We start from the raw sequence: 72,089 nt of genomic DNA, 5'->3' as shown, positions 1-72,089 counted from the left end.
TGTGCTTTGCAGGATTCATGTCTGTGCTTTTTCCATAGACTCTTCAAGGGACAGAGGGAGCCAGAGAGAGCTCTCTTTTCTCAGAGAACTTTTGGGCTTAGATACCCATTCTTTAGGGAAAGCTAGGTGGTAGAGCGCCAAGCCTGGAGACAGGATGACCTGAGGTCAAATCCAGCCTCAGACACTAGCTATGTGGCTCTGGGCAAGTCACTTAATCTAGTTTGCCTTAGTTTCCTCACCTGTAAAATGAGCTGGAGAAGGAAATGATGAGCTACTCTAGTGACTTTGCCAAGAAAACCCCAAATGGGATCCCGAAAGAGTCAGTTATGACTGAAAACAACTAAATGACAACAAAAATCCATTCTTCCCCTCCAAAAAACACCTTCAGTTCCTTCTCTTCACACCTTCCAGATTACTTATTAGTGCTTCTTCTCACCCTTCTCCTTACCCCCAAACTCCTTCCTAAGTTCTCTACCTATAAATACAGATACCTCTATAACTAGTTAGCTAGCTAAGTAACTGCATGTCTATATAATTCGTTTCCTTTGTAATGCTCTATTTTATTTTATACGATTAAAATTGTTAGTCTGAGAGGGGGTTTACAGGCTTCATCAGATTTCCAAGGAGTTTCCATGACACAAACCAAAAGGTTATGAACCTCCTATCAAAGAAATATATCATACTATCTCATATGCCCAAGAACACAACAACACAAGCATAGTTTGCTATATGTGCCTGTGGGGAGGTTTTGGTAATTTAAGCCATTTGAAAGCAGACTAAGTTAAACTGTGAAGGCTTCCTATAAGAGGTGAGTATGGAGAAAGGTTTGGAAGAAGCAAAAGGATCTACTTGGCAGAGAGAATGGAAAGTATCTAGGGTTGGAAGAAGACCACTGGGAAACAAAAACTCACGTCACTCCCTGCTTTTGTTCTAAGCAGTCAGCAGCCGCTAAGTGTTCTTTCTAGAGATATGGCTTCAAAGGCAGAGATTCCTCTCATAGCCAATGGTATCTGCAGCTCTTTCAGGCATTTTACAGGCAATATATAGGGCTGGTCCTATGTGCAGGCCACCTTCATGATGTGATAAGATGGGGATTGGGAAGGACTTTCTGATCTCAAACCTCCCCAACTTAACCTGTCCACAAAACTGCCAGTAAAGAGATATTTTTTTGGGTCTTTCTGGGTTCTCTTCATCCCAGGGTTTACACATTCAATTTCTAATACTTAGCTGTTATATGTTTATCTGATACCTTTGTTCTAATGACCTTGCCTCAGTCCACATGCTTCTTGACCTCTCTGGAACATCTGGCACTGTTGATCACCCCCTTTGATAACCTCTTCTCCCCTTTTATGTGCTACTGCTTTCTCTTGGTTCTCCTTCTCATCTGACCACTCCTTTGTTTCCTGTGTGGCATCTTCATACACATCATGCCTGCTAGTTATAGGTGTCCCCTAGGACTCTGACCTATGCTCTTTTCTCTTTTCCCTTTATACCATTTCACATAGTCATCTCCTCAGCTTCCATGGATGCAATTATTATCTCTATTCAGAAGGCTATCAAATCTACTGTTCTAGTCCTAACTTCTCTCTTGACCTCCAGCCTTGTATCTCTACATGTCTATTGGATATCCAAACTGGATGTCCCATACACATCTTAAATTCAACATGTCCAAAATGGAACTCATTACCACCCCCCCCCAAACTCTCCCTTTATTCTAACTTCACTTTTACTATCCAGGGTACCACCTTGCTTCCCGTTACCTAAGTGCATGATCTAAGTGTCATCTTCCACTTTTCATTCTCTTACCTCCTCTTGCCCCTTTATCTAATTAGTTGTCAAGTCCTGTCATTTTTTATTTCATAATATCGCTCATGTGCCCCTTTCTTTCCTCTGATAATGACATTGCCTTGGTGCAGGCCCTCATCACCTTATGCCAGCAGGCTATTACAATAGATTACTGCAAGAGGATATTGCAATACACTATTAGTCTTTCTGTCTTAAGACTCTCTCTCTTCCAATCCATTCTCCACTCAGTTGGAAAATTAATTTTTCCTAAAACATAGGTCTGACCATATCACCTCATTCTTCTTCATTCCATTCAGTAAATTAATGGCTCCCATCATCTCCAGAATCAAATATAAAATTCTTTGCCTTTTAGAGCCCTTCATAACTTGGCTCCTTCCTACTTTTCCAGGCTTCTTGCACCTTATTCTTCTCCATATATTCTCTGCTATAGTGACACTGGCTTTCTTGCCATTCCTTTCACATGACATTCCATTTCTTGACATTTACTGGCTGTCCCCATGCCTGGAATACTCTTCCTCCTTATCTCTGATTCCTGGCTTCCCTGACTTCCTTTAAGTTCTCAGCTATAGCTTCACCTTCTGCAAGGTCTTTCCTAGTCCTCCTTAATTTTAGTGCTTTCCCTCGGAAATCACCCCAAAATTTATTCTGTACATACTTGTTTGTACTTACATTTTTGTGTGTCGTCTCCCTCATTGTGCTGTGACCTCCTTGAGAGCAAGGTCTATTTTTTGCTATTCCTTCTATCTCTAGCACTTAGCTCAGTTCCTATCATATAGTAGGATCTTAATAAATGCTAATTTACTGACTGACCAGCCAGCTCAGTTCTGGTCCTCAAATCTCATATTTACTTAATACTTATGCTTACCTCTCTCCTCAGTCATTCACTAGGAATTCATTTCTTCTCTGCAAGCTCTGAAAAACTAAGAACCCAACCATCATCCCCTTGTCCTGAGGGCTCTGAAGCTGCAGACATAGAGTATATACCTTGAATTAATAGGCCCTGTCTCTGTTGATCACAAAATCTCTTCCCCTACACCTCTCAAAGTTTACTTTAGCCTTCCACCTCTTTTTCACTTTCCTAGACTTATGAAAACCTACCTGCCTTTCCAAAGAGGTCAGTCCTGAGTTTGATAAAGGTGGCAAGTGGTCTCCTTATCCTGTTTTGTGAGTCTGTCATCACTGCCTCACCTTCTTCCTCTCTACCCCTCCACCCTGATGGAACTACATCAGTTGTCACAACTCCAATGGGAATATAAAATGAGCCAACTCTGGAAGGAGGTGGTGCTAAAGAGTTCTTGAAAACACCAGAGACTATATGAAACTGGGTGCAGAGATTAGGGAATTGAAAGGATGGGAGAAGGGGATTGAGAATAGGGTCATAACAAATTGTTCTTAGCCAAAGTAGAATAAGATGATGGTGTATTTGTATATATGTGTTCATGTCTGAATTTATGTAGTGGATAGAAATATTGGATTTGGAGGCACAAAACCTAGGTTCAAATTCCGTCTCTGCTCCTTGCTATGTGTGACCTTAAACAAGTCTCTTAACCTCTCTGGATTTCCCATTTCCCCATTTAAAAAATTAAAAGTCTGATATGGTTGCTTCTGACTCTAAATCTTTGATCTTATAACTCTATAAATGCATATGACTGGTAATAATTCACTCTAACAACCTGAGGCACCACTGCCTCTAGATATCCTAGGGACCTTTCATCAAGATAGAAATCTTCTGGAGACAGGACAGGTACTGGGCCTACTGAAAGGAGTTGAATGGCTTCAATGCTACTTGTGATGCTTTCATCTGGGGATCTTGGGATTTTTGTGTGGCTATTTATGGCTTTGAAAACATAGCCCTGACCCTATTCTGAGGGTGTGTCATTGACAACCGCATTCTTAAGCCAAATAAATGTTCTGAGGACCCCAGTCAGAGGTAGAGCCTCTACCAAAGGGTGACTTGGGAACATAGGGAGATATGAATACAGCTATGTCAAGGCTAGTGGATCCATTCATTTATCCAGAAAGCATTCATTTTTCCATAAAGCCTCCAGTTTGCAAGGTCTTGGCCTTCTCTTTCCTTGGATCTCTTGATTCTGATGTCCATATCCAAACACTGAGGTCAATGTGTACTTAACATAGCTAACATAATAATAATAGTGAACATTTATATAGTGCTAACTATGTGCCAGACACTATGCTAAATGTCTGTCTCATTTGATCCTGAGAACAACTCTGTGAAAGAGGTGCTCTTATTGTCCCCATTTTACCATTGGGCAAACTGAGGCAAACAGATTATAAATGAATGAAGGAAGATAGAAAAAGAACAAATTAAAAATCCCCAATTAAATACTAAATTAGAAATCCTGAAAATCAAAGGAGAGATTAATAAAATTGAAAGTAAGGAAGATATAGAATTAATCAATAAAACTAAGAGTTGATTTTATGAAAAAAAATCAATAAAATAGATAAACTTTGGTTAATTTGATATAAAAAGGAAGAAAGAAAGAAGGAAAGGAAGAAAGGAAGAAAGAAAGAAAGAAAGAAGGGGCAGCTAGGTGGTGCAGTGGATAGAGCACTAGAGCACCGGCCCTGGATTCAGGAGGACCTGAGTTGAAATCTGGCCTCAGACACTTAACAATTACTATCTGTTTGACCCTAGGCAAATCATTTAACCCCAATTGCCTCACCAAAAAAAAAAAAAAAAAGAAGAAGAAGAAGAAAGAAAGAAGAAAAACCAGATTACCAGTATCAAACATGAAAGGGGTGAATTCACCACCAATGAAGTGGAAATTAACCAATAATTAGGAGCTATTTTACTCAACTGTATGCCAGTAAATTTGACAATTTAAATGAAATGGATGAATATTTACAAAAATAAAAACTGCCCAGATTAACAGAAGAGGAAATAAAATTCTTAAATAAACCCATCTTAGAAAAAGAAATTGAACAAGCCATCAATGAACTCCCTAAGAAAAAATCTAAGGGGCTGAATGGGTTTACAAGTGAATTCTACTAAACATTTAAATAACAATTAATTCCAATACCATACAAATTATTTGGAAAAATAGGTGAAGGAGTTCTACCAAATTCCTTTTATGACACAAATATGGTGTTGATACCTAAACCAAGCAGATCCAAAACAGAAAAAGAAAATTATAGACAAAATTCCCTAATGAATATTGATGCAAAAAACTTAAATAAAATATTAGCAAGGAGATTACAGCAATGTATTACCAGGATAATACACTATGACCAGGTGGAATTTATATCAGTAATGCAGGGCTAATTCAACATTAGGAAAACTATCAACATAATCAACCACATCAATAACAAAACTAACCAAAATCATATAATTACATCAATAGATGGAGAGAAAGCTTTTGACAAAATACAGCACTCATTCCTATTAAAAACACTAGAGAGCACAGGAATAAGTGGAGCTTTCCTTAAAATAATAAGCACTATCTACCTAAAACCATCAGCAAACATTATATATAATTATATATAATATAATATCATTTTATATATATACTCTAGTAATCTACTCTTTGACAAACACAAAGACTCCAGTTTCTGGGATAGGAACTCAGTATTTGACAAAAATTGCTGGGAAAACTGGAAGATAGTATGGCAGAAAGTAGGCATAGACCAACATCTTACACCATATACCAAAATAAGATAAAAATGGGTACATGATTTAGACATAAGGGGTGATACCATAGGTAAATTAGGAGAGGAAGGAATAGTTTACTTCTCAGATCTATGGAGAGGAGAAGAATTTATGACCAAACCAGAGATAGAGAATATTATGAAATGAAATGATTTGCATGAACAATGCTGAAGATGATTGTGTAGGTTGAAAAGGATTGAAAGAATTTTTTTTTCCTCCCAAATCAAATAGCAGACCAAAACCAGGCAACAGAAAATGGCAACTCAAGTAGAAACAAAGGAATTCAAATGGCAGACTTCAATATTTTTTTTTAACAGTGAAAATAGTTTGCTTTAATCTGCATTCAGACTCCATAGTTCTTTTTCTGGATGTGGAGAGCATTTTCCACCATGAGTCTTTTGTAATTGCCTTGGATTATTGTGTTGCTGAGAAGAGCTAAGTCTATCACAGTTGTTCATCAAACTGCTGTTACTGTGTATAATGTTCTCTTGGTTCTGCTCATTTCACTCAGCATCAGTTAATTTAAGTCTTTCCAGGTTTTTCTAAAGTCTGCCTGCTCATCATTTCTTATAGCATGATAGTATTTTTTTTCCTTTTTTATTGAATTTTATTGTCCAAAATATATGTAAAAACAAATTTTAACATCAATATTAAAAAAAAAATTGTGGTCCAACTTCTCTTCCTCCTCCATTCCCACCCCCCACCCACTAGAACTCAAGCATTTCAAAATATGTTATACATGAGTAGTCATGGAAAACATTCCCACATTAGCTAGGTTGTGAGAGAAAACAGTCAAAAAATTCCCAAAACTTCAGACAAAGGAATTGTCAAAGAAAAAAGAAAAAATTTTTTTAAAAAAGTGTGTTTCCAGGGGCAGCTAGGTGGCGCAGTGGACAGAGCACCAGCCCTGGAACCAGGAGCACCTGAGCCCAAATCCGGCCCCAGACATCCAACACCCACCAGCCATGTGAACCTGGGCAAGCCACCCAACCACAATTGCCTCACCAAAAAAAAAAGAAAGAAAGAAAGAAAAGAAAAGAAAAGAAAAAAAATGTGTTTCCATCTATTTTCAGATACTATCACTTCTTTCTCTGTAGATGGGTTGCCATTTTCATAAGTCCTTCAGGGTTATTGTACCATTGCCTTGCTAAAAATAACCACATGCTTCCCAGCAGATTATCTTACACTATTGCTGTTATTTTGTATACAGTACATTTCACTCTGCTTCAGTTCATGTAGGTTTTTCCAGGTTTTTCTGATAGTATCCTGTTCATCATAACCTAAATAAAGTACCTTAAACTTGACGAAGAATTTTCTTCATATTAGCCCATCAAAGTAGGTACCATATGTTTTGCCATTATATTCAATCATCATAACTATTTCCCTCCATCCTATTCCCTTCCCAGGATATTTACTATATTTTCTATTTTCTTTTAAACTATTCCTCCTCAAAAGTGTTTTATTTCTGACTGTCCCCTCCCCTACTCTGCACTCCCCTTTTTTTTTTTCACCCTTCCTTCCTTATCCTCTTCCCCTCATACTTTCCTGTAGGGTTAAATAGATTACTCCTTCCAACTGGGTGTGAATGTAATTCCCTCCATGAGCCAACTCTGATGAGTTTAAGGTCTTTGAGCTAATTCTATGTTCCAAATTTTCTTCCTCCCTCTCTCCTCAACCCTCCCTATGAAATCAAGCAATTCAATATGTCATACTTGTGCCATTATGCAGAACATCTTTACCTTCCTCAAAAATATTTTGCTTTTTACTGCTCTCTCCCCCAATCTGCCCTTCCCTCCTTCCCCTCTCCCCCCCCTCTTATCTCCCTCCCCTCCCTCAGGGCAAAAATATATTACTATACCCACTTGAGTATGTATGTTAGTCCTTCTTTGAGTCAATTCTGATGATATTAAGGTTCACTCACTCCCCAATTCCTTCCCCATCTTCCACTCCCCTCCATAAGCTTTTTTCTTGTTTCCTTCATATGAACAACCTCTCCCCAGACCATCTTTCCCCTTCCCCCTCCCCCAATCTATTTCTCCTACACCTCAACCCTATTTTAAGGATGTCATTATAAGTTAGTTAGGTGGCACAGTGGACAATGCACCAGCCCTGGACCCAGGAGGCCCCAAGCCTAAATCCGGCCCCAGACATAAGACACCCCACAAAGAACTAAACATAACATCCCTTCATATTCAGTTCAGACCTGTGTCCTCTGTTAAATCCTTACCGAGATAGTTCTTATGAGTTTGAAGTATTATCTTCCCATGTAGGAATATAAATAGTTTGATCTTTTAATATCCCTCATGAAGTCTTTTTCCTATTTATCTTTTTATGCTTCTCCAGGGTCTTGTATTTGAAAGTCAAATATTTTATTCAGGTCAGGTCTTTTCATAACAAATGCCTGAAAGTCTTCTTTCTCATTGAAATTCCATGTTTGCCTCTGAAAAATGATGCTTAGTTTTGCTGGGTACGTGATTTTGGGCTGTAGTCCCAGTTCCTTTGCCCTCTGAAATATCATATTCCATGCCCTCCGGTCCTTTAATGTAGAAGCTGCTAGATCTTGCTTTATCCTTATTGGAGCTCCACAGTATTTAAATTCCTTTTTTCTAGCTGCTTGCGATATTTTCTCCTTGACCTGGGAGTTCTGGAATTGGGCTATAATATTCCTGGAGGTTTTCCTTTTGGGATCTCTTTTAGGAGGTGATCAGTGGATTCTTTCAATTTCTATTTTAGCTTCTGCTTCTAGAATATCAGGGCAATTTTCCCTCACAATCTCTTGGAGGATGGTGTCTAAGCTCTTGTTTTGGTCATGGTTTTCAGGTAGTCCAATGATTTTCAAATTATTTCTCCTAGATTTATTTTCTAGGTCAGCTGTTTTTCCAAGGAGATATTTCACATTGCCCTCTATTTTTTCATTCAATTGGATTTGCTTTACTGTGTCTTGGTTTCTCATAAGGTCACTAGCTTCCATTTGTTCAATCCTAATTCTTAGGCAATTATTTTCATCAGACAGTTTTTTAATCTCCTTTTCCATTTGGCTTTTCAAACTGTTGACTTTTTTCTCATGACTCTCCTGCATTGCTCTCATTTCTCTTTCCATTCCTTCCTCTCTTTCTCTACATCTTCGTTCTATCTCTCCTACTTTCTCTTCAAAGTCCCTTTTGAGAGCTTCCATGGCCTGAGACCAGTTCATATTTTTCTTGGAAGCTTTGGATGTTGGAGCTTTGACCCTATTATTATCTTCTTCTTCTGAGGATGTATTTTGGTCTACCTTTCCCCCAAAGAAGTTTTCGATGGTCTTCTGCTTTCTCTGCCTACTCATCCTGGCTTACTATTTCTTGGCTTTTTACTCCTTCTTAAAGTGTAGTGGTGCTTCCAGGACACACTGTTCCTGCTACAGCGTGGCCCAGGGGGTGATTGGGCTTCTTCTCAGCCTACCTGGCTTGTGAGTTAATCACAGCCGCTTTCTTTTGACCCGGAAACAGAAGTCTGATTGAACTCTGATTCTCTATGGTCGGAAGCTTGGTGTGCTTTTACCCCTCCCCCACTGGGCCACCACCACTCGATTCAGCCCACTGGTTCAGACCCAGGGCGCCTTGCCCCAACTCCAGTAGATACTGCCTCCACTTCACCCCGGCCTACCATCGAACCCCCTCACCAGTTCGTGATCGGAGCCTCAGAAGCTGCTGGTGCTGAAGACTCTGACATGCGCTGGAAGCAGTGTCCTTGGCTAGGTCCGGACCGCACGCTGAGCTGTTCAGCCTGATCAGTAGGTGATCAGAATTGCCCTCTTTTGCGGAGAAATAGTCTCACTCTGTTCTTATGTGCATTGGGCTGTTCTGGGTTTTGATTTTTATCGCATTATTTGGGTGTGAATGGACGGGTTTATCTGGAGCTTGTAGGAGTCACAGCCTCTCCTCCACCATCTTGGCTCCGCCCTCCAGACTTCAATATTAATAATAATAATAGCCTTTGTATAACAGCTTAAGATTTTCAAAAACTTTGCCAATATTATCTTCATTTTATCCTCGCAACAACTCTGAGTGGCAGGCAAGATTATTATCCCCATTTTTTACAGAGGAGGAAGCTGACACAGAGAGAGGTTAAGTGATTTGTCCAAGGTCACATAGCTTGGAAGTGTCTGAGGCTGTATTTGAACTCAGGCCTTCCTGACTCAAGGCACAGTTCTCTATATACTGTGCTTCCTAGCAAATTTGAAGAGACGTCAGAGGTCAATTGGTCCAATGTGCGCATTTCTTTATAGTTTTGCTAAGTGTCACTTAAGTAGTAAGTAACAAATACAGGTTCTGAAATCAGGTTTCTCACTCCAAATCCTGCAGGTTCTTGAAGATCCTAAGTATTTCTCTGGCTAGCTGGATGAGTATGAGTCACAAAAACAAACACCAAGCCCCCAAACTGCTAAAACAATCCCTGAAGCTACGAACTATAATTACTGAAAGATACCTTTGTCTACAGCGAAAACACTGAGCAGCTGCACTTCAAAGGAACACCAGCAGGTGGGAGCAGAAAGCAGAAGATGGCCACCAGTATGTGGCTGAACTCTGACAAACTTTGCCCTACTTTACTTACACTAACAAAGCTACTGAATAGCTTTGGAAAGTTGTCCTTCCTTACTGGGAGGTATAGAGTGATAAACTCAGTCTCAGAAAAGCTCTGGAAACAGAGTTGTCTCCTGTGGGAAAACAGACTTGACTACCTCTGGATCGAAACTATTTTAATACTGCCCCATGTACAGTATCAGCAGGGAGATTAAAAACTTTAGGATGGCCTTTATTCTTAGATATTTACTTCATTGGAGGTGGGGCAGTTAGTTGGCACAGTGGAGAAAACACTGGCCCTGGAGTCAGGAGGATCTGAGTTCAAATCTTACCTCAGACACTTTCTAGCTGTGTGACCCTGGGCAAGTCACTTAACCCCAATTGCTTTAAACTTTCAGGACCATCTCCAGTAGTTCTGATCTATATCTCTCCACTGAACCCAGATGGCTCTTTTCTCCGCCAGCGTCCTCAGGAAAGAGCCCCAGAGTCAGCGCCATCTCTTCCTTCCTCCTCCCACTAGTCCGCGTCACTTCCTCCCAAAGAAAAGACTCCTGGTCTTGCCCTCAAAGACCTTCGCTTCATGGGCAGAACTCTTCAGTAAGTATCCAGCAGGTGCCGTCATTCCAATCGTTACAGTCCCCCCTGTTGTTCCTCAAGAAACAAAATGTTTCCTTGATGGAACAGTAAAAACAATATAATAACTATTGCTAACTAATAATATGTGAACAACAATATAGAAAAGGAAGAGAGGAAAGTTTTGTCCAGAGGGGCGATTTTTTTTTGTCCTCATGAACCGACGCTTTGACATTAGTCTTGCAAAGGGAGGGCCTCTGCAGAGAATACATGTTACAGATGGTGTATATTATAAGAAAGAGAAAAAAAACAACAAAAACAACAAATCAAAACTGTTCATTTAAAGTCTCTGAAAGTCTTTTCTCAGATGTCCTCTAGGTGTAGTCGTGGAATGGAAGTCTTTTCAGGGGTTGATGTGTGGATGCTGGTAATCAGCCAGGAAATTTCCTACAAAATTGAGCTTAACACAACTTTAAAATAGCTTTGTCAATAATCAAATCAAACAATGAAAGTTTTCAAAAACATGTCTAAGGGAATTCAGAATCTTAGTTGTTACATGAAACATATAATAAAACAAAAATTGAACCATTCTTTAAAATTATATATTACTATAGTCCCCCCCTTATGGAGGGTAATTGAGAAGACAATTGCTGCGATATTAATTATTAAAAATAATTTTTTATCTTTGTTTCATCACTTTTTGCATCATCTGCCTAATAATCCTCATGCCATTATGAGAAATTAAAAAATCTAATATAATTGGTAACAGGTGTCAAGGCCAAATTCAACACTGTATTTATCATGACACCTGAGAAATTATGGGGGTTACCATAAAAGAACAGAGAAATGATGGGATATGAGCATTCCCACACTTGAGCAATATGTACTGCTCATACAGTATGCCAGGCTTAAAATAGGTAGATGGAATATATGTCCAAGCCACCGAACATATTGGAAGAAACTGAGTCAGACTTAATCAGATGCATGGGATTGAGATGTCCATGGCATCAGGCATATAGGAGGGAGCATAGAAGCCAGGTGTAGAAGTGAGATGGGTGGGATGAATACTTCCAGCCATCTGTACAATATTGTGGGGAAAATAAAATAAATATTAAACCAAGAGAATCCAACCTCAACATTTGTCAAAAGCCATTCCCTCGGCCATACCTTAACTTCGTGCATGTCTCCCCTCATGTAACAGTTCAATGTCTGCTCTTTGCATGTATTCCTCTTGTGATTGGATGGCATCTTGGCCAACTGGCATCTGATAACTCAGAATAAAGGCAATTAATGTCTTAAATGATAAGTTCCATAATCCAAGTCTCATATGGATTTAAAAATTGAGGATAATAAATGATTGCAAAAAATGTGAATACATCTTGACTCAGAACACAATATATAATTATGCAACAATTTCAAATAATACCCCTTTTTTGCACTTAGTATACAATTACTTTTGTGAAAAATCAGAACTATTTAAATACAAGTTAAAGCACAACAGAATATCAAAGAAAACTTTTTTCTGAAAAAAAGAAAAACTTTTACAAATGTTCCCCTCTTTTTTTTTTTTTTTTTGGGATAGCTTATCAAAAATAATACTTCTAGAATCAATTTACACTTGCCATGGCAAACAATTTGCCAGGGAAATGCTTTAAAAGTTTGATCAAATAATCAGTTGAGAAAAAATAACAAAAACAAACAACTCAGAATATGGGAGCACAATACTCCTAGAATTAACACTGCATTATGAAATCAAAACCATCTTGCAATTTTTTCAAAATTAGATAAATGAATAGAAGAAAATACACATGGAACAATAAAAGACAGTGAAATTCAAACTAAGGAAATCTAAATGAACATGAACTTAAAGAGTATTATAAAATATAAACTTGATCACATGACTAAAAAGCTTTTACAAATATTCTCCTTGTTTTAAAAACTAAGTATAAGACACAATCTCAAAAGCATGAAAATCTCTATGAAAATAAACCCATACCATTAATTTCAAAATGTATATATAATAGCATAGAAATCCTATGTAACCTCTGAACTGACATTATTACTCTGAGTGAATCAGAACACTTTTGATTCCGATATCTAAAATCCCCAATACTCATATCAATACCTTGCTGCTTACTTCTACATTTCTGTAAAATATGTACCCTTCCATGCAAAAGAAGCAGAGTCTTGAACTATGGTGATGATTGTCATTCTTATTCAGCTTATTTTTTTCTTCTTAAACCCTCTATATTGTCTGTCAGTCTTTTCACCATACAAATGCTTTATAAGATTACTAATTAAAGACAAAAGCAGGTTAGCAAAATTATGAACAAAACAAGCATATCTGGAATTTAAAGGGCTTTCTAAGGTTGTCTCAGAAGCACAGCCAGGCTGGGAAAGGGCTGAGCCTGAAGCTGCAAATGTAGTTAGAGAAAGTTGAGCATGCGCATCAGTTTCTCTGGACTTCCCAGGCTGGGGAAGCAATGGGCTTGGCCATGGGAGGATAGAGGGTGGGGTCTGGGGAGGAGGGGAGGGACCAGCACAATTTGAATCCGACTTGATTTGAACTCAGGCCTGGATTCCTCTTCCCCCCTTTGCCTCCAGGTGCTAGGGATTAAAAGCTTCTAGAGGGTGGGTCATTGCCTCCAGGCATGCAAAATTAAAGCAACAATTACTGTTAGAACTGGGAAAAGCTGCGGGAATCTCTTCAGGTTTCTCTGAAAAAGCATGGTTGGAGAGGGAGAGATATTTCCTTGTGTGAGTAAGTTGCTGGCTCTTTTAACAAAAATAAAAAGAAAAATAGAAAATCCACAAAAAAAAGCATTAACATGATCTTATCTCCCATTTGTCTGGTTAAACAGACTAAAATCAAAAATAGGAGGAGAGCCCTCCCTCACCAAAATCCAATTCAGTGTAAGTCATGAAATCACCCCATGTCATGTTCCTCTTTGAAAACGAAGGACAAACAACAACATTGGGGGTAAATGATGCTATGTGTTGCTCATGGTAGCTTGGATATTGACTGCCTGGTTTAGGTATCAACACCATATTTGTGTCATAAAAGGAATTTGGTAGAACTCCACCTATTTTTCCAAATAATTTGTATAGTATTGGAATGAATCGTTCTCTAAATGTTAGGTAGAATTCACTTGTAAACCCATTTGGCCCTGTAGATTTTTTCTTAGGGAGTTCATTGATGGCTTGTTCAATTTCTTTTTCTAAAATGGGTCTATCTATTTTATTGTTTTTTTCATTTTATTGATGAATTCCATAGTTTTCTTGCATTCAATTTTATTAATTTCTCCTTTAATTTTCAGGATGTCTAATTTAGTATTTAATTGGGGATTTTTCATTTGTTCTTTTTATAGCTTTTTTAAGTTTCATGCTCAATTCGTTGATCTCATTCTTTTTTACTGATGCAAGCATTTAGAGATATAAAGCATTTGTTATTGATATTTGTTATTTATATTGACTGGGTTCCTAGGCATTAATTTATTAGAACTGAGAATTAAGAAGTTGAAGACTGGGGTGCAACTAATATTACTCATGGTCTTTTGAGGGGGGGGGCATTATGGTTCTGGGCCCCAGGTTCAGAAGAAATGAAAATTTTTGGAACCAGGTTCCCATGGTGTAGGGGAAGAGAGGCTTGAACCAAGGAGAGAAGATAAAATCAGACGAGGAATGATGGAAGTTGGTGTTGTGGTCTTCAGTAGGCAATGCTACAGGAGAGAGATTGATGGACCCACCTTAGAGAGTCAGGGACAGAGGCTTAGAGTCTGCAGGCTAACCTAGGGGTTGGAGTGAAAAAGGAAGAGGAAAACAGATTAAGAGTCAGAGAGAAGAGGAGCAAATAGGGAAATGAGGAGGAACAAGGGGGAGGAAGGGGGAAAGAGAGAAAGAAAGAAAATGAAATGGAAGGAGGGGGAGGGAAGGGTGATATTAATGCTGTCTCTGGGACTCCATTTGTCTTCCAGCACCTGAGGCCTGAGTTTTCCCTGGGGATAGAAAAATGAAGAGGATAAATATGACCAGAATAGACACTGGAATATGGTCTCTCAATATCTCTGATTTCTGTTGTCTGACTGCTGTTTTCTTCCTGAAGTAGGAACCAACAGGACACAGACTTGGTCGGTTAGAGATCAGTGCGTGAGTGTTTCATAGGCTAGATCTGAACTAATTATCCATGTCATGCTGCTGTAAGGATGGGGAGGGACAGAGGCTGGGGCAGGATATATGATGTTCAGGAATGGTAAAAAATATACTGAATTGGGAATCAGATGATATGAATTTGATATACTGCTTGACCACTTTCTATCTCTGTGATTATGAACCCCTTAAGGGCAGAAATTGGCTTGTGCCTTTCTTTGTATTCCAAGAACTTAGCACCATATCTAGCATATTGAGTACTTAATAAATGTTTCTTGACTTATTGAATTCTACCTTGGGTAAGTCACTTTCCTTCTCTGGGTCTCAGTCTCCTTTTCTTTATTATTTTTCAAAATAAGAGGATTAGACTTTCTAACCTCTAAGGTCTACTTAGGTTCTAACATTTATGATTATATGACAGGAGTAGAGGTAGAAAAGAAAGAGACTAGATTGGAGCATAATTACTCTACTGCAGACTAAGGAATGTTATGGGATCCCAAACAACTTGGAATGTCAAAGTGAAGGTCTTGTGCTTCCATAGCATCGTAATTGTAGAACTAGAAGGAATCTCGGAGAACATTTAGTCTAACTCCTTCATCTTATAATTGAGGAAAATGAGGAAAAGGGAGATTTAAATGACTTGTCCAAAGTCATACATAAATGTTAGCGAGGAGATTTGTACATTAGTTCTCTGACTCTAGAGTCTTCCTAGTGTACCATACCATCTATTCATCTCCTAGCAGCCTATTGCCTACTGCTTTGGGTTCTGTTAATCCTCAATCGCTTTTCAGGGGATTATTAACAAGGGCACAGGTTAGGTGTCAAAACACCTGGGCCCCAGTCACTCAGCATTCAGGCTAACAAATCCAAAGCTTCCTCTTTGCACTCATATGTCTGTCAGTCTATCTGTTTCTCTCCCTCCTCCCCTCCTTCTCTCTCCCTTCTCTTATTCTTTTCTTCCCTTTTGCTTTTCTGTCATACATGTATCTCTTAATGCCTAGATAGAATATAGGGAATCTCCTTGGCTCCCTCTCTCCTTCCCTCTTAATTCCCTCATTCAGGGAGAAACAATAAATAGCAAATGAAGAACAAGAAAATTGTTGTGAAAACCCTGCAATTATCAAGTCCATTTTTGAATTTGGATGTGTATGCGCATATGTGCATGCATTTTCTATCATAATCATAGGGAATTTGAGAAATCATGTGGTCCATTCACCTATTGAGGCATAGTTGAATTATCTCTTATGCTCAAAGTCTCAGCTATCTATTCCAGTACAAATAATCCTCCCTGTCATAAAGTTCTTCTCTGTTCCTACCTTGTACATAGTTGTGCACAGGTGATATTTTTTGATCTATTAATTCCATTGTTTGATCTTTACTGGAGCAGAGGAACCCTCAGTTACTATTCTTTGTGTCATAGACCTTCAGAAACCTACAGGCCGCTATCCAGTGTACCCTCATCTGCCACCCTTTCTTCTGATTTCATTGTTTGTTCTCTCTAGTTCTTTCTCAAATTCCCTGATTCCTTTTTAATCAATCCTACATTGTGGAAGGCATTCAGAGATTCAGTATTTAATTAATACATTGTCCCTTCCTTTGTGGAAGATAGAGTCAAAAGATAAAGCACATACATAGATAACTACTTAAATAAGTACAATATAAGATAAAACATTATAATAGTCCAAGAAAAACTACAAGTTCTATGACTCTGAAATCACAGTACCTAGAACTAGGCACAGGCTAGTCAGATCTTACCATAGCAGTCATCACCAAAGAGAGGTGAACAAATAACCAGTCAAGACTAAGAAATGAGAAAGTGATATAATAAATTGACAATATGATGAAGATAAAGGAAATGGTATTGATGGTTATTTTGATAGTGATTTTGATGGTAGTGGTAGAGAAATTTTATTGTTATTTTGAGGGAAAACAGTGCGGTAGACTAGACAGAGTTCAGGACTTGAAGTTAAAAAAGACCTGGATGGAAATCCCACTGTTGGACCTCATTATCTATCTATTATTATATACCCTTATTATCTCTTAACCACCTTACATTGTGTGTGAACACAAACAAGTCCTTCAAGCATTTGAAGCTTCAGTTTCATCATGTGCAAAGTAAGAATAATAGTTATAGTAACTACTCCATAAGGTTATTTTGAGGCTTGCATGAAATAACATAGAGATAGATCGAGAGAGAGAGAGATAGAGATAGAGAGCCTCAAAATAAAACACACACACACACACACACACACACACACACACACACACATATATATATATATATATATATATATATATATATATATATATATATATATATATATAGAGAGAGAGAGAGAGAGAGAGAGAGAGAGAGAGAGAGAGAGAGGGAGGGAGAGAGAGATACAGATATCAGTCATGTCAAGTCAACTAAAGTCAACTAGTATTGATTGAGCATCTGATGTATGCCTGGGTCTGTGCTAAGCTCTGGGGAAGCAAAGAAAGGAAAAACAAAAACCAGTTCCTGTTCTCAAAGAGCTCCCAGTATGAAGGGAAAGACAACATGCAAACAACTATGTACAAGCAAGAAATATATAGGATAAATTGGTGATAATCTTAGAGCAAGGCAGTAGCATTAAGGAAGACTGGGATAAGTTTCTTGCAGAAGGTGGGACTTTAGCTGAGACTCAGAGGAAGCCAGGGAAGCTAGGAGGTAGACAGTGGAGAGAGTTCCAGTAATGGGGAACAGCCAATGAAAAGAGCTGGAGTCAGGTAGAAGACAAAGTATTTTGTGAGAGGAACAGCAAGAACTATTCAATGGAGTGCAAATGATGTGGAAAAGAGTAAGGTGTAAGAAGACTAGAAGGGTAGGAAGTCTCCAGGCTCCTGAAGGTTTTGAAAGCCAAATAGAATGTTTTCTATTTGTTTCCTAGAGTCAATAAGGAACTATTGGAGTTCATTGAGTAGGAGGGGTAATAAGGGGAGATGACACATACCTGTGTGTCATAGCATCTAGGTTTTGAGTCAGGATTACTGGCAAGATGGTGGTACCCTAAACAGTAATAGGGAAGTTAGTAAGAGAGGAGGTTTGGAGGAAAAGATAAGGAGTTCCATTTTGACTGAGTTTGAAATGTCTATAGATTGTCTAGTTCAACATGTCTAGAAGGCAGTTGAAGATGAGGGACTAGTGGGTGAGGATGGATAAGTAGAGATGCATAGAGATGATGGTTGAAACTGTGGGAACTGATAAGAGCACCAAGTGAAATAGTACAGAGGTAGAAGAGAAGAACCCTAGACCAAAGTCTTGGGAATCTCCACTCTAGGCTGGTTTGCTATGGATAAAGACACAGAAAAGGAGACAGAGAAAGAACAGTTAAACATTTAGGAGAATCAAGAGAGAACAATGGCATGAAATCTTAGAGAGAAGAGAATATCAAGGAGAAGGGGTTAATTGAGGATGCAGGAAGGATGGGAATTGGGAAAAAGATGTTGGATTTGGCAATTAAGAGATCATTAGGGGCAGCTAGGTGGCACAGTGGATAGAGCACCAGCCCTGGATTCAGGAGAACCTGAGTTCAAATCCGGTCTCAGACACTTGACACTGACTAGCTGTGTGACCCTGAGCAAGTCACTTAATTCCAATTGCCTCACCAAAAAAAAAAAAAAGAGAGAGAGAGATAAAGAGAGAGAGATCATTAGTGGTTATGTTGGGGAGTAGAGCCAAGATGGCTGACAGAAGCCAGAAAGTTGCCTGAACTCTCCCAAGTTTCCCTCAAAAACAACATTTAATCAAGCCTATAAATGGATTCTGAAACTACAAAACCTACAAAAAAGCAGAGAGACACAATATTCCAAATTGGGATAATTTGGAAAACTTCATGAAAGGTTAGTCTCACTCAGGCAAGGGGGGAGTGCAGAGCAGCTCAAAGTGCAGTGCAGCACTGAGGGGGTCTGGGCAAGTCAGCAGGAAGCTCTTGGCCACAGTGGAGCAACTGAGGCCCCTTGATCCTGGCTCAGCAAGTTGGTGGCACAGCAGGCCAGTGGGGAGATCCACCAGCACCAGCTGAGAGGGCAGGCTGCCAGCTGGAGTGCCACCCACAGGTTGGGTATGACCAAGTCTGGCCATCCCAGAGCTCCAGAAGCAAGCACAGGGAGCAAGCCCATGGTGATGAGAAATCCACAAGCCACAGAGGCCAAAATTGGAACACTAATGCATTGTTGGTGGAGCTGTGAACTGATCCAACCGTTCTGGAGAGCAATTTGGAATTATGCCCAAAGGGCTATAAAGCTGTGCATACCCAGCAATACCACTTTAGGTTTTTTCCCCAAAGAGATCATAAAAAAGAGTAAAAGGTCCAAATGTACAAAAATATTTATAGCTGCTCTTTTTGTAGTGGCAAGGAATTGTAAATTGAGGGCTTGCCCATCAATTGGGCAATAGCTGAAGAAGTTGTGTTATATGAATGTAATGGAATACTATTGTGCTGTAAGAAATGATGAGTAGGCAGATTTCAGAGAAACTTGGAAGGATTTACATGAACTGATGCCAAGTGAGATGAGCAGAACCAGGAGAACATTATACACAGTATCATCAACATTATGTGTTGATCAACTATGATAGACTTGATTCTTCTCAGTAATACAATGGTACAAGATAGTTCCACAGGACTCATGATGGAAAATGTTCTCCAAATCCAGCAAAAAATGAACTGTGGAATATGGAGGTAGATTGAACCATACTATTTCTTTTGGTTTTGGCGCTGTTTTTCTATTTTGAGGTGTTTCCTTTTTGCTCTGTTTCTTCTTTTCCAGCAAGACTAATGCAGAATTATGTTTAATGTGATTGTACATATATAACCTATATTAGATTACTTGCTGTCTTGGGGACAGGGGAGGGAGGCAAGGGAGGGAGAAAAAATTGAAACTAGAAATCTTATAAAAATAAATGTTGAAAACTATTTCTACATGTTACTGGAAAATAATAAAATACTTTTGTAATTGAAAAAAAAAGAAGAAGGGGCAGCTAGGTGGTGCAGTGGAAAGAGCACTGGCCCTGGAGTCAGGAGGACCTGAGTTCAAATTTGGCCTCAGACACTTGACACTTATTGGCTGGGCAAGTCACTTAACCCCAATTGCCTCAACAAAAAAAAAAAAAAAAAAAAAAAAAAAAGAGATCATTAGTAACCTTGGAGAAAGCAGTTTTAGTTGAATGCTGAGGCTGAAAGATGTATTGTAGAGAGTTAAGAAGAATGAAAGGAAGTGGAGACACTTATAAGAATTTAGCCACAAAAGGGAAAAGAGTAATGGGCCAATAGCTAATGGGATTAAAAAGATCAAATGAGATTTGTTTGAAGATGGGGGAGAGGCACATGTTTGTAGGCTGTAGGGAAGTAGCCAGTAGAAACAGAAATAATGAAGATAAACAAGAGAGGGGGAAATAGAGGGAGAAAGCTGCTGGAGAAGTTGGATTTGCAAGGGATCATGTACCTGTAGAGTTTTGCCTTAGCAAGGGGAAGGTCCATCTCCTTATGTGAAACAGGGAAACAGGAGGAGATTCAGTGGCAGAAGGCATCAAAGTGATGTAAAATGAAGAAAAAGAGAGAAAGCGGCGTTCTTGGGGAGGGGTCTGTTTTTTTTTTCCTTCTGTGAAATAGGCAAAGTTCTCAGCTGAGAGAGTAGGAGGAGGGGGAATTATGGGAAATTCAAGAAGGAACCAAAAAGGTTTTAAAAGAAAGGTACATAAATGTGAAGCTCTTTGCATTAGTTAAGATTAACAATTGATAATCTGAGATAATATTGTTTATAATCAATCCCTTAATCAACAAGTATTTAGTAAGCACATTGTATATCCCAATCACTATGTTAAGTTCTGAGAATAAAAAGAATGGCAAAAATTGTTTCTGTCCATAAGGAGGTGACATTCAAATGGGGTACACAATATATACATATATAGGTATATATTATTGTTGTTAGATAGTCCACTATAATTTGTGTAAATAGATAAAAGCCAAACATTGGGGTATAAATAAGATCTTAGCAGCATTTTGCTGAACACAAAATGAACTCCATACTGAAGGATGTAGAGATTCAAGATTTTTAGTCTTATCAAGGATGAAATATGAAAAAAAAAAGATTGGGATGAAAAAATATGTTATTGTCTTCTTGACCAAATTTCTCATCCCCACTCTTTGCCATATAGCTATCATCCAAATGACCTTACTGTTTCTTTGTTCAAGTTCAAGAAGAAACTGAATATTTATGAAACTTTGGATTAAACTTTGAAACTCTGTCTATTAAAAAAAAAACAGCTCAAATTCACTCTAGCACCTTTAACAATAGGATTTTACTGTTATTAGGATCCACTGGCTTGGTGATAAGGGAGTCTTGTGAGATTCACTCAGACAACTCACAGATCATAGAGAGAAGGAGTGGAGATGAAGAAGCCAGGTGGTCAAATGGCATCTCCCTTGCAGATGGCAAATGACTATGGTGAGATTGGTGTATATTAAGGAGGATGGTGATGTAAGTGTTACTGAAGACAATGAATGAGTTCTGATTCTGACATTCCTCTTTGTTAATAAGTAACCAGATATTTGATGGTTTTCTTTTCAGCTTGATTTCCAGAAAGAAGGCCCAATTTCCTTCATTCTTCACTCTATGTCCCTGATCAATGCCACCCATTTCCGGCCTACTTTCTACCTCATTGGTTTCCCTGGTTTGGAGGCCATTCAACACTGGATCCTTATCCCCTTCTGCTTTATGTATCTGGTGGCCATCTTGGGTAACTGCTTCATCCTGTTCATCATTAAGACAAACACTCACCTCCACACACCCATGTACTACCTTCTCTCACTGCTGGCCCTCAATGACCTTGGCCTCTCAGTATCCACACTGCCCACTACACTGGTCACCTTCTGGCTTGGTTCCCAGGGCATCTATTTTGGCACTTGCCAGTTCCAGATGTTTTGTATCCATTCCTTTTCCTTCATGGAGTCCGCAGTGCTCCTTGTTATGTCATTTGACCGTTTTGTGGCCATCTGTTTCCCGTTGCGGTACTCAGTCATTGTCACGGGCCAGAGAGTGACTCGGGCTGGCATTGCCATCATCCTCAGGGGCCCTGTGGCTTTACTCCCTATTGTCCTCCTTCTCCAAGCTTTCCCATACTGTGGACGGAGAATCCTCTCTCACTCTTTTTGTCTGCACCAGGATGTGATCCGACTGGCCTGTGTAGACACTACCTTTAATAATCTATATGGGCTAACATTGGTGGTATTCACTGTGGTTCTTGACCTGGTTTTCATTGCCTTGTCCTATGCACTCATTCTCCATGCTGTGATGGGTTTGGCCTCACGAGAAGAGCGGCTACGGGCATTTCAGACATGTACCTCACATCTCAGTGCTGTGATGGTCTTCTTTGTGCCTATGGTGGGACTGTCTTTAGTACACCGCTTTGGAAAGCATGCTTCACCTATTGTCCACCTCCTTATGGCTAACATCTACCTATTTGTGCCTCCCATGCTGAACCCCATCATCTATAGTATTAAGACCAAGGAGATACGTCGGGCGATTATCAAGCTCATGGTGCAACTAAAATGGAATTCTAGGCACTAGGATTAATGGAAGCCTTCCTGGGAGTGAGGCAGATAATGGTTCCTTTTATATTTAATTAAGTTTGACAAATATTTATTAAGCCTCTACTGGGGGATATACATTGAGCTCTATCCTGAGAAAATATATATTATAAATGTACAATCAGGGGTAGCTAGGTGGCACAGTGGATAAAGCACTGGCCCTGGATTCAGGAGGATCTGAGTTCAAATCTGGCCTCAGACACTTGACACTTACTAGCTGTGTGACTCTGGGCAAGTCACTTTACCCTCATTGCCCAGCAAAAAAAAAAAAAAAGTACAATCTCTGCCCTCATGGAGGGCATTTAGTATGTGTAAGACATCAACACAGTAACATGTCCCTTGTGGACAGATGGACCTGTTTCAAACCTGCAGATATTAATAATAACATCATGGCTCATACTTCCACTGAGATATATCTAGAAACACTGAATTTGGCTCATTTCTCCTATATCTCTGATCTAGGCATTGTCAGTTCCCTTGTAAGTACTTTGGTTTATAAGGCATGGAACATAGAATAAGTTTATTGTACCCAGTGTTTTAATTCAATTCAGTTTGATACAGTTATGAACCAGAGGTCCTACCTTTTGCTCTTAGCCAATATGTCTGCTGTTAATGCAAAGACCTATATCCCCATGGCAAAAAGAATACTTGTGAAGTTGGGGCTGGGGGTATGGTGAGGAAGTAGACACAAAATGCTCTGTGAGACTCAAAGGGCAGATGATCATTATTCCTGGAAAGACTTCTTGGAGGGTTCATATAGGAGATGACATTTAAGCTGGGTTGGTCTTTGATGATAATATCAGTCAAAGTCTTTCAGAACTAGAGACTTAAAGGAACAGAAGCCCTTTAGCTCCAATTATGAGAAGGATGTGAGTTCAGACTCCATCCAGGAAGTATCACAGACACAGATACTAGCTATTTCCAACTGAGATAAGATTTACTGAGAGACCCTCCAACCTGGATTCCCTTCTGGCTTCTTCAGTATAGTCCATTCTCTGCCAAGGTTTCTTCCCTCTTTAGTTCCCCCTAACATTAACAATTTTTTCCAGAGGACTTCTCCCCTCTCATCTGGCTAATTTCCTCTCCGTGGCACACCCCCCCCACCTCAAGCTTTTTGGGCTATTGAAAAAACTACCCTCTCCCCCTTTGCCAGCTCACTTTTTTTTTTTTGGCGGGGCAATGAGGATTAAGTGACTTTTCTGGGGTCACACAGCAAATAAGTCTTATGTGTTTGAGGCCAAATTTGAACTCAGGTCCTCCTGAATCCAGGGCCAGTGCTCTATCCACTGTACCACCTAGTTGCCCCCTGCCAGTTCACTTCTAACTTGAGAACACTCCCTAGGCTCAGATCTTCCAAGTCATGGTGCTATAGGCATTTCCTATTCCACAGCTATGAAGCAAGTGAATCCCAAGAATTTGTCATCCATCCACCCATTCGTCCATCCACCTTGACCACAACAAAGTATAGTTATTGAACTTGTCAACACGCAGAACCTAGGCTATGGAGTAGATCAGGAATTCTTGTACTGTAGGAGACTCATTGAGGTAGCACAGTGGAGAGAGTGTAGGACTTGGAATCAGAAAGATTGGAATTCAAATTTCACATGAAACATTTACTAGTCATGTGACCTTGGGCAAGTTAACCTCTCTATGGCTGTTACCTCATCTGTAAAATGAAGGGATTGGATTTGAGGGCTGTAAAGGTGTCTTCCAGTTTTAAATCTATGATATGACTCATGTCTGGCTGGGGAATTGTGGGGGAGGGGCAGATCATGGAACTGGGTAACCTCAACCTTAAGTGGGGAAAGTGAGTGGGAATTATATATAGTTATGACTAGGGCAGCTGTGTGGCACAGTGAATAAAGCTCTGGGCCTGAAATCAGAAACACCTGAGTTCAAATCTAGCCTTAGACAATTACTAGCTGTGGCTGGTCATTTAACCCGGTTTGCTTCCTCTGTAAAATGAGCTGGAGAAGGAAATAGTAAACTGTTCCAGTATCTTTCCCATGAAAATTCCAAATGGGGTCATGAAAAGTCAGATATAACTGAACAACAACATGACTAATTGTATGTTACTTTTATGATTAAATGTGATATATATGTGTGTGTGTGTGTGTGTGTGTGTGTGTGTGTATGTGTATATATACATATATATATTTGACATTGTGAACTTGTAAATTTTTCCTGGTGGGTAGGGTGGCATCTAGGAAGAACCAAGATGTATATAATCAGCCTGGGTACCTAAGGCTGTGTGATGGGCAGATGGTTCTGAAAAACACCAGCGGAAATTGACTTTTGTGTCAAAGTTCTTTCCAGGTTCACCAAAATCTAAATCAAATAAGCTAACCACAGCATGAACACTTCAATAAGGAGTCAGCTTCTGTGATAAAATACATGCCAAGTTGGGCAATGTCTTGCCAGTGACAACCCTTGCCTCCTAGATAGCAGCTTCTAATCCCAGGACAAACTGAAGTGCATTGATTCAGAACCTCAGATCTCTCTTGTACCTGGTTTCCAATTCAATCTGATTCAACTGTCATTTACTGAGTTTCTACTACATGTGAGACACTGTGGTAGACACTACAAGTATAAACAAAAATCCTCAAAGATGAAGCACAAAGTCAGAACTAACCCTTCTTCCTTCTTTCTAAATCCCCTATTCTTAACAGAAGCCAGGCCTATTTTCCTTGTTCTATCATAGATTGAGGTGAGTGCCAAGGGACCAGCCTCACCCCTTAGAACCCTGTTTACATTTCTAATTCATCAGCTATACCTATACATAGGTGGGGTTCCTTTATCCTAAGAAGAAGCAAGTAATCCCCCCAAATTAGAATGTGGACAGAGTGCCCTGGAGGAGAATTCTCTTGAGGAACCCATAATCCCTAAAGTCAATCAGAGTAAGAATAAAGTCCCCCAGGACACAATTCCTCATGTAGGATAAATAAGAATTAGTCTAACCCAGGGACAGAGTCCCAGATCTTCAGAAGCCAAAGGATTATGTAAAGGACATCTAGAATCCCTGCCTCTTTCTTGGTGGCTAGCTTTTGGGACTACAGCACCCATATCTCCCAACATGAAGCTCTGTAGCTATGTATTTTCAGTCAATAAAGAATTATTTATTAAGTGTTGTCTCTGAGCCAGGCTTTGTGCTAGGCACTGGGTATAAAAAAGGTGAAAAGGAAGCAATCTCTCCCTGGGAGAGGCAACCTGTACCACAGAAGTGGCAAATGGGAAGGCTGGGGGTGGGGGGGCAATATGACCCACAATATTCCTGAGTGTGGCCTGAACCATATGAAAATGTTATTTGGGTACATTTTACAAAACAAAATAAAGGTAGATAAAATATATTTTAAAAACTTAAGTCAATATGCAAGTTCAGGAATCCTTATGTGGACCTTTTTTTAAAAATTTAAGTTTAACACCACTGATATAAGTTTTAAGGAAAAAAAATACATAATAAATACAAAGTAGCTAAGGAAAAAGCTAGACAGATTTAGAAGGGGGCCTGAAGGAGCCACTTTCAAAGCAAATAAAAACTGGCCTTTCTTATTTGTCTCCTATTCCAATCCACAGTTCATCCTCAGTTCCAGCTTTAGGTCCTTTCTTGGACACAGTTCTATTCTAATTTTCAGGTTCATTCATTCATTCATTCACTCACTCATTCATTCATTCATTCATTCAGCAATTATTTATTATTCACCTACTCTGTGCTGAACACTGTGCTCAGCTGTGGGAGAGAAATGAAGTTTATTAAATTTTAAAATTTTAAATGTTTTTACTTTTGGTTCCAAATTCTCTCTCTCCCTCTATCCCTCCCCCACTCATTGAGAAGGCAAGAAATAGAATACCAAAACAATCAAGTTTATTGATCTCTGACAATATTCCCTGATCTCATAGAGGGAAATTAATAGATAGGAAAATAACTACAGTATAAAAAAAATTAAATAAAACTCCTAATTTTCCAGAGAAGGAAACCAAGGCCCAGAGACAAATAATAATTTGTCCTTATCACAGAGATAGTTAGGAACAAAGCCAAGATTTGAACAAAGATCTTTGGACAAATAATCTGGTGTTTCTTTTTTCTTTTCTTTTTTTTTTTGTGGGGCAATGAGGGTTAAGTGACTTGCCCAGGGTCACACAGCTAGTAAGTGTTTGAGTGTCTGAGGTTGTATTTGAACTCGGGTCTTCCTGAATCCAGGGCTCCACCTAGCTGCTCCTGGTGTTTCTTGATGAAGCAATAATTCACTATCTCACCTTGCCTTTGAGCCTTACTGAGGGGTGGAGTTGCATTGTGGATTAAGTCCTGGTCTGAGAAAGAAAAGCCTGTATTCAAATTCTACCAGTCATTTAGTAACTGTGTGACCCCACACAAATCATTTGATGTCTTAGTTCTTCTTATGAAAAGTGGGGATAATGATAACATCTAGTTCACAGAGTTATTGTTGAGGTTCAAATGAGAAAATGAATTGGGTTTTATAAAACTTAAGGTATAAATATAAAAGTTATTACCCTACATTTCCATACTTTGGCTCTCAGGCTCCTTCTTTCTAAAAAGATAGCGTTAAACTAGATGATCCCTAGGTTGTCTTTTAACTTCAAATCCTAGGAACAGAATACAGCTTTGCTATAATCTTCTGGGGAGAGAGGGAAGACACTGGCTCCATAGGCCTGTGATGGATATCATGGGCTCTCTGGGTAAAAAGTACATCAGTGACTTGGGAATCCCTGCTGAATCCGATGTCCCCGTGGCAATCTATGAAAATAGAGATGATGTAAATATCCCAGCAGGAGAGGGGGGCCCACAGGCTCTCAGGTACTGTAGACAATGACCTTAAAGGTATGATGTAAGCAGAGAACAGGCCTGGTTCTACAGAACCCTTGCTGGCAGAGAGAGAAGGTGAGTGAAAGCTGAGATGAACACTTGGAGAGGCTAGGGGCTGGTGTACAGTACAGGCCATGTGGAAGATAGTGTCTGGTGGCAGGAATGGAATCTTATATTAATGAGTTGGGGGTAAGAAGGGGATCCTGGTAGGTGAGAACTTTGAGTCATAGCAATACCTATTCCCCATCTTTGTATAGCCTGCTTGCATTTGCTTTCACAAATTAACCGGATCCTCATAACAGTCCTGTGAGGCAAAGGGAGCCAGTTGTTTCAATCCTGCCCTGTTCAGTCCAAATCTCTACTTATGTGGAGATTGAACTTCAGAAAAATGAAGGAATTTTTCCAAAATTACACAGCTTTTTCAGTGACAGTCCTGGAATCATGGATCAAGCCCAGGTCTTGGATTGTATGTCCAATGCTCTTACCACTGTTTTCAAATCCCACATGCTTAATTTTAAGACATAGGAAATTCATGAAAATAAAAACAAAAATAAACTTCCTGCCAGGAAATGGAATGAGACATTGGCAGTGCTTAATGAAAGATGGCCATGGAGTCTCCATTCTTGGGGGTCTTGAAGGATTGGATAGGTTAACATCTCACCAAGAAAGAGAGATCCTCAAGAGATAGGGGCCTGGATAAAATGGCCTCAGGGAGAGATAAATTGTAAAGCCAGTATCTCTGCATCTTTCCATTTACAGAGCCTCCATCCCTGAGTCTTCCTCTCATTATCATCCAGCATCCCCTACTTATGTTCTTTAGCTAGGGGGTATGCTAGGAATAGCTCAAACTGGATCTCAAGAGTTGATTGTTAAATTTTCTTTCTTTCTTTCTTTCTTTCTTTCTTTCTTTCTTTCTTTCTTTCTTTCTTTCTTTCTTTCTTTCTTTCTTTCTTTCTTTCTTTCTTTCTTTCTTTTTTTTGGTGAGGCAATTGGGGTTAAGTGACTTGCCCAGGGTCACACAGCTAGAAAGTGTCAAGGGTCTGAGGCTGGATTTGAACTCAGGTCCTCCTGACTCCAGGGCCGGTGCTCTATCCACTGTGCCACCTAGCTGCCCCTGATTGTTAAATTTTTAGTGTTAGCATTTATACCTCAAAAATTGGCAAATTCTCTAAATCTGTACTTGATTTATTGTTTTGCTGATAGTCTAGACTTAAGAAAGTGATGGAGAAAATGTTAATAATGCAGATTAAATTAAAAAAAAAGTGTATCATGGGTACATTTTTCTTCCTGAGAGCTGGTTGATATTTACCAGCACAGTCCTGCCCTTAGTTTTTCCTTTCTTGTTCTTCAGCCTTCCTTTCTTTCTCTCCCCAAACCAGGCCTACTCTGTCTTCTTCAATGTTCTCTCTGTCTTTCAGTATCTCCTTTTCTAATCCTCAGTCTTTCCTTTTCCTGTCCTCAATACCAGAGTCTCTCTGTCTCTGTCTGTCTCTGTCCCTCTGTCCCTCTGTTTCTGTCTGTCTCTCTGTCTCTATCTCTTTCTCTCTGTCCCCCCCGCCTCCCCTCCATCTCTGTACTATCAGTGGGAGAAGAGAACCTAGTTGAAAGAGTTGATTCCATGCTTTTAAATTAAACTGAAAAAGGAGCAGGAGCAGAGAGAAAAGATCCCAGATATAGCAACTATTGCCTACAGCAAGGGATCCTAACCTTTTTATTCTGTTTCAAAGCCCTTTGGTCATATAGCTAAGCCTATGAGATCCTTAGAAGAATATTTTTAACCGCATAAAATAAATGATTGCAAAAAGTAACCAATTATATGTAATTGGTTATTTATAATTGTCAGATATTTTTTAAAGGTCACAAGTCACATATAAAGAGCTTCTGACCTAGAGAGAAGAATAGGAGTAGAGGAGACTGCAACAGGGGAAAGGAAGAGAATTTGGGTTCATGGGAGCAGATGTTCATATATGTATGCACAAAGACTGGAAAAGAAACTGTGGTAAACATTTTTTTGCATTTTGTTTTATTTCCAATTCTGAACACTATCCATCCCACCTCTTCACCTACTGCTCAACTGAAAAAGAATGAAAAACAAAGTCTGTTACAAATAGGTATAGTCAAATAAAAATAAATTCCTGCACTATGTGTTAGATATTTTAAGAAGGGCAGGTAAATTCAGCCTCATAGATATCACTGAGACTCGGTGGGATGTCACACATGATTTGGAAAGGGACCAAAAGAGTGAATTTATTGGCATAGAGAACTAATAAGTGAGAAAATTTCTTCTGCCGACACTGGTCAGTGACTTACTCTGTAACTTTAGGTCTTAGAGTCTCCGAGATTTAGTCATTTACCTTGGGCCCCACAGCAGTATGTGGCAGGGTTGGGACTTGACCCTCACTCCTGTGGGCTTTAAAACCAGATCTCTACCCACTGAGAATTTTACCAGTTGTGATTAGTGAGCTAATGGAAAAATACTTCATTTTTAAAAGGAACAAAGTAGATGTTTAAAAACAAGTAGGTGGCATCATAAATCAGGAAGATTTACCTGTCTGAGAGCACACGAACATGAGGTGAGATGTATGCATGAGACCATTTGGGTGAGGACCCACAGGCTGATGAAGAACATCAATAATGAGGTAACATTCGACTTCTGTTGTCCTGCCACCCAGAAGAATTGAATGAGGAATAACTGTTGCAGATTATTAAACCATAAGGAGGTAGAATATACTTGTGCCTTGGAACTCCAATGACCATTTGAACATATGCTGAAGGGGGAGTGGGTGTTGTAATAGAAAGAACATTGTGTTGGGTGTCAGAGGACCTGAGTTTGGATCCTGCCTTTCCTTCTCTCTAGTAAATGAGGAAGTCATTTATCTTCTCTAGGCCTCAGTTTACTGATGTGTATAATAAGGAGACTGGACTACATAATTAAGCAATCTTAGATAGGGTGGCTCTCTTTCCACCATTCAATGATGGAGCAAGAGAAATAGACAAAGCTTTTGTTAAGGTAGGAAGAACACCTGGCTTTATGTAATGTCATGGAGCTTAAGGAAGAAAATATTTTAATAAGAAATGGAAAGTTAAAAGTATAAAATTATTTAAAGAATTCAAGGCCAATGAGTACTGAGATAATGCCATTGAACTTGACAATTAGTTCAATCTCCTTTTCTCTCTGTTCTATATTGATGACCTTTGAGAGAATTCTTTTAGGAGAGAGTCAGAGAAAGAAACCCACTTCCATTTTGACAATGAAAGGAAGGCATTATGGGATGGTTGCTCCAGGGGAAGTTGAGTTCAAACAAAATGATTGTTATGAGTAGGAGATACCTATATATGTTTGAAAGCATAGGGGAAGCAGCCCATGAAGAATGGGAGAGTGAAGATTCAGAAAAGAGACTGGACAATGGGAGCAAACTATTTCAGAGAGTTGGAATTTAGTATTTTAAAGGAAGTGTTACAATTGGGGAGGAAGAACATCTCTTATCAAAACCGAAGGAAAATATAGGCATAGGCAAAAAGTATTGATTAAATATTTGCTATGTGCCAGGCACTGTGCTAAACATTAGAGGATACAAAGAAAGGCAAAAATATATTCATTGACCTCAAAAGGCTCACATTCTAATGATGGGAGACAACAGGCAAACAATTTTGTACATGCAAGGTATATTCAGTAAAAAGGGGAGGTAATATCAGAAGGAAGATATTGACATCATTTGGTTGGGAGGAACTGGGTCTGAGAAATGTCTTTTGTGGAAAGTGGGATTTGGAAAGAGGGACAGGTGATAACGGAAAGCATTGCAGGCATAGAGGAAGCACAGAGATGGAGTGTTGTATATGAGGAAGAACAGATAGACCAGCATGTCTGGATCAGAGAGAATGTACAGGGGATGAGAAGACTAGAAAGGTAGAAGGGGTCAAGTTGGGTAGAACTTTACATACCAAACACAAGACTTAATATCTGATGATGAAGCTAAGCTACTGGAGTTTTTAACATATGGCTATATTGATCAGGCCTATGTTTTATGAAACTTGCTCCAGCAGTTAACTGGAAGATGGATTGGGTGAGGAAAGACTTAAGGCACTGTGTCCAATTGGAAGGCTATTGCTATAGAATTTGCTATGGATTGGATATGTAGGAACAGTGAGAGGTAGGGAGTCTTTTATTGGTGAAAGAGTCAAAGATATTAGGATTTCTGAGAATCAGGGAATGCCCATTGGATGGTGGAAAAAATGAATTTAGTAAAGGTCAAATCATCACAGTTCTACATTTAACTCCAGTAGCAATATAGCTTAAGAATAATAGAGGAAAAATCATAGTGTAGGTGAGATCCAGTCTTAAGAATTGACAAGGAATATAAAAAGAGATGGTAGAATTGAGTAGGGGGTAGTGATGGGGATGGAGACTTTGAGTGAAGCCTCTGCCAAAAGCAATGATCATGGAGATTTAGCCTGGGCTAAGGCAGCTAGAAGGTAACTAGAAGCTAGAAGGTCTGGGGTCAGTAAGAGGGATTGGTTTATTTTTGTTCTATTAACAACTCAATCCCAATTTATCCCAGGAAGAATCTCCCAGGATGCCTAACCTGCCTAGTACCAATTTCAGCTTCACGACCTTTTTGCTGACTGGTTTTCCAGGCCTGGAGTGGGCTCATTGCTGGATCTCTCTGCCCATCTTTATAGGCTATCTAGTGGCTGTTCTGGGCAACATCACCATCCTCCACCTGGTGCGCACTGAGAACTCCTTGCACCAGCCCATGTACTACTTCCTGGCAATTCTGGCAGTGACAGACCTGGGTCTATGTATGTCAACTCTCCCCACAGTGTTGGGTGTGCTGTGGTTTGATGCAAGATCTATTGGGCTGGTGTCCTGTATTCTGCAGCAGCATTTCCTCCACTCCTTTTCCTTCATGGAATCTGCTGTGCTCTTTGCCATGTCCTTGGACCGCCTGGTAGCCATTCGCTTCCCATTGCATTATGCCACGATTCTCTCTGGACCCCGTGTGGCACTGGCTGGGGCTGTACTGGGTTTGAGGAGCGCTGCTATCACAGCAGCTCCCTCATTCCGCTTGTTCACTTTCCAATACTGCCATCCTGGGGCCCTCTCTCATGCTTACTGCCTACATCAGGACATGATCCGTCTGGCCTGCTCTGACACACGCTTCAACAGCATCTATGGACTGTGCATTATCATGCTGGCCATGGGCTCTGATGTTCTCTTCATCCTGGTCTCCTATACCGTTATCCTCCATACTGTGCTCTCCATTGCCTCTGCCAGGGAGAGACTCAAAGCCCTGAACACATGTGTGTCCCACATCCTGGCTGTGCTGTGTTTCTATGTACCTGTGCTTGGCTTGTCCATTGTTCACCGCTTTGGGCGCCATGCTTCTCCTGTTGTTCATGTGCTTATGGGCACAGTCTCAGTTCTCTTCCCCCCTGTGATGAACCCTGTGATCTACAGTGTCAAGACCCAGCAGATCCGTCGAGCCATCATCAAGGTGGCCTCTTTGGGAAAACCCTGGTGAGGAGGTTTGGGGTTCTATCCTGGGCAAAAAGTTGAAGGTTCTTTAAAGATGAACCAACCCCAAACAATGATTTATTTAATTCTATCAAGTTGTCAGTCAATAAGAATTTATCAAAGGCATATTATGTGCTAGGCACTATGGTAAATGCTAGGCATGCAAAGAAAGATCATTACAGGGTCCCTACCTACAAGGAGCTCCAAGTTGTGAGGAGAAGTCAGTGGTGCATGAACAACACTTTGAAGGCTTCTATGGAATTTTATGATGTGAACAATTTAGTGTCTTCATCAGATACAATTTTTAACAAAGGTAACCTAATCCACATTTAATGACATATATAGTCATTACACTAATTCATGTCATTTGGCCATAAAGCTTAAGTTGTAGAGAGGCAGAATGGCATAATATATGGAGAATTGGCCTCGAAAGCAGCCTAGACCCATGTTTGACACATACTGCTCATGTAACCATGGGAAAATCCCTTAATCTATCCACATTCTAGGCAATTTTCTAAGACTATATCCTGCAAAAAAGTTGATGACCTACATTGGTAGAGGGAGTTTCCTCACCTGGGAGTTCTGTACACAAATTAAATCATGGGTACAGTCTCAGTGCAGTTGAGTAGTTGCCATGTCAGTACCAGAGGTGTAATTTTATCTTGAGGTGGATCTTCCAGAGACCAGAATTTTTTCTTATTAATACAGATCAGTACCTTCATTGCAGTTTATAGTCTTGGGTTAGACTAGATAACTTCTGAAGTTCCTTCTTGTTTTCCATTTATGGTCCTATGATCCTAAAGAGGGAACTAGAGGAACTATGATAGATATAGCTAAGAGGATAGTTGTCACAAGTGTGAGAAAATAATGGGTTTTTGTGGGGGCCCAGTGACCCCCCCACTTGAGGTCCTAACCAGGGAGCCTTGCTTGACCTCTTTTAAAGCCAACCCAGAGTCGGTAGAATTGCAAAGATTGACCTTCCTGACTACCTAAAGGAAATTTACTCACCTAGGCGACCCCATCTAGGCCAATTAGCTTGGATCAATGTGAAGTGACCCACCTCTACCTGAGAGAGAATTAAAACCCTTGAGGCAAAGGGGACTCTCTCTCTCTCTTCTCTCTCCCACACTGCCCTCCGGCTCTCACTATGTATCCTAGGTATGTAGGGCTTCTGAACTTTCAGAGCCATGCGCTCTCTCTTTGCTACCATTTAATATGCTTTAATGAATTCCTAATGCCAAAGATTGGTGCCATAGCCTCTAATTTGCAATTGCAATAGACCTTGCAATATATTAGAAACCCCAGCTAAGTTCCCTAAAACCTAGAACAGAGGTAGGCACCCCCATATATTTTCAAACGATACACAAATAAAAGAAAACTGAAATACATTGGGGATCAGTAAAAAGACTGTGCATTATGGTTGTGAGCTTTTTATACTTAGGACTTTAATAAACTGTGTTATCACCTTAAAATTCCCTTCTAGGGAGGAAGAGATTTTTCTTTTTCTTTACTTTAACAGTTAGAGAGATAATAACTCTCTCTTACCCATCCCCCATAATTTAGTAACCATTTTTCTCTATATGGATATGTGGAATGCTGGACATCCCACAAAGGAAATTAAAGGTACAAAATTTACATATACCAGTGATTTTGAGTTAAGAATTGTTTTTAAAAGCCATCTAGTGTCTTTGAGAAGGGGATAAAAGGTCAAAGATCCAAGTGTTGTGATTTTTTTCTTCCAAGCCTATCCAGAGGGATGTATGTCTTGCTCTGGGTCTGGGGACCAAGTTTCATGTCAACTATCTATGACAGATGAGGACCCAAATCCTAAGGTTTGATTGTGAGATATAGCAGTCCAAAAGTGGCTTCTCAGTTATGTTTGGAAAGAGTCCTGGTTCTAATATATGTTGGTGATACTATACTAGTTTTCTTTGTTTACCAGAAATTCTAAGGCAGTGATTGGTGAAGAGACAAAGTTGCATCTGCTTCTTCCCACATCTGTACTTTGGGAACTTTGAGTCTTTTAATAGCCTAAGGAGATGGAAGAAGGAGAAAAGGAAAGGGAAAAGAAGCAAAATCTGACCTACCCCATCTTGAAAAGTTATTGCTCATGCATAAAGATAAAAGCCAGTTCCTATCACGTTGCCTAGGGAATGTGAAACATACTTTCTTCCCTGGCTATTCCTAGAGCTGCAAGAAAGTGAATAACCATGAAGAAAAGAATGAAGATGACATTAAATTTGCCTATAGTCAAAATTTCAAATAACTCTAACTATTTAACTATATTTGCCCGAGCTATTTTTAGATTATCAATCAATCAGCATTTATGAAGCATCCACATTGTACCAGGTACTGTGCTAGATGTTAGGGTTTTTATGACAAAAATAGTCCAGACAAGGTATGGTACAGATCTGATTAAAGCTGACAATTGTAAAAGCAATGAGAAAAGGTCAAAAGTGAAGTGTGGTAAGAGGCGATAATGGCAGGATTTGGCATCTGATTAGATATGGTGCTTGAGTGGGTATGAAGAATCAAAAATAATAGCAAGATTGCAAACCTGGGACACTGGAAGGATGGTGGCGCCACTGTCAAAAATAAGAGTGTTCAGTAGAAGAGTGGTACAAGTGTTTGGGGCTTGGGGAAAGGGGAAACATAACGTGTTCTCTGTGCCCAAGGGGCTATAAAACTGTGCATACCCTTTGATCCAGCAAGACCACTGTTAGATTTATATCCCAAAGACATCCAAAAAGAGAAAAAAGGACCTATTTATACAAAAATATTTCTAGCAGCTCTTTTTGTTGTGGTAAAGAATTGGAAATGAAAGGGATGTCCATCAATTGTGGAATGGCTAAACAAGCTGTGGTATATGATAGTGATGGAATATTATTGTGCTATAAGAAATGACAAGCACAGGGCACCTAGATGGTGCAGTGGATAGAGCACAGGCCCTGGAGTCAGGAGGACCTGAGTTCAAATCCAACCTCAGACACTTAACACTTACTAGTTGTGTGACCCTGGGCAAGTCACTTAACCCCAATTGCTTCAAAAAGAAAGAAAGAAAGAAAGAAATGATAAGCAGGATGACTTTAGAAAGACCTGGAAAGACTTCTATGAACTGATGTATAGTGAAGTGAATAGAACCAGGAGAGCACAGTGTCATGAAGAATACCCAAAGGGTATTAACAGGTTAATATCCACTTAGGCCTTTTTGTAAATGTGTGCATATATTAGTGTCTTGTGTCTATGATATGGATCTAAGTATGAAGATTTAGTATGCAAAAGACTGCTGAAATACTGCTTTCCAGCTGACATGAAATTAAATTATACCTTATAACTAAGGGGGAAAAACAGGGTCTTGCAATCCTAGTCTTTTCTTAATAATCCTTTAGTACTCAGTTTCCTCAAATCAATGTTGCCAGCACCCAGAGATGTTTCTTTATGTAAACTCTAGGAAGATACCCTCCACTCCAATCTATTTGGCTCTTGCATTCCCTTTGTCTTCCATTCCTTCTGAGAAAGCAGCAGAATCACGGAGTTTGACCATTGAAAAGGACCTCAAAGGCCAGATACCCCCACCCATACCTGAACAAAAGTCTTCTCTACAAGATATCCTAGTGATCATTCAGTTTTTAATAAACCCTCATTTCCTGAGGCAGCCCATTCCTTTTTTGGATGTTTAATTACTAGGAAGTCTGGCCTGAAATAAACCTTAAATTTGCCTCTTTGCAATATGTGCTTTTTCCCCTACTATTTGACACACTTAAAAAAAAAAAGATAATCACAGGCTATTCTGAGAGAAAGAAAATGAGAGAGACAGACGGAGACAGAGACAAAGACAGACAGAGAGAAAGACAGAAACATAGAGAGTGAGCAATACTTGGGGTCTGTTTTCAGGTACTCATCTTAATCCAAGACTGCAATTCTAAGCAGTTATTTCATTCCTTACCACAACTGAACTATAGCTTCTACAGGACACCTAGTCTCACACCAGCCTGCCTTGAGGCACCTTTTCAGGCCTGTAATAAATATTTCTCCCTTTCTGTAACTACTACATTCATTTTTTTTTATTGGTTCAGCTTCCACCTGACCTCTCAGCTCCCATCAATTGTTTTCTTAGCCCTACCCACTATAAGACTCAAAGAAAATATTCAAAACAAAGTTGCTGATAGGCCTACTGTACTCTGCCTCATTGAGACCCCACCTGGAGCACTGCTTTCATTTCTACTGGACTTTTACAATAGTGCAGGCTAGAAGAGTCAATGGCTTGAATTAGGATGGTGGCAGACTGACTGGAGAGGTATATGCAAGAAATATTGTAGCAGTAGAAATGACTGACTTTGGTGACTGATTAGATGTGAGGGATGAGTAAAAGAGAACTATGAAGGTTAGTTGCTGGGTAACTGGGAGAGTGGTGATATTAGGAAGAATAGCAGTGTTTTTAAAATGTGTGTGTGTGTGGGGGGGATTGTTTTCTTTTTTGAAGGAGAGTGAAAGGTGATGAAGTCTCTTTTGGATATATGGAATTTGGAGTCACTATGGGGCAAACAGGTGACAATATTTTATAGAAGGTAGAAAAGAAGAAGGAAGGAAACAAAGGAGGAAAGAGTAAGAGGGAGAAAGGGAATATGTAAGCTTTTGTTAAGCATCTACTCACAGTTGTTTCCTTCCTCTTGAAGGCCTGATGTGCACTGAGCAGATGAATGAATTGGAAGGAAGGAAACAAGGATTGAAACAAGCATTTATTAAGCACTTTCTATTGTACCAGATGCTGTGCTAAATACTTTTTTTTTTTTTTTTTTGGTGAGGCGACTGGAGTTAAGTGCCCAGGGTCACACAGCTAGTAAGTGTCAAGTGTCTGAGGCCAAATTTGAACTCAGGTCCTCCTGACTCCAGGGCTGGTGCTCTATCTACTATGCCACCTAGCTGCCCCTAAAAGTCAAGTGACACACTAAAGGTTACTAGGTGACAGGTAAGTGACAGAGACAGAATTTGAACCCCAGTGTCTCTTGACAACAAAGCCAGTGCACTTTCCTTTTCCTTTTGGGGGGGGGGCAGGGCAATGAGGATTAAGTGACTTGCCCGGGGTCACACAGCTAATAAGCTTCTAGTATCTGAGGTCGGATTTGAACTAAGGTCCTCCTGAATCTAGGGCCAGTGTTTTATCCTGTGCAACACCTAGCTGCCCCCTGTGCTAAATACTTTACAAATATTATCTTATTTAATTTTTTCCTGGTATGTAAAGTTGTTGATTATTTTAATCAATAACACTGTGTTCTAAGAATATAATATGGAAGTATGATCATAAATTTCTTTAACATAGCCAACAGAAATCCAACTCTAATCCTTCTTCCATAGGACAACTCTTTAGATATTTAAAGATAGCCAACCTATTAGCCCTAAGATTCTCTTCTCCAGATTAAACATTCTTACTTCAGCCAATCCTTGTGTAGCATGCTTTGTTTTGTTTTGTTTTCCTCTTTCCCCTCCTGGTTGCCTTCTTGTATATGCATTTCAGCTTGTCAATTGCCTTCCTAAAAAGTGACTCCTAAAACAAACTACAATACTTCATAAGTGGTCTAATGACAACAGAGTATAGTAAGGTTATTACTCTTGTTTTAGACCATTTACAACTTAATAAATTGACTAATAAATCATTTTTGTTTTGCTTGGGGACTGCTGTTACACTGCTAATTCATTCCAATTAATAGATAATGCAACTAATTTGTTAATTCAGCTTAAGACTGTGTTAGGTTTGGGATTTTTTTTAGGGGAGGGTTTCTATATTACACTTCTAATTATTTTTTTTTTTTGGTGAGGCAATTGGGGTTAAGTGACTTGCCCAGGGTCACACAGCTAGTAAGTGTCAAGTGTCTGAGGTCAGATTTGAACTCAGGTCCTCCTGAATCCAGGGCCAGTGCTGTTCTCTATCCACTGCACCACCTAGCTGCCCCTCTAATTCATTTTAAACACTCAATTTATGTTTTTAAAAAACCTACACAAGACCTATATAAAAAAACACAATATAAATTGTTGTTTGGTCATGTCTCTCCTATGCTGTCATATCTCATTTAATCTTTACAATAACCCTGTGAGGCAAGTACAATTATTATCTTCATTTCACAGTTGAGGAAACCATATCAGACAGAGCCTAAGTGACTTGTGACAACTAGTAAGTGTCTGAGGTCAAATTTGAACTCATATCTTTCTGACTCCAGACCGAGTACCCTTTCTACTGTACTACTTAGTTGTTCCACTTTTAAAGATAATTAGAAATATGGTATGTGTGAGGGAAAAATTCATCTTCTTCTCAATAATTCTCAGGAACTCAGCAGTGAGGTGACAAAGGCTTTATTTTCTTCTCATGAGAAGGAGGCACCCTAGTGTGCAGCTAGTGGGTGCCCCGAAAGGGGGCTCGCAGGCCCTGTTTTATACCCTAGTCCTTAACACAAAATGGACCTTCCCCTTTTTCATCACTGGTCGGGGTTACAATCTACGCACAAAAAACTAGCTAATCGGAACGCAGTATTCCCACCCCTCTTCCTTGTATGGGCATAACTCAGGAGTGGACCTTATACTTCCTTATATGGACAGAACTCTGGAGAGGACCTAATTGAGACCAGGGCTCCTTGAACCATGTGACCTTGCTAACCTGAGGGGGAGGAGGGCATCTGAGACCTTTGTTCTACAAACAGGTCAGGGAAGTATGACTGACTGTTATATCCACATTGAGAGGAGACAACTACCCATTTCTCACAGTATGAGATCCCAAGATAGCAGTATGGAATAGAGATGCATATTTGGAATTTAAGAGCACAGAAATGAGCATTGAAGTTATGTGGGAGGATAAGGTTACTAAGGGAGAGAGTGTAGAGAGAGAAAATGAAAAAACACTCTGGCAAAGCCTGGGTTAAAACATACACTTAGAGGACATCAATTCTGGAACGGTCTGTATCATAGCCATGGTCCTCACCAGATTAGATGATCTGAATAGTTCACACAGAGCAGACTGTCTTTCTCACCAGAGGTCAGAACAAGATAAGCAAAGAAATGGCAAGTGAAATCAAAAGCTCCTCTTAAAATGGGAGTTGTGGCCCCAGGCGTTCTGTCAATTCATTTTAATTAAACAAAAATGTATTTTGCACCTAAAATATAGGTATTTTTCTCTGCTATGCCATGGGGAGACAGAGGCAAAATGAAAAACGATTCCTGTTCTTAAGGAGTTTCTGTCCTGGTAGATTTATCTCAATTCAGCAAGCATTTATTAAGGACTTGGGATGTGCTAAACATCTTTCTAGGGATTTGAGTCACAAAGACAAAAACAAAACAGCCTCTGTAAGAAGCTTATATTCTACAGTGGTAAAATAAAAATATACAGAAATAAATAAATATGAAATATGTACAAAATAGAGCAGTGATTTGAGAGTCTACTAACAACTTGGGTAATCTGGAAAGGCCTCTTGTAGGAGTGAGCCCTTGAATTTGATGTGAGGTAGGGAGTGTAAAATGTCAAGGTGATGTAGGAGAGCCTTTCAGGTCTGGAGATTGCCTTTGCAAAGGCATAAAAGAGAGTGAATGAATGTCAGGAACATGGGACATGAAGGAGGCCAGTTTGGTTGGAAGTAGAGTTCATGAGGAGAAATGATTTATTTTCAATTTGCAACTCGATGGTGAAATGCTTCAAACAACAAAGGAGTCTGTTTTTTGTTCTGTGGACAATAGGAAACCATGGAAGTTTCCTGAGCAAGGGAATGATAGGAATTTATAGAGATGTTCTATAGCACAAGGGCTATGGGATTTCCCCTGTCCATGGTTAGGTGACCTCTGAAGTATTGCATTCAATACTGGGTGTCATTGCATAAAGGACATTGAAAAACGTGGTATGATTAGAGTAGGGGGATTGTAGAACACTTAGAGGGCTGGAGATTACATGCTAACAGTTGAAGGAAATAGGGATATTTAGCTTGGAGAAGGAGAAACTTAGAAAAGGCATTATTATTTCCATAGCTAAGAGAATAGGTAGTTTGGAGATTGAGTATATGTGAAGAAGATAAGAAGTTTGAAGAGAAATCTAGTCTGTATGTGGTAGAGGCCAAACGTGGCATTTCCACTATTTTTACTTTTGAGAATAAATTACAATAAAAAGTTAGCAGACATGTAACACTTCAATTCTGTTTATTGTCCTTCTAGTTTCATCCACAAATACACTTGATATAATCCACTTGAACTGTATCTTACATTGAAATCAATTAATAAGCCAATAAATATTATGAAATATTTATGAATATTTACTTTGTGACAAACTCTATACTAGGCACTGAGGATACCAGGACAAATATTGAAGCAATTTTTTATTCACAATGAGTTTATATTCCATTGGGGGAGATAACAATTACATATAAAAATATATTTGGCCTTAATATAAGTCAATAAATACAAATATATACAAAGTATTTTAATAAAAGTTAGTTTGGGAAGGAGGACCTTAGCAATTGAGGGGATCAGGAAAGGCTTTATATAGAAAATGGTGCCTAAGCTGAAACTTAAAGCACTCCAGGAACTCTGGATGATCAGAACACAAGCATGGACATGAGAGAGGAAGTGTTATGTGTGAGAAATAAAGACAAGTTCAGTTTGATTATCTCATAGAATCCAGGAGTGGGAGTAATGTCCAATATATACTTGTTTTCCCTTAACAACTTTTAACTTAAATTTTTTTGAGGTGATATGAATTAGATTCTTCCATCAAGATGAAAAGAAAGCAATTGGTATGTTCACAGAATTGATGAATTTCAAAGTTATAAGGATTCAGAGAATTCATCTAATCCAACCGTACTCAATTTATATCTCTTTACAGCACTATAGACAAGTGATCCCCTATCTTCTGATTGAAGAAGCCTTGTGTGGGCAAGTTAATATCTTCTGAGAGATCTAGTTACACTTTTTTTTAAAGCTCTAATTATCAAGAAATTCTTTCCTTTTTTTTTGGACCCCATATATACCTTCCTCAAAGTCCACAACTTGTTCCTAGTTCTAACCTCTAGGACCAAACAGTCTAGGCTTTATCTAACAACCTTCAAATATTTAGTGCAACAGACTAGAGCTGGAAGAGGCCTTAATGGTCATTTAGTCCACACTGTACTTTTATATAAGGAAACTGAGACCCAAAGAGGTTAAATGATTTGCTGAGGATTATACAGGTTGAGGTTTGTTAGAATTGGAACTCGGGTGCTTTTTCCACTGGACCAAGCAAAATATAAAAGGAATTTAAAATGATACACGAGGATTTACCACTCACTCAACTACTTTATTTGTAAATAACATGAAGTCTTGTGTATAAAACATGGTCCCTCTACTCTCAGGTCTCCAATAGTGACATTTTGGGGGAAATTTCCCAAAACTGGTCATTCAGTACTCCTTCTGTATATTAAAAGAACGTACTTCAAAACTGGCGTACTGACATCTCTTCTTCCTCCTTGCCTTCTTCTGATCCTGAATGTAATATGCTATTTCCTAGGAACCTATCCCTTTCCTCCCTTTGTTTGTGTCTTTGGAAAGAGTCCTGTTCATTTTTCTTTGTGTTCATTGAAACCCTTTTCCCTTGAGGATGGTGAGTCAGGTTTGTTGTTACACCTATTAGCTTTTTCTTTAGGATCAACTTGCTTGAATGGACAACTCTTTTTTACATCTCTTTACATTGTATAATAATAATAAAAGTATTACTTTCATATTGTTTCCATCATTATTATATTGGAAATATTTGTTCCCCCCAAAACTCTTCTCTGCAAACCATGCCTCAGGATTTCATAGGCTTTATCTAAAGCAGGAGTCACACTCCAGTTTTGTGATGAGAAAACATGCGGAGAAAACCAGTCTGTATTTGCTTAGTCTTGACACTATAGATAACTGGGTTCATTAATGGGGGAAAAAGGAAGTAGACATAGCTCATTGTGATGTGGACCACATGCGGCACATGTTTCCCAAACCGATGAATGAAAGTGAGCCCAACTACAGTGACATAGAAGACAAGGATGCAGCAGATATGGGACACACAGGTGTTAAGGGCCTTGGCCCGTTCCTCCCCAGAGGCAATGCCCATGACTGTCTTGAGTATAAGAACATAAGAGAATACAATAATCAAAAAGTCCATTAGAACCATTGCAAACACAACTACAACAGGATAGAGGCGATTGAAGGTAATGTTGGCGCAAGCCAACTTGATGACATCCTGGTGGAGGCAGAAGGCATGGGAAAGTATGTGGGAATGGCAATAAGGTAGCCAATGAAGTCTCACAATTATGGGCATAATAGACAAAGCAGCCCTCATCAGCACCCCAATCCCAATCTTCGTCACTTGGGAATTGGTGAGGATAGTGGTATATCTCAGTGGGTTGCGAATGGCAATGAATCGGTCATAGGCCATGGCGAGCAAGACACCTGACTCCACTATAGAGAGTGTGTGGATGAAGTAGGCCTGGGAGAAGCAGATTCCATGGCCAATCTTTCTCTGATCAAGCCATAGGACCCCCAGAACAGTGGGCATTGTGGTTAAAGTCACTCCAAGATCTGTGGCTGCTAGCATGGCCAGGAAATAGTACATGGGCTCATGGAGACTGTGGTCATTCCTGATAAGGAAGAGGAGAGTTCCATTGCCAAAAATAACAGAAACATACACTGCAAAGACAGGGATGGAGATCCAGTGGTGAGCTGCTTCCATGCCGGGGAAGCCAGTCAGAAAGAAGGGGGCTGTGCTGCTGCTGTTGGACATGTTGGGAGCAGGGTCTTACAGTTAGAAAAGATTCCCTTCTGGAGACTGTGACTTATTCTCCTCAAGCCTTGGTGTTTCCTGAAGCAAAGGACCTGGTTACCTATTTAAATCACATCTGTTTTCCCAGTGTGATTCAGAGATAGCAAGGAGGGGAAAGATTTTTCCCTTCTCCAGAAAACCTAGGGATAGGACAGAGATATGACCTTAGAACCGATAGAAAGGACTGAAGTTATCTAATTCAACTTCTGTCTGAATGGGGATCCAGTTCACAATCTCTCTGACCAGTGGTCATCTGGCCTCTACTTTGAGATCTGTCACCAGACGCTATGCATCCTAGTTACTTTTTCCTTTTGGTCACATGATAAGTTAGTGATATAGAATGCAGATTATATATATATATATATATATATATATATATATATATATGTCTCAAGGTAGCCCATTTCATTCCATTTTTGAAAGCATTAAGGGTTAAGAGGTTTTTGCTGTCTCCCTGTGACTCAATTCTTTGCTCCCCATTTAAGAATTTATCTGTAGATAGCACTTTAAAATATGCAAAGCACTTCACATATATTATTTCATTTGAGCCTCATAGAAACCCTGTTGTATATTTTTTTCAGGGCAATGAGGGTTAAGTGACTTGCCCAGGGTCACACAGCTAGTAAGTAGCAAGTGTCTGAAGCCAAATTTGAACTCAGATCCTCCTGAATCCAGGGCCGGTGCTTTATCTACTGTGCCACTTAGCTGCCACAAAACCCTGTTGTATTACTGTTGAGGAGATGCATGAGATAATAAGGAGCAGGTCTTAGAGCAAAGGAGATATGGGTTCAAGACCCACTTCTGACACATACTAGTTATGTGCCACTGGACTTGTTACCTGGGCCTCAATCCAACTTTCCCTTGATATTAGCTAAACATTCAAGTCTTTCCAGAAGACCCTATCTGTTGCCTGAATACCCTAATACATCTTTGCATGCTTATTACTGAAAATAGTGTCTTTCTACATTATGCTGCTTCATCCTGGAATGTGAAATTGGATCTATCACAGTTTTACTGCCTAATATTGAGGATGACAAAAATTGCAGAACATCTGCAGCCCCATTTTAAAAAGGGAAGAGGGCCAGAAAAATATGATCAAGAAAACCCCAAATGAGGTTATAAAGAGTTGGACATAGCTGAAATGAGTGAACAAAGAACAACAAGAAAGTATTGTTGAATGTCCTACTAACAGAACGCTATGATAACAGAAAGGGATCTGATGCGTGGACATATTCATTAATTTCTCTAAGATACACATAGACTGACTGACTAATTGACTGGATAAATGATGAATACAAAAAGGGAATGGAAAGAGGTTGGTGAAGAGAGGGCAAGGAGGAATTGATGATAGAAGAGATAGAGAAAAGTAAGAAGGGGGCTGTTTGGTGGTGCAGTGCATAGAGCACCAGCCCTGGATTCAGGAGGGCCTGAGTTCAAATCCGGCCTCAGACACTTAAAAACTACTAGCTGTGTGACCCTAGGCAGGTCACTTAACCGCAATTGCCTCAGAAAAAAAGAAAAGAAAAAAAACAAAAAAGAGAAAAGTGAGAAGAGGGTACAACAGGTATAGGGGAGATAGAAGGAGTGGGGTGGGAGGGAACATGAAAGGAAGTGGAGGAGATGACAGAGTGGGGAAAGGAGAGCATAGAGGAAGGAGGGGAGGACATAAGAAAGGTGGGAAAGATTTGTGAGAGATGAAGCTCTGAATTCCTACTGGGTCAAGGTCACAGTGATGGGGGATGAGTGTCTGCATGTGTGTCTGTGTGGGTTTCAGGAGCTTCCTGGGCAGAGTGTGAGGCTCTGGCAAACAAAAGGTCTTCAATTTGAAAGAACTCAAATCTAGCACTAAGCTGGGTTCCTGACTGGGGCTATCAGTGGTATGAAATACCCAACTAACTTCCTTGGCCCCAACTGACACCACTGAGGTCCTTGTGGCACATTTTGGGGGATGCAGCCTTGGTTTTGCCCTTTCTCCTACTTTCCATCTTTCTTCCTTCTCATCAGTCATGAGCATCAATGCCATTTCAGAGTTCTTATGTGGTGGCAATTGCAATTATTTATTTCATAGACTAGGAGACATAAACTCTGGGTATATCACAGGGCCAAAGGAGGTTGGCAGTTTGGCTTAGGAAACCTTCACTATTTCAGAAGCTTCCTAGATCTGGATATCTGTGTTCATTTCCAGAATCTAGTCCATTTCCCTGTTTTTTCTCCCCCTGAGAAATATCTTTGTAGACTTTTGCCCATAGTCTAGACCAAAGGCCAGCATAAACTGCCTCTGATCCTACCCAATTTGGGGTCCTGAGACACAAGGCCTCCATCTCACATCCCAGCCCAAGAAGAATATCTTTTCATGCCATCTATTTTCCTGGTTCTACAAATAACAGTAATCTATTTATGTTTTCAGTATTCTTAGAAGGCATCTAGGTGTCATAGTGGATAGAATGCTGAGTATAGAGTTGGGAAGACCAGACACTAGCTGTGACCCTGAGCAAATCATTTAACCTGTGTTTGTTTACCTCAGTGTCTTTAACTGTGAAATGGGGATAATAATAGTTCCTACTCACAGGGTTGCTGTAAGGATCAAATGAGATAATATTCAGAAAGCAGTTAGTACAGACAGCACATAGTAGGTACAATATAAAAGCTAGCTATTGTTATTGTGGTATTCTTATTGTTATAGTTTATTATTATTATTATCAGTTCTTTCTTTTTTCTTTTCTATTTTCTCTCACACTCTGACACCTAGATGTCTTTGGCTAGTGTTCTATCACATCCTACAATAGAAAGTGTCATCTGGGGCACTTGATAACTGGGACAGTAGCAATTGTACCAAGAAGCACATGACTAAGCACAAGGTGTTTACTAAGTGGTAACTACTGACTGATTGACATACTGACATAAAGCTTGACTCATCCTACCAATCTACAGACCTAATTGTAGTCAAGGGATCTGAATTCCAATCTTAGCTCTACCACTTACTGCCTGTGTGACCTTGGACAAATCCCTTAATCTTTCCAGACCTCCATTTCATCTTCATTTAATGAAGAAATCTTCAGTAAACAGGCTGAAGTGAATCATTTCACTTGGCTACTGTTGTAGTGGTCATTAATGGCAACAATGACCCAGCAACCCAGGCAGTGTTTCCTGCTTTTGTGGATGTCACCAGACACACCAAAATCCCAAAATGTCAAGCTGTAGGGTTCTCCAAAGAGTTGAATTAAGATGGTAGCTTAGAGAAATTCAGCTTTGGTCTTTCCCTGTCACTATTATGATACTCAGGCAGTCTGTCCTTGGGTCCTTGAGGACCACAGAAGAGGGAGATTGGTGGAGAGAGAGAGAGAGAGAGAGAGAGAGAGAGAGAGAGAGAGAGAGAGAGAGAGAGAGAGAGAGAGAGAGAGAGTCAGTGAAAGTCATATCATGCGAAGTATCAAAAAAACAGCCTGGAGAAAGTAACCGGAATTCTCAGTCCTGGCTGAGGACCTGAGAAATGCTTTGGGAGGTCCCTGGGGTTTAATATTCAGGGAGATGAGAGCATGTTCAGTGTGGAAAAGAGGAGAATTGAACAGATGTGGAATCAAACACTACATAACCAGGCTTCCATATCCCTTTTTTATCTATTCTTTCTTAAATTCTGTCTTTGTTCTAGAAATCTGTGGACTCTTATGAAAGGGAATAATGAGAGCTGACCTATGCTCAGATTTAAAGTTGGAAGTGACCTCAAATAACATCTAATCTAAATCTCTGATTTTATGGAAGAGGAAACCGAGGTCCAGAGAAGCTAAGTGATTTGTCACACAGATTGTAACAGGATTTGAACCTAGGTCATAGATTTAGAGCTTGGAGAGACCCTCAGATGCCATCTAGCCCAACTCCCTGATTTTATAGATGAAGAAATTGAGGTCTAGGAAGGTTGAATTATTTTTGCAAATCACATAGTAAGTAAATAGAAGAGACAGGATTTGACCTAGACCCTCTAACTCTAAGAAATAGGCTTTCCTATATATCGAAGAGAAGACTTCGTATCCAGTGGATCCTTGTTTGTGCTTGTCTGAGTCAGAACTCCATGGATCTGTCCCTTTAGACTGGATGGTGTCCTACAGAATCCTGAGAATAGGCTTCTCCATTTCTCCCATCTCTAAAGGTGGTAGGGAGATCCTTAAAAGGCAAATTCAGTCCTTACATCTATTTTTCAGCATCCCTCCTTCCCCCTCCCCCACTCACCAGAGCCAGAGCCACAGTGCTGGGGATAAATCTCTGATCTTATCCAAAGGCTCATTTCTGCCATTGTCACTTGAGTCTTTTCAGACCCCATGGTATGCCATATTTATCCAAGATGACTTCGTCTCAGGATGCTCCTCCCTTTTGGTCAGATTCCTGGGGGATTTCTTTTTGGGTATCTTCTGCTCCCTCAGTGGCATCCTAAGGATCCCTAAGTCCCTGTCCTGGTGAACAGATTCTACAGCATGAAACTTGAGATTTAGATTCTCAGGCTCCAGATTGTGGGGAGGGGAGGGGAGCATGAGAAACCATGAAGTAGTAGCAAGGTCTAAGGAAGATATTATTAGCTTCTAAACAGTGAGATCCAAGAGTGAGGTGTTGTGGACCCAGTGAGAGTATAGGAAGACCTTTATTCCACCCAACTGACCTGAGTAGCTGAAAGATGTCTTCCCCTTCCCCTCTCTTCTTCATCAGTTACCTGTATTTTTGTCCTAACAAGGTCACATAAGAAAATAATGTAGGAACTAGGGACCAGAACTCCCAGTCAGAAGTAAAACTAGGGTAGGGCAAACAGAGCTTTACAACAGGCTGCCAAAATTTAGAAGGTCCTGATATTATTTTCTTTTTATTGGTTTTTTTACATTACTAACATTTACAATTTACTACTATTTTATAAAAGTTGTAATAAAGTAAAACAGTTAAATAAAACTAATAATATAGTGACTTCGTATAAAAGTTCATGCGACATTTTACATCTGTAGTACTCTTTCAGCTCTCCATTTAAAGAAAAACAAAAACAAAGATAAATCTATTTTCTCTTTTTCTCACCCCTTATCATAGTTTGGTGGGGGGGGAAATACCCAGTGGCTATACACAAATATAGTCCCGGAGTCAGGAAGATCAGAGTTCAAGTCCAGCCTCAGATATTTACTAGAAAGTTACTTAATCCTGTTTACTTCAATTTCCTCATCTGTAAAATGAACTGGAGAAGGAAATGGCAAACTGCTCCAGTATCTTTTCAAAGAAAACCACAAAAAGAACCAGGAAGAGTTAGATACAACTAAAACAACTAAACAATAACTCTCTCTCTCTCTCTCTACACACACACACACACACACACACACAGAATCTGATTATATATATATAATAAATTCGGCACCCTAAATCCATCACTTCTCTATAATGGATCATACATTTCATCATTGTTCCTCTGCAGTATTGAATGGCTATTATCTCAATCAGTTTATGGCTTTCAAAGTTGGTCACTTTTACAGGGTTGCATAAAATGTTCTTGTCCTATTCATTACATTCCTTATCAGTTTATAAATATTTTTAAGTTGTTCATTTTTATGATATGGATGCTATAGTATAAATTATTGTTATTTCTGCTCACTTCTCTCTGCATCAGTTCATATGTCTTTCCATATCTTTTTGAAATTCATCTAATTCCTCACTTCTTAAAGCATAATAATCTTGCATCACATCCATATATCACAATTTATTAAGCCATTTCTTATTTATTGGACATCCTCTCACTTTCCAGGTTGTTTTGTTGCATCATAAAAAGTGCTGCCATAAATAGTTTTGTACATCTAGAACATTTTCCTTTTGCTTTGATCTCTTTTGGGTACAAGCCTAGCAGTGGTATAGCTGAGTCAAGGCAAAGTTTAGTAACTTTTTGTGTATAATTCCAAATCACTTTCCAGAATGGTTGTACCCATTCACCATTCCATCAACTATGCATCAATATTCCTTTTATCCCACAACAACCCTGCTAATATTTGTTATTTTTGGTGGCCATCTTTGCTATCTCAGAATTTCTTCATTTTTTATTTCTTTAATTAGTAGTGACTTGGAGCATTTTTCATATGATTATAAATAGTCTGGGTTCCTTCCCTTGAGAACTGACTGTTTATATCCTTAGATTATCAATTGGGAAGTGGTTCTTTTTCTGATTAAAATTTGAATCAGTGCTGACAAATAATTGTACTCCTTTAACAGGTAGAAACAAGTGATAGGTCAGGCTGACATCTGGGGAACACATTTTTTTTTTCCACATAGAAGTAGCCTTATGTGTCCTGTGCTCTCTCTTACTAGAGAGTGTTGTCTTCTGAAGTCTTAGGTCCCTAAATTTCTATTGAAATTGTCTTTAACATTGACTCAACAGGCCTTACATGTCTGCCCTTCACAAAGTTGAGGTGATTACCAGAATTAGTTGAGATTTAATGGATTTTGCCTTCCTGACAGCTGATTCCCAATCTGACCTCTTTAGAGTTGTTCTTTTGTAAAAGCTTCCAACTTCAAAACCACAGGAATTATAAACTGGCAAATACAATATTAATGGACTTTAACCTAAAACTAATGAAAAATCCCCTTTATTCATCTCCTAAAAATAGTCATCTGGTATTCACTGGATGATTTCTAGTGAAGAGGAATCTACCATCTCTCTCTCTCTCTTTTTTTTTTTGCAGGCAATGGGGGTTAAGTGACTTGCCCAGGGTCACACAGCTAGTAAGTGTCAAGTGTCTAAGGCCAGATTTGAACTCAGGTACTACTGAATCCAGGGCCGGTGCTTTAACCACTGCGCCATCTAGCTGCCCCTGAATCTACCCTCTCTTGAAGCTGCCTATTTCATTTTGGCATAGCTCTAATTATTATTCATCTCATCGTTATAATAAATTTAAATTTTCTTTTCTGTAATCTCTATCCATTGTTCCTAGTTTTACCCGCTGACATGTTTTAGAACAAGGCTAATTCATCCCCCTGATCACAACCCATCAAGTACCTAAAGTCCTCATCGGTTTGGAACAGAATGATTTATACATACCACAGGGCAATCTCTCAAATGATTCAGCTAAAACTTTCAATATATATCTTTACCACAAATAATTTTTACCACACACAGAACACTACATTTACTGACTCCAAGTGTTTTCATTGGCTATCTCCAATATCTGGAATGCTCCCCTCATCTTTGAATCTTAGGTCCCATGGTTTTCTTCAAGTTTTAGTTAGAAGTTTTTCCTAGGTTCTCCTTAATTTTTGTGCTTTCCCACTGAGGTTATCCTGTGTATAACTTGTATGTATACAGTTGATTGCGTGTTGTCTTACATATTAGACTGTGGTTGTCCTTCAGTCTTGGAACACTATTCCCCCTCTGCTCCAACTACTGACCTCCCTGCCTTCCTTTAAGTTCCAACTAAAATTCCAGTTTCCACAGGAAACTTTTCCCAATCGCTCTTAATTCTACTGCCTTTCTTCTGTTAATTATTTCCCATTTATCCTGTATCTAGTTTTATATATATATATACATACATACATACATACATATATACATATACACACATATATATATATATATGTATGTATATATATATCAATCTCTCTCTCTCTCTCTCTCTCTCTCTCTCTCTCTCTCTCTCTCTCTCTCTCTCATTTCTATCTATATACATGTTGTCTCCTCCATTAGATTGTAAGCTCCTTAAAGGCAGGGACTGTCTTTTGCCTCTTTTTATATCTTCAGTGCTTAGCATGGTGTTTGGCGCATAGTAGATGCTTAATGTTTATTGCTTGATTGATTCTCAGTTGATATGATCTGGTCACCTCTGAAAAGTGACCTCAGACACTCAACTCTATTACCTAATCCTTTTTGACATTCCCATGTATGTTGTTAGGAAGATTAAACATGAACATCATTAAGTGAAGCAATTTTGTTACTTTTTTTCTAAGCAGCACTTAACTATATTTTAATAAATTGCATTGCTGTGAAAAAAACGACTTTTTGAGTTCTAGGCATATAAGTTGATAGGCTGAGAGCAGTTTTCTTTTTTTTTCTTTTTTTAATTTAATTTAATTTTTTGCAGGGTAATGGGGGTTAAGTGACTTGCCCAAGGTCACACAGCTAGTAAGTGTCAAGTGTCTGAGGTCCTCCTGAATCCAGGGTCAGTGCTTTATCCACTGCGCCACCTAGCGAAAGCAGTATTCTGATAGAGATTTCTATAATCTTACTATTTCAAATTAATTTTTCAATTGTATTTCCATACTCCTAGATCAGAAGTTCTTTTTTAAAAAATATTTTGGATTAGGGAGGCTAGGTGGCACAGTGGATAGAATGCCAGACCTGGAGTCAGGAGGACTCATCTTCCCGAGTTCATATCTTGCCTCAGACACTAACTGTGTGAACCTGTGCAAATCACTTTACTCTGTTTGCCTCAGTTTCCTAATCTGTAAAATGAGCTGGAGAAAGAAATGGCAAACCATTCCAACATCTTTGCCAAGAAAACCCCAAATGGGGTCATGAAGAGTTGTACACAACAGTCTGGTAAAGCCTATGAAACACTTCTCAGAATAATGTTTTTAAATGTGTAAAATAAAATGTGTAGGATTTCCAAGGAACTCAATTATGCTGAAATATTGGTATCAAAATATTAATAAAAACAATTTCAGGAAACCCACCAAAGTGGTCTTGGGTAGTGGGAAAGTTTAAAAAGCCTTTGGCTGAGCGCCCTCTGGTGACAAGTAGGATTACAACACCTTTCAGGAAAACCAGCACCCTTGGATTACTCTATTTGACTGGGGAATGTCAGGATAGTACCAAGTAGTGGCTAGATTACATAGTATACTCCCTACCTGGTTAATTAATGGAGTGACAGCCTGAGTTTCTATAGGTAGCAGAAATCAGGAAAATGTGTTAGGTGTAAGCTGTTCATTGCTTCAGCAGCACCACACACATCATCTGTCATGGAACTAACTTGATAATTGGGCATGTGTGGTTCTTGGGCTTCTGTAGCTCCCAGCGATAATATCTCCAAGAAAGCCTTTCAACACCAGAAAAGACAAGTCCCTTGGGCATGAGAGCCATGTTCTGTTATTTGGTTGCTATTTAGCAGCTATTTAGTTGCAGTAGATGGAACACTGAGCCTGGAGGCAGGAAAATATGAATTCAAATTTGAACACAAGATTCTAGCTGTGTGATCTTGGGCAAGTCATTTAAGGTTCTGTCTGCCTCAGTTTCCTCAGTTGTAAAATGTGGATAATAATAACAGACTATTTGTAAAATGCCTGGCATGTAAAATGCTTGTTTTCACCCTTGTTTCCTTTCATTCAATTCATTCAGATGCCAAGGGCCCAGCATGCCTTCAAGGGACAGGCAGCAACTATGAGTGACTATGCTAAGATTCCTTCCTTCTTTCTTTCTCTTTCTTTCTTTCTTTCTTTCTTTCTTTCTTTCTTTCTTTCTTTCTTTCTTTCTTTCTTTCTTTCTTTCTTTCTTTCTTTCTTTCTTTCTTTCTTTCTTTCTTTCTTTCTTTCTTTCTTTCTTTCTTTCTTTCTTTCTTTCTTCCTTCCTTCCTTCCTTCCTTCCTTCCTTCCTTCCTTCCTTTCTTTCTTTTTGGTGAGGCAATTGGCATTAAGTGACTTGCCCAGAGTCACACAGCTAGTAAGTGTTAAGTGTACGAGGCTGGATTTGAACTCAGGTCCTCCTGAATCCAGAGCCGGTGCTCTATCCACTGTGCCACCTGGCTGTCCCTAAGATGATTTCTAAAAGGCATTTCCCCACCATCTTTGATGCACCTGCTGAATGCCTCAATTACTCTGTAGTCACTTGCAATAAATCTATCTTACTACTAAATATGAGTGCTCTCCATAACTTACTTACAGAGAATGCTCAAAATCACTGTGTTCACATAGTTGATCTGAGGACTAAAGAAGAAATATACCCATTTACCATAATACATAATGGTACATGAAAAGTACATTACAGAGATGCAAAATAAAGCCTTAATAGGAGGTGCTTAGGGAAGTCACTGCAAAGCCTTAGAAACAGGACAACCTGAACTTGAATACATGCTTTGCTACTTAGTTGTCATTTAACTGATAAGTCATTATAGCAGTCTTCCAAGAGAAGGTGAAACTCAAGCATGAAGCTGATGAACTGGAAGGAGGGTAGAGTAGGAAATTCCAGGTACTCTGAATAATGATAATAATTCACATTTATATAGTGTTTTAAGTTTTTCAAAGGCCTTACATTTGTTATCTCATTTGATCTTCACAACAACCCTGGGAGGTAGGTGCTATTATTATCCCCATTTTGCTGATGAGGAAACTGAGGCAGAAAGGCAGAAAGACTTGCCCAAGGTCACAAAGCTAGTGAGTGTCTATGACTGGAATTGAACTCTGGTCTTCCAGAGTCCAGATCATGCACTCAGCTGTCTATTCATGAATATCATGAGTAATATCACATAGCACACACACACACACACACACACACACACACACACACACACACACACCAAAACACTTCCTGTTGTGGAAATACTGAGAAGCATACTCTGGCTGCAATATAAGATTCATGACAGTTGAGAAGTAGAAACCAAAACTGGAGAGATAAAGTGGGAATAGATTGTGAAGAGCTTTAATTGCTAGGACAAGGAGCTGATATTTTATTTGATAAGTGTAGGGAGACCCTGAAGATTTGGGGTAGAAGGAGGAACATTTTACATTCCCTTAGTGCTTTCAAGTTTGCAAAATGGGTTCTTCATAGCAATCCCCTGAGGTGAGTAAAAAAACCCAAAACATTCTTATCTTCACTTTACAGAAGAGGGAACTGGGACTAAAAGAGATGAAATGAATTGCTCAAGGTGTCACAGCTGGAAAGATTAAAGCTATAATTTAAATCCAGTTGTCCTAAATCCAAGTCCAATATTTTGTCTTATGATGGAGTGCCTCTCTCTTTGCTGTAGGAAAGTAGATCTTAAAGCTGAGTGACTAAGTCGACGCTAATTCTTCCCCTTCACCACGGGGAAGAGATTGAGAGATCTTCAAAATATGGTGCAAGGATCCCAGATCTTTACAGAGGATGGAAAGGGGGAGTTGGGGAGGGAAGCCAAGGAGGGATTGGCCAAGAGCCAAGTGTTTTGGAAGAGGAAAGGGCTCTGGGGAGCCAGTCTATAGCACAAATACCCTGATTCCATATGGGATTCCAGGCATAATCAGAAACAACAGCCTGCAAACTCAGGGCTCAGCCAGGTCACAGTGACCTCCCATCCCTATCCCAATATTTCAGCAGTGCCTTTGGTGGACTGGGGACAATGGGAATTCAGAAGTGATGGACTTTCGGGGATGATTCCCTACATTTCCCTGAAGTCTGAAAAGGGGGGTACTATTGATTGGAGAAGCCCTTTTTTCTGGAGTGAAGGACTTTACAGAGTAAGTACCCAATGTAGAGTGTCATGTCCCTCATAGTGTCATAGCTATGTGTCCTTTTCCTTCTCTGAGACTCAGTTTCTTCATCTTGGCAATGAGGGTATTGGATGTATTGATTTTTAAGATTCTTTCCAAATTTTTCAATTCTTTGACTAGGAAGGAACAACCATGAGTTTATGACCCAAATAACCACCAAGAGATGGCAGGAAGATCCTTATTCAAGTACTTTCCTGGTGAAGAATATGCTGCCTTGGCTATCTGGAAATGGTTGATCTCAAGTGTGGCGAGTAAAACTATATGTGGTCGCCCTATTACTGTCCCAAGTGTAGGGAAAATTAGCTGGGATTTGTCATATATTTGTTACTTAGAAATTAGAGGCTACTGCACCAGTTTTGGGGCATTAAGCATTTATTAAAGTATATTAAATATTAGTAAAGAGATCGCACATGGCTCTGAAAGATAAGGAAGCCTAGCTAGGAAACAAAAGAGGGAGAAGAGTGAAAATGGGGAACCTTAGTGGGCTTCGTCTGCTCTTACCAAGTTCCCCCGCCAAAGAGAGAGAACAGCAAGCTTAAGCTCTCTGAGGGAAGGGGCAGAGCCTGCCCTAACACACTGCTTAAAGATAACTGACTAGCATCATTCAAATCTATTGGTTCACTGGATTTGAGGGTGGTCTCTGCTGATGTCAGAGCCCAGAGAACAGATCCTCTGGCGGGATCAAGGCTTGCGGGTGGGTGTGGTTTTCAATGAGGTAACTTCTTGATTCTGGGCTGGCCCCAAGAAAGGTCAGGCCAGGCTCTCCCAGCGGGGGACCTCTGGGAGTCCCCAAACCCCTATTATTAATTATTTTCTCACACAAGGTCACCTTCTCCTCTCTTTCTTGTGGGAAATATTGCTAATAATTAGTTTGGGGAGAGACTGGATAGAAGGGTGAGGTTGCTGCGAGCCATGAAGGCAATTTCTCTTTCCTAGATGATTTCTAGAATTCTACTCAGCTCTTTCTTTTAGCCCCTAGGGATTATTCCCCAGGAACCCCAGGGCAGCTCTCATCACCAAGTTCAAGATCCTAGATTTAATAAGGCCCTGATGAACTGAAAGGGCCAGAAATGAAGGAGGGATTATTAGAGAAGATCAATACCTAGTCTGTGTCAATCTGCTCAGTTTGTCTGTGGATTAGCCAGTGTGATAAATCCGATGCTAACAGTTTGATTAACATAAGAGAAGGTCAGTCAATTGGGGCTGAACCAATGTCATTATGTCTGTGGCAGGGTGGAATGGATCAGAGAAGGCCTTTGCTACCCAAGGCTGGGTTTATAGTAGGGCAGGGTCCCAAGAAGTTATGACTAAAGGACTTTGGTGAGGTCCTTTTCCTGCTCTGTATCTGTTTCCCAATTTACAAAACTAAGAAGTTGAGTGTAGTATCCTTTAATATTTCTTAGAGTTTTAGAATCTTACTTTCCCAAGGAGTAAGAGAATAGATGGAAGTGGAAAGAGACCTAGTGTTAGGGACAGAATACCCGTTTTAAGTCCCAAATTCCTCATTTAGGTCCTCTGTGACTTTAGGCAAATCATTTAACCTCTTCTGAGTTTCAGGTTTCTCTTCTATATAAATGACATGATACATGTACCACTTACCACAAAGGAATATTGTAAAGAATGTGGTTTGTAAATCTTATGCTGCAAAACAAAATATTGTTGGTGAGCTTTTATACCTTGTGACCAATCTTGTGTGGGTGGCTGAGTGATTCTCAACAGAGCTGCTGTTGTTCCAGATAGCTGGAGGGGAAAGAAATAATGAGGAGACTGAGATGAAGGAGGGAAGTAGGAGGCAAAAGGAGGGCAGAAGAGCATGCAGAAAGGGAGTATGAAAAGTGTTCCTACAAATCTCTATCATCAGAGAGTGAAGGATGCTAAGATTTATAAAGCACTTTACAAATATCTCATTTTATCCTTGAGACAACCCTAGGATATGAGTAATATCGTTATTCCCAATTTAGAGATGAGGAGCCTGAGGCAGACATAAGTTAAAAGACTTATGCAGAGTCACACAGCTAGTAAGTATCTGCGTCTGGCTTTGAACTCAGTTCTTCCCAACTCCAGGTCTAGTGCTCTACCCACTCTGTCATCTAGATTAGGGCTTCTTAAACTTTTTCTGCTCATGACTCCTTTTTTGCCCAGGAATTTTTTATGTGATCCCGGGTATATAGGTATTCAAAACAGTTACACATAACCTTGTACTCTTGTCAAAATTTTTGCTACTCCCACATTCAGTTATGCCACCCCTTATGGGGTGGGAATCCACTGTTTAAGAAGCTTTGATCTAGATGCTTCTTACTCTCATTGAAGACTCATTTCCATTGTCTGCTGCCCATGTTCCTTATAATGTCAGGGAAGTCATTTGGTTAAAACATTGGGTGAGGTAAAATTTAATATGTAACATCTTAAAGTTGGGAGTCACCAAATCAATTTTATAATATAAGATCGGAAAGGTTTGTCTAAAAGCCAATTTGCCTGAAAGAACAATCTTGGGATTTTGAAAGATGACGAGCTCAGTATGTAATTGAGAAAGCTAATATGATTCTAAGAGAGCCTGAGAATTCAGTAATGAAGAAGTGATAATATCACTGTCCACTGCCTGCATCAGATCACTTCTGAAGTGGTGTCCAGTTCTAGGCACTCCATTTTAGGAAAGGCATTGATTATTCATACATCTTTCAGAGAGAGACAACTGAGATGCTGAAAGGTCTCGTGTCCATGTCACATGAGAATCAGTAAGAGGATAGTAGGTGCTTAGCCTAGAGAAGAGAAAAGTTAGGGGAGATAGGTTGCTATCTAGAATCTAGTTAAGAGTTGTTATGGAGGGGGCAGCTAGGTGGCACAGTGGATAGAACACCGGCCCTGGAGTCAGGAGTACCTGAGTTCAAATCCGGCTTCAGACACTTAATACTTACTAGCTATGTGACCCTGGGCAAGTCACTTAACCCCAATTGCCTCACTAAAAAAACCCCAAAAAACCAAAAACAGAACAAAAAAAAGAGTTGTTATGGAGAAGAGGGACCATAGATAGCAGAAATAGTAGCAAAGTGGTTACCAATACTAAGATTTATATTTAAATTTGATGCAACAGAAAGAAAAAACAATTATTAAGTAGAGTTGTTTCAAAGTAGAATGAGCTCCCTTGGAAAGAGTAGTCTTTAAGCCAAGTCTGAATGCAGGTGTTAGAGCAGAAAAGAGAGAATCTTTTCCCCTAGCACAGATGGTCTTTGAATTACCTTCTAACTCTTTAATTTGATGATTCTGTGAGGTCATCTGAATAGGTAACAGGTGTATCCCCCTTGATGTCTATAAAGAGGAAGGTGGCATAAATTTTAGTGAGAATATGGTAATAATTCACACATGGCCTGTATGTGGATGGGAATTAGACAATCAAAAGGGGTTAAAGCTGAAAAGGATCATCTCTTTCCCTCCACCAGAGACACAGATTTTCATCCAGGAAGTGATGACACCTGCCCAGCAACAGGGGTGAAGTAGAAGTTCCTGAAGAGGGAGAAAGCCAGAGAGAGAACTATGAGAAGGGTAGAATATCTAGTTAAGAAACAGAAGGTGAGGGCAATGTAGGAACCAGGGGAGATGACAGACTGAAATAATGAGAGATGAGAAGACATGGGGTTGTAGAAATTTATCTAGCCTAAAAGTTCTTAACTTGGGACCTGTGAATTAAAAAAAAGTTTTGATAACTGTATTCCAATATAATTGTTTCCCTTTGTAGCCCCATATATTTTATGAATTTAAAAACATTATTTTGAGAAGGGATCCATAGGTTTAACCAGATATCAAAAAAGACACAAAAACAGTTTAAAAACATCTATCTGGACTGAAGGAGAAAACCAGAAGTGAATTGTTCCCCAAACTGGACCTTGTCATTTATTTAAGGTAGAGGACCTGTGATCTTGGCTTGGCCATTTATAATCTGTACAATTCTGAGCAAGTCACTTAACCTCACTGGGACTCAGTTTCCTTATTTGTAAAATGAGAAGTTTGGCAAATTGTGGTACAAATTTTAAACCATCGGTCCTATGATCTCTTAGCCTAACTGGTAAATTGTCTACAAATTTGTATGATCTGTATGAACTTAATGGTTTCCCTCACCAATGCAGGTCTGAAAGCATGCTGATGACATGACAACTTACTGGGAGAAAATAAAAAATGAAAAGGAGAGACTTATGTTACTGAGAGAATAAGTATAACCAGATACATATATTGGGAGCCATGGACTACAACTAATGAGAAATGCAAGTCAGTTCCATTAGTAGAAGGACTGTGAAGAAAAGACAGCCAAGGGATGAGGTGATGGAAAAATAGTATCTATCAGAGTCTAAAGCCAAGGAATTCTGCTAAAATTGGAGTCAAAGTACAGAGAGAGCCATGGAATCACTACCTTTAATACTTAGTCCAAGCTCAAGCTTTATTCTGAAGTCTTAGTGCTTTTTCTTCTAGAAGCTTGAACAACCTCACCTTGGGAAGGACTGACACCCTGTGTATTTCTAGACAGACCCACTGGATCTTGTTTATTTGGAAGCCCTCACTAAGTCTTTGACCTGTGCACCATCATGTGGTCTAATGCCAGTTCATCCCCCTTCCTTTTGACTGGATTCCCAGGTTTGGAAGCAGTTCATCACTGGATCTCTATCCCCTTCTTTGTGGTGTACTTTTCTGTGATTCTCGGAAATGGCACCCTTCTCTTTCTTATCAAGGATGACCACAGCCTCCATGAACCCATGTACTACTTCCTGGCCATGCTAGCAGCCACAGACCTTTTGGTGACCCTAACCACAATGCCCACAGTGCTGGGGGTCCTGTGGCTGGATCACAGGGAGATTAAACTTGAAGTTTGCTTCTCCCAGGCCTACTTCATCCATTCCCTTTCTATAGTGGAGTCAGGGGTCCTGCTTGCTATGGCCTATGACCGTTTCATTGCCATTTGCAACCCACTAAGATATGCCACTATCCTCACCAATTCCAGAGTGGTAAAAATTGGGGTTGGGGCATTGCTGAGGGGCTGCTTGTTAGTGGCACCCCCAATTATCCCACTACATTGGTTCCCTTACTGTCATTCCCATGTCCTCTCTCATGCCTTCTGCCTCCACCAGGATGTCATCAAATTGGCCTGTGCAGATATCACTTTCAATCGCATCTATCCTATGGTTCTAGTTTCATTTACCTTCTTCCTGGACTCTTTGATTATCCTTTTCTCCTATATACTAATTTTAAAAACAGTTATGAGCATTGCCTCTGGAGAAGAGAGGACCAAGGCCCTAAACACCTGTATTTCCCACATCTGTTGTGTCTTGGTTTTCTATGTCACAGTGATTGGTTTGTCTCTCATTCATCGATTTGGGAAACATGCCCCACATGTGGTCCATATCACCATGAGTTATGTCTATTTCCTCTTTCCCCCATTTATGAACCCCATCATCTACAGTGTTAAGACCAAACAGATAAGGAATGGCATCCTCCGCAAATTCTCTCTGCCCAGATTCAGGGCTTAGCCTTTATGCTATGGTACATCTCTTCAGGCATGGATTTCTGAGAAGTGAAAGTCATGGAGTCTGCAGTGGGCCTGATCCAGGTATTTATTGACCTTAGATTACATAGTGACTGAAAAGACTCTCTAGGCATCACCTTGAACTTTCTTTAGGGATCTCAAAGTCCATTCCCACATTCTGAATGCATGAAATAAAACATACCACTTGTGCACTTAGGTCTATAATGTCTTCAATCATTTGATATCTGGTAGGAAAGAACCAAGTATAAATATGTTAGACATTCATGGGGCTACCTGGATCACAATTAGACAACACTCCTCCTCATTCTCCCAAATGGTTCCTCCTACACACTTCTATTTATCTCCCAAACATTTAAACAGTGCTACATCAATATTTCCTTGTGTCCATATGAGAGGTGGAATGGACAGAGATGATCACATTCAATAGAACTCATGCATGGGTCAAGAGAAAATCAGATTATCTTCTTCCCTGGGTAGGGCAGATTTTTACTCCACTCTTTCTCTTTGATTCCTTTTCAATGTCACTCATCCATATACCAATCCAAGACACTGATTCCATACTTTCATAGCCCAGCAGGTCTTAAGGTAGAGAGAGTATTGACTTTCAGAGCATAGATTGGAGCCTGAATCCCTGGATCCTAGCATATATATATATATATATATATATATATATAATTAATAATATATACTCTTAATTGTATATGAATATATATGTGTATATATACACATACATACACACACACACACACACACACACACACATATATATATATATATATGGGCAATATACTGTTCAGCCTTATTCCCTTCCCATTTCCCTTAGTTCCTAGGATCAATGTCAAAGGCAGATAACCAGAGCAATAAGGAATTCAAACCTATTCAGCACCTGGGAAAGGGGAGGATATATTTGCCCCAAAGTCTGGGTTTGTGTCTTTCTCACTGTACCAGAAGCTCCCCAAGAGGAAGGGTCAAAACTTTCCACTTTGTGGAACAGAGCAATGGCATTATCACCCATTTCTGTCCTGTTTCCCCAAAGTGCATGGTAGAGGGTTTTGCATACAAAAGATACTCAATTATTGTTAAGTGATGCTTTATTCTACCATTTTTAAACTTCTCTAAGTCTGTGGTCCATGAAATAATCTAGGCCATTACTGAGGGATGCATGTGTTTGAGGGGAGTTTGGAGGGATTGGGTATGGATTCCTAATTCCTTTTGGGGGGGCAGCTAGGTGGTGCAGTGGATAAAACACTGGCCCTGGATTCAGGAGGACCTGAGTTCAAATCTGCCCTCAGACACTTCTCACTTACTAGCTTTGTGACCCTGGGAAAGTCATTTAACCCTCATTGCCCCACAAACCCCCCCCAAAAAAAAAACAAAATAAAAGCCTAATTCCTTTTCAGAAGTCCACTGTTAAAAAAAAAAGATCCTTCAAGTTAATGTAAAATTTGACTACTACAGTTAGTAGCAAAAACAATAAAAATTACTTTTAGGCCATTAAAATAAAGAGGTTCCAAGTCCATTATCTAATTTAAATAATAAGCTATATTTCTTAAATTCCTATTCTCTACATTATTCTGAATTTGCTGCTAAATTGGAAAAACCTGGTATCTGACCTTAAGAAGAAACCTAGTCCAATGGAGAAGAGGAGATACACACACATTTATACTTATACACACACTCATACACATAGATATCTGTAGCACAGAATATAAAAAAAATGAGTGTACAAAGAAGGCACAATGTAGTATGAGAATTCTGCTTAGCCGAGTGCCTGAGTATATAGATAGCACTAAGTAAATGGTTATTCACTGGATAAGATCATACCAGAGAACTTGATTTCTCTTTTTTTTCTTTTTTGGACAAAAGTAATATATCATGAGATCAGAGGTGTTCTGTAGCTATTATATACTATTTTCAATAACTAATAATTCACATTTACATAGTATGTTAATATTTGTAGAAGATTTCCCTCACATCAAATCTATGAGAAATAGGGCAAGAGTTATTATCTTCATTTTTACATGTGAGGAAACCAAAATTAAGTGATTTTTTCCAATGGTTATACATGCAGAATAGTAATTCTGGGCTAGTATCTAAACTCGGAACTTCTGGATCCAAGTCCAGCATTCAATCTATCATATCCTCTCAGCATTTGACAACTTCTTTCATGCTATTATTGTGACAAGTTGGAGTACAATTAAGTGAACTTGAAATTGGTCCCTGAGGATAGTGGCAGAATCATAGAATTTCAAATTTGAAAGAGACTTTTGTTACCATTTAGTCTGGAATTTCTTAAACTTTTTTGTATCATAGAACCCATGTGGCAGTCAGGTGAAGCCTTTGGTCTTCTTCACAGAATCAGTTTTTTAAAAAATATAATTTGAAGAAATGCTAAATTTTAGTTAGAGGATAGTAAAAATAAAGATAAAACTTTTTTATTTCCCATCCAAATTCCAGACCCACTGAAATCTATCCACAAACAAGGGCTTGAGGGGAAGGGGTCTGTGGATGTCAGGGTAGAAATTCACAATCTAAAGAGGATAATAATGGTACCTATCTCCCAGGGTTGTTATGAGGATTAAATGAGATAATAACTTTAAAGTGTTTAGCATAGTGCCTGACACATAGTAAACGCTATATAAATATTGTTGTCGTTATTTAAATTCATACCTAAATAAAAATCCCTATACAGCATACTTGCTAAGTAATGATAATTTGCTTAAAGACCTCAAGTGAATATTACACTTTTGGATAATTTTGATTGTTAGGAATGTTTTTGTTTGTTTGGTGGCAGCCTGTTTTCCTTTTTAAAATGTTATGTCTGCTCATTGCTTCTGTTCTTACATTTGGGATCAAACAGAAAGTCTAACTCCTCTCCTCCAAATGATGACCCTTTAAATACCTTAACATGGCAACTATTTTCCACCTCCCTTCATTCTTTTCTTTTTTGTCTCAGATAAACCTTTTTTTAATGAAACTTTTTATGACTAGACTTAAAGTTGCTTTGTCACGGTTATTCTCCACTTAACCAAAGTATTTCCTGAATTGTGATTCCCAGATACTCCCAGTGGTCTGACCAGGGCAGATCATGGTGGGACAATCATTCCTATTCCTCAGTCTTTTTTTCCTCTCTTAATGAAAACTGATGTATTAGCTTTCTTACTATAATCATATTTACTTTCTTGAATGACATTACCTTGTTGATACAAATTGAGTTTACTATCAGCCAGTAGCCCCAATTTTTATTTTTTCAAAGATAAACTGTCATCTAACTAAAATATTATAATTGTAGGTTTATTTTTGAAACCAAATGTGACATTTATCCTCTTAATTTCACTTTAAACTGTCGTTCTTTCCAACAGGGTGTTGTTAATCATCTTTTTCAATTTTGCATCATCCATAAATTTGATGAGCATTTCATCCATGCATTTATCCAAATTATGAATAAAAATATTCAATAACATAGGGTTAAACATAGATTCCTGTGGGCACTCCATTGGATACCTCCTTCCAGGATAATTTCAAATACTTAATGATTATTCATTGTATGTGGCCATTCAATAAGTTTTGAAACCGTCTGACTTTATGATTGTCCATATCATACTCTTCCATATTTATGACATGAATACTTAAAAATGAATAAAACTGTAAAGCAACAAAACACATATCCTACATATTCCTGGTGTTCATTCATTTTCAAATATGTTTACCATGTGTAGAAAAAATGGACATACATTGGGAACAGACACAGAGAAGAACAACTAGATGAGCTTCCTATATCTCATGAGCCAGTTTTCCCTATAAAATTTTAATTACTGAGCTTCTACCAATCATTGTTCTAAACTTGAAATTTGATTTATGAGAAAATCATATTGATTTTTATTTTATTTTGTAATTAATCTTATTCCATATCATTTCCAATATGTTATAAAATCACCTAAGCTGTATTTCTTTGTCTCTAAGTTTAAATTTAGTTCAGCTATCCGCTCTGAACTAAGTTGTCCCATTAATCACCTAAATTCAAAGAAATATATTCTTTCTTCACATTTTACTGCCCATGTACAAGCAAGGGGAATCTGCTATCTCACTAATAAGCCTTGCAAGATGCAGAAGGGCCTCAGAAAGTCTGTTATCTCTGCAATGCTGGCTGATATATTATTGCTATGACTCTAACCATATGGGTGGACACCACCAATGAGCTTTCCATAAGAACAAGATGGAAGGACAGGTTGTTGCTTGTCCTGCATTCCTGACTTCCATTCAATCATATTGTTTTCCATCTGTGATGCTTTCTGTTTTTTGTTCTTTTGTACTTCCCATAACTGTATGAAGTCTATTAAGCCCTACCTCATGGTGTTTTGAATGAGGAGTCAAGAGACTCCTTTTATTGGTATATTGCTAGCCTTATAAATAAATTGAATGTGCTCAGAACTTTATGTTTTAGTTTACCTGATTTTAACTGTTACATTTCTCAAAATCTATGGTACATGGGACAGCTAGGTGGTGCAGTGGATAAAGCACCGACCCTGGATTCAGGAGAACCTGAGTTCAAATTTGGCCTCAGACACTTGACACTTGCCAGCTGTGTGACTCTGGACAAGTCACTTAACATTCATTGCCCTGCAAAAAACCAAAAAACAAACAAAAAAACCTATGGTACATGTCAGACCATTTCTGGCTCTCATATACTTCTCTGTCATAAATTCTAAAAGGGAGTGAATGATCCCTTTCCTCCTAAGATTGGGGAAAATAGGCATTTCTTTTTGACAAGCACTACTTTACATTCTGGAAATACAAAGAAAGTCAAATATGGTTCCTGCCTTCAAGGAGTTCACATTCTAATAGAGAAGCCAACTTGGAAGCAACATGTTTCATCCTGTCATTGATAATGAGATTAAGAATAGATTTTCCACTTGTTAGTTCTCCTTTTGGAATGATGAGATTTTCATAAAAGCAACTCAATAAATTATTACCTATAATTTTGACAGAGAGCAAATACCAGTAGATGTGATGGTGAAAATGCTAGAACAAATGTGATTAAGATGGAATTGAACAAGATTGATTCAAAAAACAAAACCTTTCACTTGGGTTCATAAAAAAGGAAACCACCAAAATACAAGACAGGAAAGGCGGTACTCAACAGCAGATAAAGATCTGGGGGTTTTGGCGAACAACCCTAATGTGATGTGGACTGAATAGAGAGAAGGATAGTGTCCAGGACTAAGAAGGAGATATGTCCCTTGTATTCTGCCCTGATCAGACAACATCTGGGGTACTATGTTTACTTACAGGCATCACATTTTAGGAAGGATGTTAAACTGGAAATATTGGAGGACAAAGAACTGGAGAACATTCAGAAGAGGGAAATCAGAAGAAGTTTATGTTCATGCCAAAGTTGGAGGAATTGGGCATGTTTGACCTAAAACAGAAGACAGAAATCAATTTAAAAATTTTCTTCAAGTTTTTGAAAGCTAGTCCTAAGGAAGAGAAAATAGACTTCTACTTAGCCTCAGAGGGAAGAATTAGGATGATTGATGGCAAATGTAGACCTGAAATAAGAATAAACCTCTTAATAATTAGGGCTAGAAAAAAAGGGGAATAGACTACCACTAGGATGCTCCAGGTGTAGCTAGATGACATTCAATTGCATTGGTCATGTACAGTTTAGACTACTTGTCTCCCAGTGTCCTTTTCAACTTTTATTCTGTGAAGTTATTACAGTGCTCTTCTGAGGGACTGAAACTATCACCTCCCTTCATCCCCCATCCAATGCTCACCAAAATGGATCCTGGATGCTATCATTCTTTTTTTAAGGACCCAGACATGCAAATATATTGGAAATGAAGCAATACTGAAGAGTCTAACCACCTAAATCCCCATAGATAACTAGGTAGTGTTGCATTAAAACCAAGTGTACAGAAAAGAAACAGATTCCTTCCGAGGAGTCAGATTCCGGATGGTGCTGCTTGACCTTCACCCAGAGCACGGTTGACAACACAAAAGCTCAAATAATACAACAGGGTCTTCCCTGCCAATGCTCTGGGGGAGGTCAGTTGGCATAGAAACAAGGCACAAATGGATAGTATGAGCTCACACCTACACAGAGAAAAGGAGAAAGTCCAACGCCACCAGAGATTGGCAGGGCAGAGGGTAACAGTGGAAGGAGGAATTGGCTGCTTCTCTTTGAAGAGGTTGTGGAAGGTGAGGGGAAGTGGAGGACACCACTTCCCTCCCACTCCTTTCCAGTGTGTGATCAGTTCAGGGAAAGCAGTCCATGAGGCAGAGTACAGTTTAATTTGGCAAGGCCGCTAAACTTTGAGAGCTCCTAACAGAGCTCTCTCCTACAGCAGAGGTCCTTTCAGAAAGCTGACTGAGCTGGTCCATGACCTCCAGGCCATTTTCCTCCACAATCTGCACAGTAAGGCTTATCCACCTGTTGCTGAGGAGTGGTCAGTGTGATAGCTGAGCTCATCAAGTCCTCCATCACTGAAGTGTGGCCATCCAGATTCTGAACCTGCTGCTCAAATTTATCCATCACAGCAGATACCGTCTGCAGGTCCATGGTATTGAGAGTGTTGTCCAGGGCCTTGGTCACCTGCGCCATATTCTTAGTTACCCCCTTCATGGCCATGGCAGTCTGGACCTTGGAGTCCACTACATCCACACGGGAAGACATCCGAAGCCAATTCAAGCTCTCATTCTTTTTAGGGATGGCATTCTCAGCATAGACCTGAGCACACTCCACATTTTTTTTTCCTGAAGAGCCTTCTTGACTTTGCCTTGCTCAGCCTCAGAGTCCTTGTCAGTCTTCTTGACCAGTTCTCCAGTTGTTTTGCTGTGAACTTCAACCATAACAGGGTACCATCCATGGCTAAGGAGTTGTGGTGCCGGGCCTCAGAAACTACGGGGCTGGGGCAGAAGAGAGTAGTGTAGGTGTCCAACATCAGCAACCCAGGCTGACCCACAATCCGTGGCCGATACTATCATTCTTTAGGAATCCTTTCTACATTTTTTGAATAATCTTTTCTTATTTTTCCCAATTACGTGAAAAAATTTAACACTAAAAAAAATTGTGTTCCAGATTCTCTCCCTCCCTCCTTCCCCTCCCGCCTCCCCGAGATGGTAAGCAATTTGATATAGGTTATTCACGAGCAGTTAGGCAAAATGTATTTCTATATCATTCATGTTGTGAAAGAAAACACAATTCCCCCCAACAAAAACATCATGAAAAAAATTGAAAGTGAAAAATAATATGCTCCTTCTCTGGACGTGGATAGCATTTTTTTCATCATGAGTCCTTTGGGATTTTCTTGGATCATTGTATTCCTGAGAATAGTTGTTATTCACAGTTGATCACTATACAAAATTGCTTTTACTATGTACAGTGTTCTGGTTCTGCTCACTTTGCATCAGCTCATGTAAATCTATCCAGGTTTTTCTGAAAGCATTTTGCTTGTACCTTCTTAATGCACAATATAGTATTCCATTACAATCCTATACTACAATGTGTTTAGCTATTTTCTAATTGATGGAAATCCCTTCAATTTCCAAATTTTGTTACCAAAAAGAGAGCTGCTGTAAATATTTGTGTACAAATAGCCCATTTTCCTTTTTAAAAAATCTCTTTGGGATACAGATCCAGTGGTACTATTGCTGGGGGAGGGGAGGTTATGCATGGTTTTATAGCTCATTGGGAATAGTTCCAAATTGCTCTACAGAATGGTTGGATTAATTCACAACTCCACCAGCAGTGCATTAGTGTCCCAATTTTTCCACATCCCCTCCAACATTTCTCATTTTCCTTTTCTGTCCTATTAGCCAATCTGATAATTATAAGTTGGTATCTCAGAGTCATTTCAGTTTGTATTTTTCTATGTCCTATGTAGATTCCCATATTCTGTTTGAATGACAGGAAAAAAGGAAGATTACTTATATAACAGTGATTTAGAGCATTTTTTTCATATGACTATAGACAACATTTATTTCTTCATCTGAAAACTGCCCATTCTTATTCTTTGACCATTTATCAATTAGGGAATGCTACATTAATTGGAAGAAGGAAAGTGATTTCACCCTACTTGAGTATGAACTTACTATGACATACCCCACCAAGAATTTCTATCTCATGGGCCTTCCATTCATAGAGTCTGAAATAATTCACACATTGTATAGGCGTCACAGTGTTCCTTAATAAGATTGAGTCTATCTTTAACTGGAGTCTCCAGATACTTGACCACATGGCCTGTCCTCCTGAGGACAAACTCAAGCTATAGCTTCCCCTCCCCCCATCCCAATTAGCAGTTTCTATGGCTCTGCTTCCCTAGGTAGAGATCTCAAGGCCCCACCTCTGATAGATTTACTGAGTAATTCAGGGGCTTCATACAATCCCATGATAATATAAAGTAGGGTTATATAAATAATCTTGCTTTTTTCCTGTCATTCCAACAAAATATGGAGATCTACATAGGACAAAAGGTATGTGAGAACAGGAGATATTGGGCAGGCACACACAAGTAAGGGAGATGAGAAAGGAAGCAATAATGCATGCCAGGATGTTGGGTCTTGGGAATAGAAGTAGACCTGACTAGATATAAAGAATGAGGACTAAGAGGGAGGCAAGAAATGAAGATGAATCTGTTTGGAGATTCCCCATAATCCTAGCTATAAGCTCAATATGTTCTTACAAACAGTGTTCAGGTCATTATTCAATCTTTTCACTCCTTTTTCTTGATAAAAGTTAAGGCCGTAAAACTTCAGACAAAGTGAGCAATAAAAAACCACATTACACCATCCAATATGCCTTGCCTTGTCTTCTCTTCCTGTCCCTTTTCTCTCCATTTTCTCTACTCTACTGCTCTCCATACTAGATTCACAAGTAGACAAACTGATTCTCAAGAGCTCTTGGTAATCTCTAACATAGGTGGCAGGGGTGGGAATGCTGGATTAGTGGTGTTAAGGAATGAACAGATAACAAAACTCAGTTGCCCATTTTTTTCTCAGAATCCAACAGTGAGATCTATCTGTGCTGATAGTGTCAGAGAAGAGTCTAACAGATTATAAATCAGAATAAGGCCGCCAGAGGCATAATCAAAGAAGTTTAAATCAAGAGTGTCCCAAACATCTTAGTACAGTTTTAAGCTTTAGTAAATTTGAACATATAAAAGCTACAAACATAAAAATAACATCTGAAAGATTATTTAAATTTAGAAAATATTGATACATCTCTTATTTAAATCCAACTCAACCATTTTCGTACCCTATACATAACTTTAGTCAATTTTCAACTGTAAGCCCTATCCTCAGTTGCAGCTCAGTGACTGTAAGGATTGCTTTTGTAATCTTAGACTTAAAGTCATTCAGGAAACAAACTTTTGATTTATACATGACAGTTCTGACATGACTACACAAGAAAAAGTATAATGGAGGTATATCTAGATTAGATAATCAAGGCACCCAAGCAAGAAGATCTCTTCTACTCATCCATTGGTCTGGGAAAGGCTAACTCAGAAACTGTCACAAACAGAATGCATAATAACAGGGTGATCCATCTTATTGAAATTAAAATTGAAAATTTACTATTTCAGAATCCACAAAGGTAAATAAGTGTGAAGTATGAGCAATTTAATTAATTAATTAATCTTTCAAATGGTGATTTTGTTAGTTGGTAGAATTTATTTATTTATTTTAATTAATTAATTAATTAATTTTTAGTGAGGCAATTGGGGTTAAGTGACTTGCCCAGGGTCACACAGCTAGTAAGTGTTAAGTGTCTGAGGCCGGATTTGAACTCAGGTACTCCTGAATCCAGGGCTGGTGCTCTATCCACTTCGCCACCTAGCTGCCCCTAGAATTTATATTTTTGAAGGTACTAAAGGTTAAAGCTGCACTAAGACTTATGGGAGAGAGAAACAGACACACACACACACACACACACAGAGGCAGAGATGGAGACAGACAGAGACAGAGACAGAGGACAGAGACAGATAGACAGAGACAAGACAGTGGTAGAGACAGAGTCAGAGAGGGAGAGAGCAACAGAAAGAGATACAGAGAAACAGACAGATACAGACAGACAGAGAGACAAAGGCAGAGACAGAGTGATAAACTGAAAGAGTCAGACAGACAGAGACAGAGAGAGCATCAATTGTCCTAATGCTTTCACTAACTATCCCTGTGACTTCCCAGATCAAAACCATTCTCCCAAGCTGTTACTTTTCTGCACATGGTGTAAACTCCTTCAAATCAGAAGCTATCTTGTTTTTAAGCATCTGTGTCCCTAGCATTTAGCACAGTGTCTGGCACCTGGTAAGTGATTAATTTATTTTCATTCATTCATTAATAGTAAATATACATTTGATAAAGTACATCTGTTATCTATCGACTATATCATCCATCCATTTATTTCTCTATCTTTCAATCTTCAGCTGTCATCTGGCTATATATCATGTCATATGGTATCATGCCATATCTCTCTCTCTCTACCATATCCTCCTAAATACTGCAAGGATCTATAATTTCATTGGAGTAATCACTTCTGTTTTTATGAGCAGCCATGACAAAAACAAAAACAAAACAAAAATCCCTCACCTGGTGGCTGGTCATCTGGTGATGGGCTTCTCCAAGCTTGGCTTGGCTCATGTTATAGAACATCTTCAGGGGTATACTTGAAGCGCTAGCCATGTTGCAGGTCATGCCATGATTGCTGTCCTTCTAGAAGAGCACAGGGTCATCTCTATGTCACAAGGAGACATCACAGGGGTACCCTAGGAGGCTATACATACATGCTAAAACACATGTGAACACGGTGATTCTAGGGTGGATCATAGGTATAGCATGAGGTTTTTTTTTTTTTTAAATTTGGGGATATTTGTAAAGACTTAAAGAAAGGATTCCAAACCTTTGGTTTTCAGGCTAGATCTAATCAGTCAGTCACTAATCAGTGACACCCACTCCACTGATCTGAATAATCAGTTCAAGGAAAAAATGGAGTAGCAGGCCATGAGTATAGATCTATATGCAATGTCTCATGCATTAAGCTTTTTTAAAGTCATCGCTAATCCAAGTTTACTTAGGATCTTCTGTGTGAGCATTTTACATAGACCTATATATGCTATTTCTTCCATTAGAATGTAAGTTCCTTGAGAACAGGGGATATTTTGCCTTCATCCCTGTAACTAGTGCTTGGAGTGATGACTATCACTGTCATCGTTACTTCTGTCAGTAGGTGCTTAATAAATGCTTATGTGTGTAGACATATATATGCTGAAATTAGCTAACATTTATGTATGTGTTTATATTTATATATGGTATATATGTACATGTGTTTATGTATGCATGTATGTATCTGTGTATATATGTATATATGTGTTACAAATTATATATATATTATGGATATGAAGTATATATATATACAAATATATAATTCATAACCATTTCAACTTTCAAATAGTATAAGTTATTTGGACTTGAGACTGTTTGAGGGATATTGGGGGCATTACACAAGCAAGTTGAATGTTTGATTTGTGTATGTAGGAAGTGACAGAGGTTTGAAAGTACACTACTAATGAAGTGAAACAAGGAAGGACCTTGGGTAGTGG

At 39.3% G+C, this 72,089-nt stretch overlaps 4 protein-coding genes and 1 pseudogene across 4 annotated transcripts; 3 read left to right on the top strand and 2 right to left on the bottom strand.

The window, feature by feature from the left end:
- Nucleotides 1–21,387: 21,387 nt before the first annotated feature.
- Nucleotides 21,388–22,341, top strand: LOC122748072 (olfactory receptor 51M1-like). Its single transcript, XM_043993796.1, has one exon. The coding sequence runs from the start codon at nt 21,388–21,390 to the stop codon at nt 22,339–22,341; it is 954 nt and encodes a 317-aa protein (XP_043849731.1).
- A 9,416-nt stretch (nt 22,342–31,757) lies between these two features.
- LOC122748071 (olfactory receptor 51L1-like) lies at nt 31,758–32,705 on the top strand. Its single transcript, XM_043993795.1, has one exon. The coding sequence runs from the start codon at nt 31,758–31,760 to the stop codon at nt 32,703–32,705; it is 948 nt and encodes a 315-aa protein (XP_043849730.1).
- Nucleotides 32,706–42,524: 9,819 nt separating this feature from the next.
- On the bottom strand, nt 42,525–43,463 carry LOC122750614 (olfactory receptor 51B6-like). The gene has a single exon (XM_043997367.1). The coding sequence runs from the start codon at nt 43,461–43,463 to the stop codon at nt 42,525–42,527; it is 939 nt and encodes a 312-aa protein (XP_043853302.1).
- A 16,073-nt stretch (nt 43,464–59,536) lies between these two features.
- Nucleotides 59,537–60,475, top strand: LOC122750300 (olfactory receptor 51B5-like). The gene has a single exon (XM_043996992.1). It carries the CDS (start codon nt 59,537–59,539, stop codon nt 60,473–60,475), a length of 939 nt encoding a protein of 312 aa, XP_043852927.1.
- Nucleotides 60,476–66,783: 6,308 nt separating this feature from the next.
- LOC122748069 lies at nt 66,784–67,361 on the bottom strand (annotated as a pseudogene).
- Nucleotides 67,362–72,089: the final 4,728 nt, after the last annotated feature.

This window comes from Dromiciops gliroides, chromosome 3 (genome assembly GCF_019393635.1).
Source record: "Dromiciops gliroides isolate mDroGli1 chromosome 3, mDroGli1.pri, whole genome shotgun sequence".
Taxonomy (NCBI): Eukaryota; Metazoa; Chordata; class Mammalia; order Microbiotheria; family Microbiotheriidae; genus Dromiciops; species Dromiciops gliroides.
Note: the sequence above shows the minus strand (reverse complement) of the source record. Positions and strands in the feature narration are given on the sequence as shown.

Coding starts and splice junctions, on each gene's coding strand:
- LOC122750300 (XM_043996992.1), top strand. CDS start 59,537: ATGTGGTCTAATGCCAGTTCATCCCCCTTCCTTTTGACTGGATTCCCA.
- LOC122750614 (XM_043997367.1), bottom strand. CDS start 43,463: ATGTCCAACAGCAGCAGCACAGCCCCCTTCTTTCTGACTGGCTTCCCC.
- LOC122748072 (XM_043993796.1), top strand. CDS start 21,388: ATGTCCCTGATCAATGCCACCCATTTCCGGCCTACTTTCTACCTCATT.
- LOC122748071 (XM_043993795.1), top strand. CDS start 31,758: ATGCCTAACCTGCCTAGTACCAATTTCAGCTTCACGACCTTTTTGCTG.